The 63,575-nt window shown below is 44.1% G+C and overlaps 2 protein-coding genes across 3 annotated transcripts; both read right to left on the bottom strand.

The window, feature by feature from the left end:
* Positions 1–15,523: 15,523 nt before the first annotated feature.
* On the bottom strand, positions 15,524–34,690 carry ptk6b (PTK6 protein tyrosine kinase 6b). Its single transcript, XM_083642005.1, has 8 exons — positions 34,042–34,690; positions 27,027–27,148; positions 24,076–24,236; positions 23,108–23,273; positions 20,101–20,262; positions 19,181–19,362; positions 17,854–18,007; positions 15,524–16,982 (listed from the first exon to the last, which is right to left on the bottom strand). Exons 1-8 carry the CDS (start codon positions 34,503–34,505, stop codon positions 16,792–16,794), a joined length of 1,602 nt encoding a protein of 533 aa, XP_083498131.1. The 5' UTR covers positions 34,506–34,690; the 3' UTR covers positions 15,524–16,791.
* A 796-nt stretch (positions 34,691–35,486) lies between these two features.
* srms (src-related kinase lacking C-terminal regulatory tyrosine and N-terminal myristylation sites) lies at positions 35,487–59,225 on the bottom strand. 2 transcript variants are annotated; one of them, XM_083642007.1, is made up of 9 exons: positions 58,675–59,225; positions 58,015–58,262; positions 48,899–49,020; positions 45,449–45,615; positions 41,614–41,761; positions 40,778–40,936; positions 38,008–38,189; positions 37,449–37,605; positions 35,487–36,767 (listed from the first exon to the last, which is right to left on the bottom strand). In XM_083642007.1, exons 1-9 carry the CDS (start codon positions 58,819–58,821, stop codon positions 36,568–36,570), a joined length of 1,530 nt encoding a protein of 509 aa, XP_083498133.1. In that variant the 5' UTR covers positions 58,822–59,225; the 3' UTR covers positions 35,487–36,567. The 2 variants fall into 2 exon arrangements, with proteins under 2 accessions (XP_083498133.1, XP_083498134.1); XM_083642008.1 differs by having other exon boundaries at positions 38,008–38,180.
* Between the last annotated feature and the right edge of the window lie 4,350 nt (positions 59,226–63,575).

The raw sequence follows: 63,575 nt of genomic DNA, 5'->3' as shown, positions 1-63,575 counted from the left end.
GCTTGCAAATGATCAGTACAAGAAAGAAAGAAAGAAAGAAAGAAAGAAAGAAAGAAAGAAAGAAAGAAAGAAAGAAAGAAAGAAAGAAAGAAAGAAAGAAAGGCTTCTTCATGAGTCTTTAAAAAATCCTTAAAATGAAAATAAAAAAATATTATGTTTACGTAATAATCCACGGCATGTCCAAATTCCGGCCTGGGGGCCAATTGTGGCCTGCGGACTGATTTTAAGCGGCCCTCGGCTTGTCTCTCAAAATATACTATGTGGCCCCGCCTCCACACAGTGTTGGTTAATCAAGCAAGTTCACCTTGCCTTTTTTCAAGCACCAAGTAGGAACAACGCAGGCGGAACTGATTGTACAAAATTGACTCCCAGGACTCCAACTCCCACAACCCATCACTTCCTCACCTCCAACCATTCACTTACCCAGCATGCACACACCTGCCAGCTAATTCTGGATTAATTCAGCCACACCTGGCCCTGATCAGTCCTCAGCTCGGGTGTCTGTCTCTTGTGAGTCTTTGTGTGTGTGTGCATGTGTGTCTGTCTGTTTATAGTTATTATTTGTTGGTTTAATGAGTATTATGATTTGAGTGTTTGGTTTGAGATTGGTTGGATTACCTTTGTTTAGTTGAGTTGTTGTCCTACATTGTTGCTTATTTGGACCTTTGTCTTTGTTTGACACCATTGACACCTCTACCTCAGGTCCTCCTACTCTGATCGGTATTCCACTTGCCAAGGCTTGAAAAATAACCCACAGTTTAGTCAGTTTTTACTGTTTTCAAGTACAAAAACAACAAAAAGAGTACAATTGTGTGTTTTGATTATATTTTATAACCCATATGATGCGAGGCCCACTAGTATTTTCACATCATCTAATCTGGCCCCCATTCAAAAAGACTCCCCTAGACTAAATAAATCTTTGTTTTGCTGCTGTTTATCACTGATTGCTTTAACTCATCCAACCATCCAGTTCATGACACTTCTCCTCTGTCTGATCTAAAGAGCCAGTGTCTGTAGCTTTCTCCTGTCTGTTTTTGGTAGGCTCATATTTAGGTGATTTTCAAAACGTTCTCCTTATACTGTAGGATTCCTTAAGACTTTTTTCTTTCTCTTTTAGAACATGTTGAGGACACAAAATCAATTGAGTTTGGTTTAGTTGTAATTGGTGAGAGGTTGCCTGGACTAAGGGCCTCTGCTGGAGCAGAGGGAGCGGGAGTGCAGTGAGCAGTGAGAAATAACTCGTGGGCAGAGTCGAATGCTCAAACAAGGAGAAAGCAAACAGAAAAAGGCTTATCCCGCTGAACAAGGTTTGTTCAACCTGTCACCTGGAACATGCGCTATTTTAAGATACTGCTGTGTTTTTGTGTGTGTGTGTGTGCGCGCGCGTGTTTTTCTATGTCTTTGCCATGGAAATCCTGAGTGCATCAGTCTACACATTTCCACATCCCACACCTCATTTCTGATGTTTCGATTGTTTTTGATGAATACAACTGTTCTTTTTTGTATCTGAATCATGTGTGGTCTCCCATCATTTTCCAGGTTGACACTATGTCGCTATATGGGTTCAAGGTCCACTTATGGCCTTAATTCATGTCATCACTTTCTGCCATTACTTCTGTTGCTTTATACATATCTAATTTAGCAGAAATACATTCAAAATCATTGATTGTACCATTATTAGATTACTTTACACTACTGTAGTGGCCTATTGGATTAATAGATTACATTACTTTACAATAAATATGATTTGGTTTGATTAGATTATATTAGAGTGGGTTAGATTCAACTAGATCACATTACATTAAATGGGATTAGATTAGATTAGATGATTACGTTATGCTACTTTACATTAGAGAGGATTAGATTAAAGTAGATTACATCACATAAAATTGGATTACATTGCATTACATTATTACATTACTTTACATTAGTGGTAAAGAGGAAATTGCTTTGTGCTAATTCACCATAAAGATGTAAATAAAACACATTTGTACATTATCAGTAGCCGAAAGAGTCACTGTTTTAACCAGTAATGTGATGTATTTTGAAGTATAAGACAAATTGAATGATGGGATAATGATTTCTTTTTCTCCAGGTGGATGTAGGCTAATTTGGATTATATTTGAAGAGATTGATGTAACATAACCGTTCAATATCTAGGAACTGATCATAGCTGATAATTCCAAACTCACAAATAATGGATGACTGATGGATGACGAATAATGTGGCTCAGCAAATGTGTCATTTTGTTTGGATTTCAGCAGATTCTCAGATGACAAACAAGATGTGTGACGGCACGTGTCCCCAAAAAACCTCTAGTCAACAACTCAAGGACTGAGTGTGTGTGTGTGTGTGTGTGTGTGTGTGTGTGTGTGTGTGCGTGCGTGCGCGCACGTGCGTGCGTGCGCGCGTGCGTGCGCGCGTGCGTGTGTGTGTGTGTGCGCATGTCCATGTTCAGGTGATGTGACTATCAGTAAATCAGCTACTAAAAGTGACTTTTTATAATCACCTGTTCATTTCCTACAATCACCTGTTATTTTATTTTCCAATATGCCTTTGTGCTTTTCATCTAAGTGTGCAGACGTCATCAGATGGTGTCTGCAAGAAGGAGGGATGGAAACCTGCAGACGGCATATTGAAAGCCAGCTGCCTGATCTGCTCTACGTGCTGCCTGCCACCTCTATCTGCAGTCAATCATGTCACATTGACTTATTGCCATAACACAGACAAATTAGGATTCAAGAGTTTAAATAGGAACTGACACTTTCTGCAGCCAAAATATCCAGCTGAGATCTGATCTGTGCAGCATTCTGACAGTGCAACACCAACAAAGTTGAGTCAACACAAAACAGGGTCTGGGCCATTTCTTCATGACCACTTTCTTTCCCCCCACTAATGTCTTTGTCAGCTGTGTTGCGTAACCCAACCTAAACACGGCTTATATAAGAGAAGCTTTCAGTGTGATGTGGGGGAAAGGTCACTGCTGCAGCCCACTGCTGCTTCACCTCCTACAGACTTTGTCTGTCTGTGTGTGTGTGTGTGTGTGTGTGTGTGTGTGTGTGTGTGTGTGTGTGTGTGTGTGTGTGTGTGTGTGTGTGTCTGTCTGTCTGTCTCTGTCTGTGTGTGTGTGTGTGTGTGTGTGTGTGTGTGTGTGTGTGTGTGTGTGTGTGTGTGTGTGTGTGTGTGTGTGTGTGTGTGTGTCTGTCTGTCTGTCTGTCTGTCTGTCTGTCTGTCTGTCTGTCTGTCTGTCTGTCTGTCTGTCTGTCTGTCTGTCTGTCTGTGTGTCTGTCTGTGTGTGTGTGTCTGTCTGTCTCTGTGTGTGGGTCTGTCTGTCGGTCGGTCGGTCGGTCGGTCGGTCGGTCGGTCGGTCTGTCTGTCTGTCTGTGGCTTTCAGTGTGATGTGGGGGAAAGGTCACTGCTGCAGCCCACTGCTGCTTCACCTCCTACAGACTTCTATGTCTGTCGGGCTGTCTGTCTGTCTGTCTGTCTGTCTCTGTCTGTTTGTCTGTCTATTTTCCTCCAGTTAATCTCTCAATCTCTTACACTAAAGCCCTATAGCCAAGTTCAGCACTATACTGTAGTGTTTATAGTCCACGGAAGGAAGAGTGTTGTTAGTGATGAGAATTTAGAAGAAAGCAAGCAAGCAAGCAAGCAAGCAGAGGAGCGACCCACTCAACGTTGCGCAATTCCCAAGTCTAAATATACTGTAGTTTACAAGTCAAGTCCAGGTCAAGTCCATGTCATTAATGTCAAGTCTCAAGTCTACATGTAGAACAGCCAGTCAACAAAACAAGAGTCCAGTATCAATTTAATATCTTAAAGAAAACTAAATGTCTAGGACTTTTCAATGCTAATTCAGAAGACAGAATTTGCTGGACAATCTCATTGACACAAACACAAGATCTCAACAGACTTTAGAAAACTTTTCAAGTCATCAAAGTACAAGTCAAAGTCAAGTCCCAAGTAGTCTCACATGGTCAGACCCTCGGAGGGTCTGAAACACAAGTCAGCATTTCCGGGTTTTGCCATAGGCTACTACTTTCTGTGTCAAGCCTCCGATTGGCTGGGCTGTTACGGAAGTCCGGCTCTCTGCGTGCATTGGACCACAATGGAAATAAGTTCTGTAACTTTTTTGTGTTATCCTTGATGTTCTTTTAATTGTGCATGTATTCTGGTGTTGCAACCATGGAAGTGTCCTTTTAATTTGAATTGTCAAACAAATTATTCGAAATGTACCGCTCCACGAGTTGCGTCATGCAAATAAGGAGGTGCGTGGTTGGTCAATTCATATGTCTGTCACACATTTTGTTTTGGTCTCAGGGGGGCAGTCCTTAACCACTTGTCAAGAGTTGTGCCCAAGACAGAGATAGCCTATTTATCTGGTGCCATGGCACGAGTCCGATACCTCACGAGTCCGACACCTCACGAGTCCGAAAAAAGAGGCTAACTTCCCCCAGACCCTAACCCAAAACCTAACCTCTCCCACCCCCACGCCTAAACCTAACCTCCCCCAGACCCTAACCCAAAACCTAACCTCTCCCACCCCCACGCCTAAACCTAACCTCCCCCAGACCCTAACCCAAAACCATGAGGTGTCGGACTCGTGAGGTATCGGACTCGTGAGGTATCGGACTAGGGGGCAGTCCCCATTTATCTAGGGCTGGCTACTGTGAGATTAAGTCCCAAGTCAACATACCCAAGTCTTCTCTTCATGTATCAAGTCAAGTCTCAAGCAATTAAAACTGTTCCTGCCTTCAAATGAAAGTCATGAACTCGTGTTTATGAGACCGGGAGTCGTGTACATGACATGTTTGGCATTCAGGTGGTCACGTTGCAGTTGACTAGAAGCCACCGAGGCTAAGAATTTAGCTAACACTAGCTAGCGAGCAGCTAACGATGTTAATGCAGGAAATGCAAAGGCATAGAGGAAAAACGATGAGACTGTTGAGAATAACATGTTCCTCAGAAATATAAAATGACTATGAAAAGCTCTATACGGCTAAAATGACAATATATTTACTTCCCATCCACATCCACCATTTTCTGAAAATGTCACAAGACACGTCACAAGTCGTGAACTTTAAGCTTTCTGAAAATTTCCACTTAACATGTCGTGAAGAGGGGCGTTCATATGGACTTATGTCCTATTCACGGTAAACACGACTTCACTTGAAGGGCTCAAGTGACTCAAGTCACGTGAGTCGAGTCACGTAGTCTGTCAATCTGGAAGCCAGCCTGATAAACACACTCATCTATTCTTGCCATGTAAAGACCCACCTGGAATGAGCTTGTGGATCGTTTTGAGTCCCATCTCTCAGTTTGGTAAACCAGCTAACCAGGCCGACCCTGAAGCTAACCGGGCCGACCCTGAAGCTAACCGGGCCGACCCTGAAGCTAAACGGGCCGACCCTGAAGCTAACCGGGCCGACCCTGAAGCTAAACAGGCCGACCCAACGAGCCAAATCACACTCTGCAGATTTAAACCAGCTAACCGGGCCGAAGCTAACCGGGCCGACCCTGAAGCTAACCGGGCTGACACTGAAGCTAACCGGGCTGACACTGAGAAGCAACGAGCCAAATCATACCTCTGCAGATTTCAGCACAAAGTACGGAGGAGATCCACACCGAGTGTGCAGATTCCACTGTGTGCATGTGTCCTGACGGTGCACTTATGTGCATGGTGTAGCACAGCAGCTTGTATTTGTGTCACAGTGTTAACTTGCATCCAAGTCAAAAGGTCAGTATCACTATACTTATTTTAGCTCTGATTTGACCTAGATCCATGGAAGAGGTCACGTATGCTACTGCCAGATCTCTCTATTCTCACTGCAGAAACCATCTTTCACTTAAAGTGATATTCATAAAGAAGTTTATTTTCTCTCCTCTCTGTCTGTTCAGCCATGGCTATCCCTGCTCATGCTATTTACTACCTAGTTCTTCTTCTTCTGTTGATTCCATTCTTCTAAAGAGCTACCAGATACAGACTGTTACAATGGGAAAGATTTCATAACTTTTGTAAAGGATGAATTAATCTCATATGAATCGGCAGTAGGCTATATGTAGGAAAAACAACATTTAAGATGAAAATGACAGATTTTTCAGAAGTTTTTGTTGTTGCAGAAAACAACCAAAACAACCAGACAAGGCTGCAACTCACACATCTAAAACACACACGCACACATGCACACACGCACGCATGCAACACACACACACACACACACACACACACACACACACACACACACACACACACACACACACACACACACACACACACACACACACACACACACACACACACACACACACACACACACACACACACACACACACACACACATTTCACCAGCCTGAAGCAGAGTGTGACCAGTGAGGAGAAAGTTGTACTGCTTCACATGGAACTTCTCCTCCTGCATCATGTTAAGCCTCATCTGACTGGATTATGTTCATGGCATTTCTATTCTACTGTGAAGTGTTCTGTAGAGAGCAAAGATGGAGAAGGGAGAGAGACAGAGCAAGAGAGAGGGAGACGGAGAGAGAGAGAGAGAGAGAGAGAGGGAGGGAGAGAGAGAGAGAGAGAGAGAGAGAGGGAGAGGGAGAGGGAGAGAGAGAGAGAGAGAGAGATATCAGCTGGATTTAAACCCATGACCTTATGAAGAAATCCTTCGAAGCAGCATGAGGGAACTTTGCATGTTTGTGTCACCAAATCACGGCAAGAAGAAACTGTCTCAGAGAGCAAAAGATCTAACATTTCTCTGGATGATCTAACGTTAGTGAGTCAATACACTTTCCTCTGGATGATCTAACCTGAGTCCATTCACTTTTCTCTGGATGGAGCACTCGCTTGCTGCGGTTTAGGAGATATCTCTTTATATTTCACACTTACCTTTTGGATTTGTCGGTTCTTGTGGGCGGAGATGTGTCCACGCCCGACACCAGAACTCGTTGTTCAAACAAGGAGAATCTACAGCGCCTCAATTAGTGAGGATGAGAGCACACTTCTCTGTCACGGCCCCACGTAGACAAACGGACTCCCTGCTTTCTTGATAGGAACCTTATATAAGAGCGGACTTTGTCATGAAACAATAAACCTCCATCACTCCAAGGAGATCTGTGGTGTCAGCAGAGAGAGCGAGGTCTCACAACAAGGCCGAGTTGATCAAAACAAGCTCAGGTCAGAGGTCATGGTACCTTCTGCTGCGTCAGCCTCCACACCGTGCCTGCCTGCACAAGAGCCTTCTAACGGGTGTTTTCACCATACCTCTTGCCCTGCACAATGCCTTGTGCTATGCAGAAGTCTTTTTCCTCAGTGCTGGATAACGTATCACTTTACATACCAGAGATATGAAGCATCACAGAATAAGAAGAATGGAGCTCCTGGGGTTACATTTCAGGGACCAGCATTTTCTTGTTTGAGGGAGAAACAGGTTTCCAATTATAATGTAGGCTTACGAGGCCAAGAGGATTACAGCTACATGTGACACATGTAGTTGAGTTTTGAGATTAATCTGAGAATTCTGAGAATAGTCAATTCTAAGATTAAGATCAGCATCTCAGAATTGTGACTTTAATCTTTAAAGTTTCGTAATGACATTCAGCGATTCGTGAAATTATTTAAAAACAAGCGTCACTCTCATTCTGAACTATGTGATAGTAGCATACAGTACAGTACAGTACAGTACAGTACTGTACTGTGCAGTACAGTACAGTACAGTACTGTACTGTACTGTGCAGTACAGTACTGTACAGTACAGTACAGTACATACTTTAACCTGGCTTTACACTCCACAGTATTTACTCTGTAATTATATGGCCAAAAGCGATAAGATGCCTAGCAGGCAAAATTCAGACACATTTTGAAGCCAGGAGTGCTGTGGAGTAAAAGACGCCATTCATGCTTCCCGACAGCAGAAGTGAATCGATTCAGTTTTCTCACTTCCTAAAGGGAGGACATTTATAAGCGAGTGGTTATTATAACACTGACCACCAAACCTGACCAAACCTCAACAACCTCTACATGTAATCAACCTCTAAACAACATCACCTCAACTGCTGTGACCTCAGAGAAAGTCTTTTCACCACAGGCTATACAACATTTCAGACAGCCAAGATAGATACATAGATAGATAGATAGATAGATAGATAGATAGATAGATAGATAGATAGATAGATAGATAGATAGATAGATAGATAGATAGATAGATACATAGATAGATAGATAGATAGATACATAGATAGATAGATAGATAGATAGATACATAGATAGATAGATAGATAGATAGATAGATACATATATAGATAGATAGATAGATAGATAGATACATAGATACATAAATAGATACATATATACATAGATAGATAGATAGATAGATAGATAGATAGACAGATAGATAGATAGATAGATAGATAGATAGATACAGTAGATAGATAGATATTCTTTCATCTTGAATCTAGACTAGAAGTGCTACGAAGACTCAGCATAATCATTAAAATTAGCACAAAAAAATTTATTTTAAATCTTGAGTATCTTTTTCCTGTGAAACCTGAACATGAAGAAGACCCACTGACCTACATGATAACCAGGCTTCATTTATACACAAGAGCAGACAATCTGCTTTTACACACTTTGCGTCACAAATACCACAGGGAAAATGTGTTCTCACAGCTGTACAGAGCACAGATGTGACACAGATAATGTCACATAATTGCATCAGGGAGAGTGACTCTGAGTTCATGTGGCTGCTCCTCACAACCATTTTGACTCATGACCCTTAACACACAGTTCACCCAAAAAACTCACTTTCAAGGTCCTTTATTCTCCGACAGAAACGGACAGAATTATTGATAGATTTCTGTCCACTGGGCCGGTGTCAACATCAGGTTGTGAGTTGTCATATAATTAGTAGCCTATTACTTACATTTTTTTTTTTTTTTTTTTTTTTTTTTACCTTTATTTATACAGGGAAAGGCCCTTGAGAGCGAACTCTCATTTACAAGAGTGCCCTGTTACAAAGAACACATACAGAAATGTACAGACAAGATGATAAAACAGTTTAGGTAAAACAAGTGCACTCTTCACGTACAGTGCTCACGTACAGTGCATTAATGAGATAAATCCTTTAATAAGAATGTGAAGTGTCTGTCTGTGAGTGTGTAAGTAGAATTGTGTTCGGCCACAGCTATGTCATTTTACGTGTGGTCGCACGCAATCTTTCGGGAAGTGTATAAAGAGCACCCCTGCAGGTGACCTAACGGAGCTGTATTTTTGAATTAGGTAATTAGGGCCGACCAAATGGGCAAAATGACTCGAGACAGGTTCAGCACCATGGAGAGCTCCAGGGTGGAGGAGCCCACAGGTGGGCAGAGTTGTAATCAGCCAGTGAAGTGGACTATGAACACCCTCTGGGGAGAGAGAGGAGAGGCTGCAGGTCCGACTAAATGACCAGTTGCACAGTGGCACCAGCCTGCAGCCTGCAGTGGGTCAGTTACTGACTGGGTGGCACCAGCCTGCAGCCTGCAGTGGGTCAGCTGTAACTGATATCACTTCAGCAGAGCCAACAGTTCAAGACTGGGTCAAGATCACCATCAAGACTCTCATATGACGGCCAAATGTCAAAACCCAAAGCAGCCTTGTGCTTTGACGTTGCATTAATTGATTTCCTCATATGTACAGACAGTAGCCAGTAGCCTGTATGACTCACTTAGTTTACTTAGACTTGTATTACTTTAAATGGATGGTTGGTAGGGTGTGTTTTGGTTTGTTGTCAGCAGCCTAAACTTAGGAGCAAGAAATATGGGACCCACGTGTCCACTGTGTGTGTGTGTGTGTGTGTGTGTGTGTGTGTGTGTGTGTGTGTGTGTGTGTGTGTGTGCGTGCGCGTGCGTGCGTGCGTTTGTGTGTGTGTGTGTGTGTGTGTGTGTGTGTGTGTGTGTGTGTGTGTGTGTGTGTGTGTGCATGTGTGTTTACTGGCAACTAGATGTCCTCTGGGATCAACACAGAACGTTTTCTTAGGCATCGCTATCTTTAACGTTACCATGAAGCAGGGAATAAAGAAAACAGGAGAGGACGTTTAAAAAGCCTCACCTTTTAAGTGTTTGGTAATCAGTCTGTTCAGATGACTCTCTGAGGTTTCCACACGTTGCAGAACCAGATCCTGACAATCCAAAAATAAATCCAGGAAAAATATTTTGGACCAGAACCAAAGAGCTGCAGCAGGTGATGAGGAGTGCAGAAAGCTGGTGGAAAGACGGAAGCAGAATGGAGAGATGACGAGCCAAACAGACGTATGGAGAGACAGATGGAGAGATGGTCAGTGAGCAGTGTTCTGTGGGCAGAGGAGTGTGCCTGGTCCTCTCTGCAGCTCACACACACACTGAAGCTATATTAGCCAAGGACGCAGCGCTCCCTCCTCCCTTCCCTCCCTTCCCTCCCTCCTTTGCCTCTCTCTCCCTCTACTCTTATTCTCATTCTTCTTGTCTCACAACCTTCTCCGTCTTCTCCCTTTCCACTCGAGTTCCAGTGATGAGTATAATGAATATGAAATGAATGAATACAGTATGTTTTACTGTAGTCAGACTTAATAAGTTATCCTTTATTTATCTCCATTTGACCCATCTTCTACTAGGAACCTTCCTCGAACTAGGAGCAGTGTTACCGCTCTATGACCTGGGTAGGAGGGGTCGGCCATGATTTCCTGAGACTGCTTCAGCATCCTGGCAGTGTAGGTTCTGGAGGGATGGCAGGCTGCATCCAACCACCTTTTCAGCACGGCGGATAGAAAGAAGCCCACGCTCTTTGATTCTGAGGGACTGACACCAAAACATGACTCTGATGTTTTCCATCTTGAGACATCTCTCTCTCTCTCTCTCTCTCGCCGGGGTGGCAAACAAGCTATATCTTTCTGTTGCTCTAGCTCGCACAACCCAACCCCTCCCTCTCTTTCACACTCATCACCCCATTCCTGACCTTTTGAGAAGAAACATTGCACCACAGATGGAACCAGATGGAGAGGGGAATGACAAGGGGGAGAGAGAGGAGTGGAGAAGGAGAGAGAGAGGGGGGAGGACAAGGGTGGAAGTAATGAAGTTGTACATTTGCTCTTGTTACTGTAATTTGGTGACTTTTTGTATGTCGCCCTTTTCTTTCACTGTTTATTAAAGATAATCGTTTTACTTTTACTTAAATCTGTAGGCAAATACACAAGTACAATTGTACTCATATTTTAACAAGGAACAAGAACTGTGGTGCGTTTTTTTAGGAGTGACAACACAATCCAACCAATGACAAGAAACCACCGCAAGGCATTATGGGTAGAAGGAGATGGATGTTGACACCTGATAGCCAGCAGTTCCTGTTTGGAAAGTCTAGTAGAACTCATTGAACACAGGATTGCTGCACAGCAGGAAGGTCATCGAGTTTGTTTTGTCAAAATCTCTCTCCAGGCCGAATGACAGCTCAGATGATTTCTATCCAAGCCGGATGACAGGTAACCAGAAGTCCATCCAGTAAATGAGCTGGAGTGAGCTAGCCCCAACGTGAGCTAGCCCCAACATGCGACGCCTGATTATCATCATCAGGCAAGGGCCAGCAAAAGAGAGTCTTGTGCAGCCATGCGTTCACACTGCTTCCCTGTCATGGTAATTTGCTGGTAGTCGAATGCGGAAAAGTCAGTCAGCAGTTAGGCAGAGGGCAGATCAGTGAGTCCTTACTTTCTGTTGTTGACCGTATGTTTTACACACGACATAACTGGGATTGTTTCAAGTATGCATACTGCATGGACTGCACAAAATAAAGATCTTATATTAACGGGTCGGTTCAGAGATCTTATATTAACGGGCCGGGTCTGGATTTGACTTTGAGATATTTGCGGGTAACGGGTCTGGTCCCGAGCTGAGATTTGCGGGTGCGGGCTGGTGCGGGTGTGCAAAAGTGGACCCATGCAGCAGGAGTCTACTACGAGCTCCCTTTCAAACGGCCATACTTTTTGATACAATCACAAAAAAACAGTAGGCTACTTGCCTTAAAGCCAATGTTGGTGTCCGTCAAAATGGGTACATTTTTGTTCTTAAAAGTTGCAGAGTTTTCAATACCTATGTTTGTTTTTGGTCCTGTCCGCGCCTGTCTGCCTGTCTTTTCAATTGAAAATGCCGTTGCTGTTCTTCTGCTTCCCATTGGGGAAAAGAGGAGAGACAGGGAGAGGAGTAAACACACACCAGAGGATTCTTCCAAAGTCCGACCGTAACAAATAAAGACAGATGATGATGATGATGATGGTGGTGGTGGTGGTGTGTGTGTGTGTGTGTGTGTGTGTGTGTGTGTGTGTGTGTGTGTGTGTGTGTGTGTGTGTGTGTGTGTGTGTGTGTGTGTAGCTCCAAGTTGAGTCTGCCTAAAGGTCAGAGGTCAGGCTGCACAGAGGTCACAGAAAACAGGCCGACAGGAGAGTGGCGGATCAGAGAATGAGGGGGAAGAATAATTGTGTGCTGACTGGCTGAATATAGTTCAGTCAGGACCCCGACAGTCAAAATAAATATTTTATTGCCATATGATATGCAATATTTGGCAGGATGGCTCTGTTCTGGGAGCTCCCTGTGCTTCTATGGAATGCCTAAAGGCCCGACACACCAGGAGAACTACAAAGGACAAGCGGCAACCAAGGCCGAGTGTTGCATCAGCTCATATCACTGCTGGGCCCTGTGGGAAATCCCTCTCATGCCGTCTCAGGCGAGCTGTGCGGGAACCAAGATGCCAAAACGCCAAACTAGAGGCTCCAAAAGGGAAGATCACAAACCAATGGGTGAGGGACGTCACACTCACTCTGTCCATCTCTTTATACAGTCTATGTGCTGATTGCATTCATTTTAACCTTTAGCCTGTCAGCGCTCTGCCTGGATTGACTCTGTCAACAGGACACACTTCAGCTGTGTGAGACACGTTCCATGACCCTCTCATCTTACAGAATCAGCACGTCAGGACCATCGACTGTATATATATGGACAACGTTTTTTCGACTGCGGCTGTTGAAGCACATCCATGGGTTAAAGGAGAATTTCGGTTTTTTACACCACGGTCCTCATTTCCAGTTTAGAATATGATGTTTTACTCACCAAAATAGTTTTGCGTCATTCGGATGCCCAGGGAAGATTTTGAGCTCCGAGTACACTCTTCAAACAGGCTAGAACCGCTAGAACGTGAGCCCACGGGGCATTCTGCACGGCAGTGCACGCGCTCTCTAAATTACACTTTTTCTGTCAGATCACGGTTCATTATGGTTGTAAATATAATTATCTAGCTAATAGCTACAAGCTAGGCTAACAACAACACCGGAGTCAGCGTTGATCTGCCCCGGTGGGGTTACAGTGCGTATCGTCCCCCTTCTGTGGTTTCTCTGAAGAAGTGGTTTCACAGAGGGGGACGATACGCACTGTAACCCCACCGGGGCAGATCAACGCTGACTCCGGTGTTGTTGTTAGCCTAGCTTGTAGCTATTAGCTAGATAATTATATTTACAACCATAATGAACCGTGATCTGACAGAAAAAGTGTCATTTAGAGAGCGCGTGCACTGCCGTGCAGAATGCCCCGTGGGCTCACGTTCTAGCGGTTCTAGCCTGTTTGAAGAGTGTACTCGGAGCTCAAAATCTTCCCTGGGCATCCGAATGACGCAAAACTATTTCGGTGAGTAAAACATCATATTCTAAACTGGAAATGAGGACCGTGGTGTAAAAAAACGAAATTCTCCTTTAAGTGGCCTGTCGCCATCTTGTGCTCCTTGCGCAGCTCACACGAGATGGCAGGGGACGAGGCGGGGTTTCCCAAAGCTGCAGCTCCGCCTGCTATTGGTCCATGATCGGCAAGCTGCGTGATCACTGGACATTCGACCTGTCAATTACCCCCAAAACATGAATCGTCTATTTTACTCTAAAGGTCTGAGTTAGGCTATATAAAAATTCACCCCTGTACAGTTGTTATGAAAGGTGAAATTAGCTATATAGGCCAAAACCGTGTTTCGGTCCATCTGTAAAAATGCACTCTTACAAAGTGGGCATTTTAACATGGCGGTGAACGGGAACGACGTCACTTCCGGGCCCTGCCTCAAGTGGCCATTGGAGGAACTACAGCTCTCAGGATTTAATTTACTTCCGCAACTTCCTCTGTAAAAGCCCGAGCTAGCCCACTGGTCAGGACAGACAGATGCTGTGGAAACTGAGGATGTGGATTTAGCAGATAAATGTGAATGAATTATTCTGAAGGTGCATTAAAGTGATCTGTGAGCTTTACTGGCCTCTACTGGCAACCAGTAAGAACTGCAACAACACTGATAGAATTGATCTCTTCCTTATGGGATCACACAGTCAAGAAATAAAGTAAAGAAAGCAGTAACTGTACTTGATCTAACAGGTTGGTTGTGTTTCATTCTTCAGCCTCTTTAACCTCTTTAATAGTGTAGTCAAAAAGATATAACTCGTCTTCTCCTGACTTTAAGTCATATTAGAATATGATAATTAAAGTAGCCTACATATTAACAAGCTGACAAAGTGGTAAATATATTTGTGTGTGTGGGTGTGTGTGTGTGTGTGTGTCTGTAATTAAATTGAATCAAACCTGAACTATTTAAAGTATTTAAAGTCTAGAAATAATGATCTAAATGAAAGGCCTAGTAAAAAATAAGTTGCATCATACCTGGACTTCATGTCACAACTAATTTGCTGGCATCATTTTCTTATTCTCCCCAGGTGTAGATTCATACGTTTCATTAGTTCTGTTTAGGCACGTTTGACTGTTTATTTTGGTTTCTAAATTTGAAGCAGATGTGTGAGGGCATCAGGGGATCTTCTGGGTTCCTGCGGGTCCAAGTTGAGCAGCAGTAAACAGGCAACAGGTTCCTGACCCACTTCTGGATGTAGGCCGCAGGCTGAGAAAACACATCCAGGGTCCCCGGGTCTGACCGGAGGTGAAGTGAGGCTCTGGCTCTATTTCTGCCTGCTTATCATATGGATAGATACATCCACATATTCACAAACACACAGATACCATTTCACCCTCTTCGCCCAGTCCATCCTCCCTGGCACTGGCCCAGATCCCACTGATTCAGACAGACTGTGTGTGTGTGTGTGTGCCCCGTGCGCGCATACATACTGTGGGGACCGGATAAAGCTAGTTTCTCACAATGCTGCATCATCAGAGCAATGACACAGAGAGCTCTTTGTGAAGGACGAGGGGGACAGGGGGGGAGAGAGAAAGGGACAGAGCGAGGGGGAGAGGGGAGAGAGAGGGACAGAGCGAGGGGGAGAGAGAGAGGGAGACCGAGGGGGTGAGAGAGGGTGGAGAGAGAGAGAGAGGGGGAGAGAGAGATATAGATAGGGGAGGGGCCAACTGTTTAGGCCCAGTTTCTGACCCAGTTAAGAGTCATTCCCCAGAGGTAGCACCCCCCAACGCACACACACTCTCACTCTGACACACACACATTTTATCTATTGGTGTAAAGAAACACATTTTGAAGCATTGCTAATTCATTATTGTTCTATTATTCATAGATTTACAAGATCATTCTGCATAGAAACAAAGCATACAAAACAGAAATACATACAAAAATACATACAAAACCAAGCCGTGTATGTACAGAGATCTGTATATACACTATATACGCTGTACAATCAAGCTGACACTAACACTCCTTTCTCCACAAGAGTTGCAGTAAAACAGTTCCAAATCTGAAGAATAGGATAATAGGCCGTACTGTGCAATGTGCAACAGGAAATGGCTCAACACAACTACATACAGTATGATGAAATATTCCATTGGGCTATGGGCCATGTTGCCCCATGCATTGCAGCCTTTAGGTTACCATGGTTACCATACACAATGCATCTTTTCTGAGCAACATGCCCAAAAAACAAAACTCTCAGCACTCACACTGAGTGCACAGCAGCTGCTTCTTGTTGCATGGATGAATTGTATTTACCGGTAATATTTTGCCAGTTGTCATGATGTCCAGAATTGTCTTATCGGTCAGTCTTCACATGCCATCTGTGCTATTGATGCAAAAAGTAACTGTGCAAAACCCTAACCATAACCCATGATGCACTCTGAAGAGTCAAACTCAGTCTTTGTCAATGGATCATTTCCAGATTCAGTGATAAAACATTGGGTTGCTTCTTTGGAAGAGGCTGAATTAAAGGCCGACGAGGAGGGAGAGGTTAGGCAGCTGTGGCTGTGCTGCCCCTCTTTGGCCATACATAGGTACTGCAGCCAACTGTCACAGGGTGGTACTCCCAAATAAATCACACAGAAAAGTGGTAACAAATGGATTTAAAGGAATTATATATAAAATGCATATACATTATTTTGCTATTAGAAATGGGTTCATTTCTGGTGTGCTTTAGATGTCATGTAAGCCTAAGCCTTTCTCTTGTTTCGTGCTAAAGGTTCTCTGCTAGATGTAAAAGTGGTTTTCAAGCATAGGTCCAGGTCCCAAAATATGGCCAGGGAAATCGAATTAAGGGTCCCCAATTATTCAAAGTCCAAACCCATTGGCTACTTTTTGTTTGAAAATCCTTCCCACCTCCCTGCGATGTAGCCTGAATAAAACACACCGGACTTGTAGTTTAGCAGGCTACAAATGTACAAGACTGACCCTGCAAAATCTGACTCGCTTTATGGAGAAAAACTGATTTTTAAAAATGTGGGTCCTCGAAGAGAAAAAGTTCAGCGAGCACTGCTCTGTCCAGACCGATGGTCCGGACTCTGTGTCTCTGCTGCCCCTCTGTGGCCGTGTGCATGTACTGCAGGGAGTCATGGCTGCTGCTCCAGCTCGTAGGAACAGCTGTCCAATCGGCACCTAAGGCTCTTGAAGTCTGGCCTGTCGGCTGCCTCGCTGCTCCAACATTCCAACATGATGTCATAGAGGAAGTCGGGACAGTTGGGCGGAGGTGGCATCCTGTATCCATGGGTTACCTGCTGGTACACTTCTTGGTTGTTGTTGGCTGAGGGAGAGAGAGGAGAGAGGTCTTATAATCTTGAAAATGTACTTCCTAACCAAGGATGCATCAGAGGGTGAAAACGACTGGGAATACCCAAGATCCATTGCAAGAACAGTGCATCAACGCAAACCGATTCAGAACCGGTAGAATCATCTGTCTTAATTCAGTGGTTCTCAAACTTTTTAATATCAAGGATCCTTAATCTGACACAGATTAGATCACGGACCCCCATCTGATAAGATTTTTTCCCAGGGTCCCCCATCTGATAAGATCTTTGCTTTTAGATGTTGTTTTTTTACAGAAAGTGTATGAAACCCATGATACAATCTGTCATTGTGTCACTTATGGATGAACTATAGTGAAAATAAATTATGATCCCCCTTTTTGCTGGGGACCCGCTGGAACCCCTTCAAGGACCCCTGGGGGTGCCCAGACCCCACTTTGAGAACCACTTGTCTTAACTGATGGTGTGACCGCAGGTACACAGTCTCAAAGTGTCAAGTTGTTTTCTGTTCATGGGTTCTTGAGAAGTTTGTTCTTTCCGAGACAAGATCGGTCTCCACAAGGATACGCCTATCGACTAACTTTCTTTGATTCTTTGATTTTACAGTCAGCTTTGATGTAACAATTTCAGCACAACACATTACTTTTCAACATCGCAAGTGTGACGAACAACATGTTAAACAGGTTGTCCGTATATTAACAGTTGCCGTGTTGAAAAGTAACACAAGATAAGCATGATCCCAAATGCATTCCCAGAAGTACTGAAGATGACACTTGTACTTGATGTACACCTGAAAACATAGACACAAGTCAATCAGTCAGTCAATCAACCAACCAACCAACCAACCAACCAACCAACCAACCAACTCACCAGGGTAAGGAACTCCTCCATAGGTGATAATCTCATAAAGCAAGATCCCAAAGGACCAGACGTCCGACTTGTTGGAGAAGCGTCCGTGGCTGATGGCTTCCGGTGCGCTCCACTTGTAGGGAATCTTCTTATCTGCTGTGATGTAGAACGGCTCCTGGGTGGACAGAGGGAGGAAGGGAGAGAGGGAGGGAGGGAGAGAGGGAGGGACAGAGGGAGGGAGGGACAGAGGGAGGGACAGAGGGAGGGAGGGAGAGAGGGAGGGAGGGAGGGACAGAGAGAGGGAGGAAGAGAGGGAGAGAGCAAAAGTGAAAATGAGAGTAAGGAGGAGCAACCTGAAGCCAATCACTGCTTCCATGTTCTTCTGGTCATTCCTCTGTGGCCTGTTCCAGCCTGGGGGGTATTTTGGGCATTACCCGACTCTGCCAGATGGGGGCAGCAGCATCAGGGGATCAAGAGCCTGTAGTCACCAAAATTATAATCAAGGTGCTAAACTCATGAATGAGCATTTTTCCTGCCATTCGATTGAAACAGCAGAACTGAAACAGCTTCTTGTGGGAACAAATCATTCTTGGAAACCATCTCAAGTGTATTTTTGTTTGGGTGTACAAGTGTGATGTCACGGCAGCAGCAACAACGACGGAGGAGAGAAGAAGAGAAGAACACGCCAAGATGGCATCATCAACGTGACTGACAGGTGAGCGGGAGGAGGGCGGGGCTTCCAGGTGAAAGCTTAGTATTGAGCTTTAATAATAACCTAAATTAACCTCTCGCTCCAAAAAAGAAAAGAAAAAAAGTGATATTTATCATGATTGCTCTCACTACATTATAGGTATTTTTTTACACATATCTGTAAAAATGAAAATATAAATTAATAAATAAATGTTTTTTGTGATTTGATCTAGCTGCCTCTATACAAGGGATCGGGATGTTGGTAAACAAACCGCTTCAACAGAACAACTGCTGTTCGTTTCTGTTACGGCTGGTGCCGTTTCTTTTACTGTCTTGTAGAGTTTTGCTCAATCTAAATTAATCGTTGCCATTTTGGGAAAGTTCAGTAGGGGAACTCAGCGTGTGAACTCTGGTCTTTGTAGTTTCTCTCTGACTGCCTTCCTACAGAGTCGTCTCCTGTCTGGATTGATTGGCTTGGGAGAAGATTGGAGATTGAGAACTGCTGTGTGGCTGTTGCTGATTGGCAGCTGGCTGCAGCCACAGTCTCCTTCATCTGCTGCAGACTGAAGATGGGAAATCAGAGACAGGCAGTGGCATTCTTCTATGATAAACTACATGTTTATCTAGTTTTACTTAAAGACAGAAAGCCAGATCCCACCTTGATGACCCTGGCCAGTCCGAAGTCGGCCACCTTGCAGATGTAGTTTTCTCCCACCAGGACGTTGCGTGCTGCCAGGTCTCTGTGGATGCTGTTCTTCTCCTCCAGGTATGACATCCCATCAGCCACCTGGGCAGCCATGTCGATCAGAGACACCATCTGCAGATGCTGTCCTTCTGGACCTGAGGGACACACCAACCTTTTAAAACCTGGACTCCCACGCAGGACGATTCAAGAGACGTTTTCCAATCAGAAATCACACAAACGCACAAAATGAAGAGTGTTGAGTCCAGGTCAGTCTCAATTCTTGAGGCACAAGACTCAAGTTAACTCAAGTCTAAATGTGGAACACCCATTCAAGTCCATGTCATTAGTCTCAAGTCTAAATGTAGAACAGCAAGTCAAGTCAGAACGAATCAAGGCCAGCATCAATTTAATATCTTCAAGAAAACAAAATATCCACAGGACTTTTCAATGCAATATGCTTTTAATGGGATAAAATCTAAAGAGCAGCATGAGTTTGATTTCTATCATCAGTTTTAACATCGTCTGCTGGAACAAATCTGATCACTTTCAATCTAGGTCATTTATGGAATCAAAACCCAAGAACTTCTAGAATCAGAACCCAACAGGGCACCAGAACCAACATGCAGAGGGTCTAGAGCCCATGAATGTTCTAGAATCAAAACTGAATGGGTTCTAAAGTGACACAACAAAGTTCTACAATCAAAGCACACACAAAATAAATAAATAAATCCAGAATAAGAGCTGAAAATATTTTATGAATAGAATTAGAATTCAAGGGTTTTAGAATGACATACAGTATATACACACACACACACACACACACACACACACACACACACACACAGACACACACACACACACACACACACACACACGCATGTGCGCACACACACCTCTGAGGAAGTTGAGCAGGCTTCCTTTCTCCATGAGTTCGGTGATGATGTAATAGGGGGAGGAGGCGGTGCAGACAGCAAACAGAGAGATGAGGTGACGATGACGCAGACTCTTCAACATCTGCACTTCCCTCTGGAAATCACTGTGATTCAGCTCAGAGTCTGGACAGACACACAGACACACAGACACACACACACACACACACACACACACACACACACACACACACACACACACAGACACACACACGCACACACACAGACACACACACACACACACACACACAGACACACACACACACACACACACGCACGCGCACGCACACACACACACACACACACACACACACACACAGACAGACACGCACGCACGCACGCACGCACGCAGACAGACAGACAGACAGACAGACAGGCACACACAGACAGACAGACAGACACACACACAGACACACACACACACACACACACACACACACAGACAGACACACACACACACACACACACACACACACACACACACACACACACACACACACACACACACACAGACAGAGAGGGGGAGAGGGGGAGAGAGACAGACAGAAAGAGAGAGAGAGAGTATTGACATTTTAAAAACAGACTAAACTGCAACCTCACCCAATAGAGACAGAAATATATATTCTATTTCTTTGCCACATTTTAGCAGCCTGGCAGATAGAAAAGCTGCCACTGGTCCTGGTAATTGTGATGTTCTCTAAAGGACAGTAAGTCACTTAAGTTCTCTTGGTCGACAAAATGATAACATTTTTGCAGAAAGGAATCCTCTGAATTTGAGGACAATTGAGTGGTAAACTTCAAACATTTTTCTTTTCAATTTATTGTATGTCGCAGTATGGAACATAACTGTTGATGATATTGCATCCGAGTGCTATGCTATCCCTGCAGCCTTGTTTCCTATGAGGCTTATTGAGCTAATGATAGACCCATTGCATATTGTACAAAATAATAAGCCTTGATAGGGCTGGATGCAACGCCACTAGGCTACACTGTTTCACACATACAGCTTTGCTACAATCTTTTGATACTAATATAGCCTTCTAATAAAAATACACGTTTTCTCCACACTTGTACTTCCCCCTGCTGTCCCGGTCGCGGCAGGACAAAGCGCATGGGATGATCGCGCTATTTCCCCCCAGTTCCCCTCAACCGACCAGAGGAGGCACTAGTGCAGCGGCCAGGACAAAATAGCATACCCTTATCTGACTTCCCACCCGCAGACACGACCAATTTGTGACTGTATGGATGCCAGACCAAGGTGGAGGTGATCTACCACTGCACTACCTGGATGCCCTTTAAGGGACTGATAACACCTGTGATCTGTGAGGTGTCTCTCCTAAACCAATCTTTGTTCCAGAGCAACACAACGATGAAACATCTCTCAGGTATGTGGAGGATGCTGCTTTATGCAGCCTCAACCTGACAAGATAATACAGTGATTATTATGACCACAGTCATGCTGACACATGCAGATCTTCACTGGACAAGATGAGCAGCATATTTTGTCGGCGAAGCTTTCATCAGCTACTGTACAGTATGAAGGAGTTTCTTCCCATTCTACAGACTGAGGTAACTTGATGATTTCAGCCCTGTCCATTTTTTACCAGCGTCGGAATTCTCAACTGTTAATTTGATTCACTATATCAGTATATAGTTCACTATAAAACACGCATGATGCACTGCAATTTCTAGTGAACAGCGAATGTACCCTACATTTTCTCCCATATACCACAATGCAATGCAGTCATGTTTACCTAAGGAGAAGAAGAGCGAGGAAATGTCCAAAACCAGTGAACCATTCTGAACACGGCTTAGATTAAATCTAGAAATGACTGCAAGTGCCGGGGTTCTTATATGTAAAACTGTCAAACACACAGACAATGTTGATCATTGACTGGTCATGAACGCCCACTGGACTGACACTTTGAAACATGAACGATATCTAGAAGCATCCACTCAGTGCCGTCACACACAAACAGAAGTTGACGTTGTATTAATTAATGTGTCACACAGTGATTGATACCTGGCAGAGGAGGAAGCAGGACCCACTGACTTCCTCTTTAGAAGATGAGTAGTGTATCATTCATTTCTCATGAATAGAGTTTCTCAGCTACAGTCTATGACATACATGGGCCAAATGTGGTCATGCTTCCAATCAGCAGTGGTACTTTATTTGTGAGTGGTGACATATTTATGATGAGATGGGACTGTCGGGACTGAAGTGTGGTTTCTTGTGATTTCTTCCGTAATACTGACACTGATAGTGTGTGCAAAACACATGAGCCTCAGAAAGCTGATGACTCAACATGACGAAGGTCAAATTTCACTGAATATTGTGCAACACAGCGGCGGCTCTGTTCATGTTCTGCTCTCTGAACATTCCACACATGACACAATGCTCTTTGTTTTCTTGGCTCCATCGCCCGCCCTGCAGCTCGGCCGCTGTGCGGTCTCCCTAGCTCTTATGACATCACTGATGATGTCACAAACTGATGATGTCACAACTTCGCATCACTGATGACATCACCATTGCTCTTATGACATCACTGATGATGTCACAATGACATCATCAGTGATGTGTGTCACAATGCACAATTGCTCAAGTGACATCACTGATGACATCACTTCCGGGACAAAATTGAAACAAACAGTGAACATTGCCCACATGCTCCCTTTTATAATAGAGATTCAGATTAAAAACTGAAGCTCAGACCACGTTCGTGTCATGACTTGTTTGTTTACCATAGACTGTATATACCCCCGATCTGATCCCCGCTTTCAGACACGTGACGTTAGGGTGTCCGCAAGAATAATGTTCGAGCTACACTGGAAGCTCATTTTCCATCTCTAAGTATTACTATTCAATTATTAGGCCATAAATGTTATGCTGAAAAACTGTCAAATGTATTCGTTTTTCATTCAGCATTTCAGCTTGTTAGCTCAGCTCGCTAACAAAGATGTGAGCACTCACCACTCTTGATGATCTTGATGGCGACGTTGATGCGGTTCTTCCACCAGCCTCGGTGCACGTCGGCAAAGTAGCCGGTGCCCAGCTGCTCCCCCAGGCTGAACTCCTCTTTAGGAAGCTCCCACGTATCCACTGTGGAGTGAGACAGGTCTGTGGGCTGGGGCACTGTCTGGAGGATCACACACACACACACACACACACACACACACACACACACACACACACACACACACACACACACACACACACACACACACACACACACACACACACACACACACACACACACACACACACAACACACACACACACAACACACACACACACACACACAGTGGTGGCCCAATGGTTAGAGAAGCGATCTTGTGACCGGAAGGTCGTCGGTTCAATCCCCGGGACCGGCAGGATAAATCTGGGTGGGGAAAGTGAAAAAGGCAGCGCTTGCCCCCTCCCTCATTACCACCACTGAGGTGCCCTTGAGCAAGGCCCTTAACCCCAACCGCTCCAGTGGAGCTGATCAGTGGCCAGCAGATCAGACTGTGGTTGTACTGGGCAGCTTCCAGGTGTGAATGTGTGTGTGAATGTGAACAGGGCACTCCTGAAAAAGAGAGCCTTGCTCTCAGTGAGACTCCCCCTGTATAAATAAAGGTAAAAAAAAATGGTTGACGTCAGTCAGTACAGCTGCAATGAATTCTGTAGGATGCACACACACACACACACACACACACACACACACACACACACACACACACACACACACACACACACACACACAGCTTTGCGTGTGTCCCTTTTTAGACATCATGCCATAGTGTGGCTGTCCACACTTCCTTTTCTTCTTTAGTTTTCACTCACCCAGAAGAGGAAGAAGAAACAAGGTACGAACACACACACACACACACGCACACACACACACACACACACACACACACACACACACACACACACACGCACACACACACACAGCCTACCCTCTTGCAGGGCTCTCGCAGGCTGCCCCCGGTGCTGAGGCTGTGGGTGCAGTAGTGCGCCACCAGGTCGATCAGAGAGGTGAAGTGTTGGTTCAGCTCCACGAAGAATTCCGTCTCCGTCTGGAGGATCTTGTAGTGCTTCACCCGACTGTCCGCCTTCACTGGAGAGAGATACGCACCAAGAGGTTAGAGAAGCGAGCGTGTGACCGAAAGGTTGTCGGTTCAATCCCCTGGGCTGGCAGGATCAATCTGGGTGGGGAAAGTGAGAAGGCCGCACTTGCCCCTCCCTCATTAACACCACTGAGGTGCCCTTGAGCAAGGCCCTTAACCCCAACCGCTCCAGTGGAGCTGCTCAGTGGCCAGCAGATCAGACTGTGGTTGTACTGGTCAGCTTCCAGGTATGAATGTGTGTGTGAATGTGAACAGGGAAAAAGAGAGCTTTGCTCTCAGTGAGTCTCGTTCTGTATAAAGGTAAAACACACACACACACACACACACACACACACACACACACACACACACACACAGGTCCGCAACAAGTGGTCACACAAGTGGTCAGGGATGAGAAGTCCTACAGGGATGGAAGAGACAGAGTCTACGTCTAAAATGGCAGAACTCCCTTTAAACCTCAAAGGACGAATCCAAAGAATCACAGTTCTTCTGGCTGAGTAAGGTTAGACTGAAGCCCATATCTGTCATTTTGTTGAGGCCCCCCTGGCTCCCCCTCAGGGTCCCCTGGAGGTCGTCCCCAGGCCTCACTTTGGAACCCACTGTGTTGAAAGAGGGCGTAAATAGAGCGAGGAGGGGACCAGGAGGAAGGCTTGAGTCATCTTCTGTCCCTGTTTTCATTCTGCTGTTGTCCCTTTTGCTCTGAAATGATGGGATACACAAACACTGACATTTACGCGTACGCTAGAAAAGGGCATCGCTAAAGGCCTACGTTGTGATTGTAATCACATGTGGATTGTGGACAAGATTCCGCGCAAAACATCTTTCATAACACGATCCGACCTGAGTGTTTTCTCCCAGGAGAGCGGCTGATCTTACCTGTGTATAATGTTGTTTAGTGCTGAGGACCTACAGTAGCAACTCAGCACTGAACAACATTATACACAGGTATACACAAGTATTTCTATACCCATTCTGTACCTTTTCTGGACATTATATATATATTTTTTTGCTGCGACCAGCAGCTCTATACAGGTCGTTCTGTCTGTCAGTTCATCAGCCTTTAGCCGGGGCAGTTTTCGCCCTGGGAGTCTGAAATTTGTCATGGAGGTCAAGAGCGTTTGTGCTCGTGCCAATTGGCTAACAGGGGGTTTGTGGAGAGGCTAATTTCAAAATGCAGGATGGCAGAGGCAGAGTAAAGCCCAATTTATGCTTTGTCTGCCGACACTTTTGAAACAGTCGCCGACAGAAATGAGGACTTGAGTCGACACTTTGTGAGCAGTGTCTGCTACCTAGTGAAATGTCTAGTGTCGCTGACTACGTCATAGTATCGCGCAAGTCTGATTGGCTATATAGACGGCACGCGCTTGACTTCCTTGTTTTGGTTTTCGCTGATTGAAATGAATGAACGTGTCCCCGCTATTTTTATCAGCCTGTCCTTGATGTATGACTTCGTGAAAATCACAAAGAACATCGTGACCAATTTCCCAGAGAGAGAGGAGGTGAGTTGTGTGGTTGTGTGCTGTTTATATGCGGCTGCAGCCAAGTACGTTACATCTTGCCTCCGAGGTGGTTTCACTGTGCGTTCCCTCTCTTCTCTTGGCTGTCTGCACTGATAGCGTTCGAGTGTCACGTGACCGTTGAACCGAGGCCAATGTTCACTGAAGTATAAATGCAACACCATGAGCGACACTTTCTTTTTCGTCTGCGACCATGTGCTGAGCGACACTTTCTAATAAGTATAAATTAAGCTTAAATATTCGCATAGTGGTCACAGCTATTGCAAATTCACACACTTGTTTCTGTTTAGTCGTGAGAAAAGTATGTTACAGCCATGCCATATCCCTTTAAACCCACATTTACCCAACACTGTCAAACCACCACGCTCACTCTGGGTCTGAGGGCTATAGGTTTCCATACACTGTATAAAAATATGGCCGTAGATAATGACTTCTATGTTTTTTCTTTCTTCAGTTAGCAGCAGAGTGCTATAGGTTTCCATACACTGTATAAAAATATGGACGTAGCCACGACGATGGGTTTGCGGAAGCTTCGAGTTTGGCATTTTGACCGTCCAACCCCATCTTGATTTTTTCGAGCCAGAGGTAACCTAATTGGACGAGAGTGTGGAGCTGGCGAAGAGGTGACGTCTAGCCACCTAGCGGCTAGTCACCTGTCACTCAAACCGGCCACGCCCTTAAATATGCATAGCTTTAAGCCTTATGAGCCTAGAGACTTTAAACCTATATATTCCAAAACCTTTTTTTGAACCAGGCTGTAAGCATGTTTATTTCTGCTGTAAATTTGGGCATTTTAACATCGGAGTCTATGGGGATTGACTCGCTTTTGGATCTAGCCTCAAGTGGCCATATGAGGAACTGTAGTTTTTGGCACTTCCGCGTTAGCTTCATTTTTCAGCCCGCGAGGTTGCCACTTGTAGGCTTCATAATATTCGCTTCCTCCTCTTTAATCTGTTGCCTTTTCCTCGTGGCTTCAGTTTAACATAAGCTAGCCAGAAAACATGTGGTTCTTTAGCCCCGCCCACTGAGGTTTAACGCAAACCAACGAGATCATTTCTGCCTCCAGAGCAGCTCCGCCTCCAGGAAATGCTTGGAGAACTAAAATTCCATTCTGCTTACTCTTCACAGATTTCTCCCCACATTTCTCCATCCCTTTCAATCTGACATCCAACTTCCTCTCCCCTCTCTCCCCCATGTGTAACCGTATCTCTCTCTCCCTCCCCCCTTTTCTGTTCCCCCCCCCCCCCCCCCCCCCCGTCTCACCTGACAGCACGTATCCCACGCCGTCCTTCTCACTGAGGCGGATGAGGAAGGCTCCCTCTGCGTTGCATGGGCCCAGCAGGTGGCTTTGGGCCTCAAAGCGGTTCATCTTCCCAAAATACCATCTGCATCAACACAGGAGGTGACAGTCACTATGAACAGTCTCAATGGTTGTGTGGTTTGGGAGTTTCAAAAGTTTCAAATCAAACAAGCAAAAGAACAACTTGAATCATTCACATTTCTGAAATATTCAGTATAACCAGTGTAGTCAGTTGCCAACAAATATTTCTGGTTTATCTTCATAGTACTATTTGAAACTGAAGGAAGGTTTAACAGAAAGGGATACTGTAGAGCTTAAAATAAAATGTATTTCAAATTCAAGAACACTAGCCAACCTTATTCGTAAAACTGTCATCGCAATGAATCTCTGTATTTTACCTGCCCCAATTTTAGTGCTGATTTGGGATTTTGGTGGGGATTTGGGATTTTAGTGGTGATTTGGTATTTTAGTGGTGATTTGGGTTTAGGTTGATCCTCCTTGTTTTGGACACAGTTTTGCTTCCTGGGTAGACCCAACAGTATATGTAAGGGATAATGTATAGTGAGGAGGTGATTACGGGGGAAATAATGACCGACAGGTGAATGATTGACCTGAAGGTCATTATTTCCCAGTAATCACCGGCTCACTATACATTATCCCGCTTAGAACACGGCCTACAACTAAATCATTCAATAATCTGACAAAAATAATTATTCAAATAGATTTTTTAATAGCGTTTTCAACGACAAAGCGGTTTCATTCGTAATTGGCACACAAGACACCACAGCTGCAACTGGTTGGCCTAATTAGTAGTGTCTGCTGCCAAAAGGCTCTTATCAACTGATTAATCCAGGTGTGGCAGAGCAGCGGTCGGTTGTCGAGAAATAATGACCGGTGAATCTTGTTGATTGACCAATCAGAATCGAGTATTCAAGAGAGCCGTGTTCTAATGTGTGATAAGATAGCGCTGTATTTCCCGTGGGGAAAGTGGCCTGTTATCTTGTAAGTGATCCTGCATGGAGCACCAGAAGAGGAGGATTTATTGCAACAGGACAATTCAGGTCGTGCCAAGTCAGTGGATAATCACAGAAAAGGATATCAAACCTCCTTTATCTGTGACATCTACACTGGATCGATTGTCTTAGTCTCCAACAAGTCAGCACTGAAGTAGGCTCAAACAACAACAACCATGTACCGCGCCAAAGCATGTAACACTCCAGCATCTCACTGTCACGTTTTGTCCAACGTGCCACGCTGTGCCTCCAAGTAAAACAACTTGGTTAAGGTTAGGGTTAAGGTTAGGGTTAAGGTTAAGGTTAGGGTTAGGGTTCAATAAGACAAACAACCCGTTAAAATGTGAATGTGACTCCTGCCACAAACGCATACGCCCTCCATCCACCTCGGCCACAATGCCCAATACCGGCCGCCAGGTTATTTCAGACATCTAGTGCCTCTATCACCCCCTGCTGGTGCAGTACCTTCATACACGCGTGTACTTTTCAGGCCTAGGCAAGGCAAAATGTGACAGAACAAAAAAAATCGTATTTTTAGTATTGCATTAACTTCAGAGAAAGATATTGAAAAATACTGAGGTAAACTCAACTCAACTCAACTCAACTCAACTCAACTCATCTAATCTAATCTAATCTAATCTAATCTAATCTAATCTAAACTAAACGAACCTCAATTAAACCAATGAATCTAAACTAAACTAAACTAAACTAAGGGTAACTAACTATAGTGCAATGACACTTCGGACTGTTATTGTGGCTTCCCAGCAGCATACAGTAGTTCCTTACTGTAACTAACTTACTAAAGCAATAATAATAATAATAATAATAATCAAATCCAATAAGTGCTCTTAACTGTGGTTATGGTATGATGGTGATGCAACACCCAGATGATAGGAAAGTACCCCGGCCACCGTCAGCATGAGTGTGTTGTGGCCGCATGCATGTGTTGTGGTGTTCGTGTGACAATAAAAGACGGGCTTGTCCGTTATGAGTTTTTTTTTTTACCCATAATGCCAGCTCATACTGATAAGACGATCTAAAAGGTTTTCCTCAAAGCAATACAATACAGGGTTTCCTTATTTTAATCTAGGACTACTACTACTGCTGCTGTGATTAGACCTGGGGGAAAGCAATCTAATCGAATCTAATCTAATCTAATCTAATATAATATAATCTGATCTAATATAATATAATATATAATATAATATAATATAATATAATATAATCTAGTACAATTCATACTACAAAGAAAGAAAGAAAGAAAGAAATTATAGTTTAATTATAGTTTTGCGACACTATAATTGACAAAGTGAATGGCAGCTCTCTAGCACAATGGAAGAAAGGAGAAGTGGGGACCGCACTCGAATGCAATAAATAGCTTTAATGTTCTTTGGCACAGAACGTTTTGGGCCGTCCGGCCATCATCAGTGTGCTTGCTGAAATGGTGTACAAACAGGCCTTGAATAGGCAGTGAGGTAACATGAATGATCAGGTGGTAAACCTTGACAGGTGACAATCATCAGTCATCAGCACCTAATTAGGTGATTGGGAGTCAAGCTCCAGCTTGTTCAGCTATACACATGTGACATGTCTATGTCACAGAAAACCTTATCAATATGTTCACAATTCACATTAAAACAATAACCTGCTAGCAAATCACTTATAGCCCACTGAGGGCATCAGGTTGTTTAGACCGTTCATAAATCAGTGCAGGCTAATCATTGACAAAAAAAATTTATACAAACAATAGACAAGACAAGAGGGTGAGTACATATGCCCCCTACAGGAAAGGAGTCATGTTAAGTTCTTCATTCATTGCTGTGGAGAACATGGAATTAAGCCTGTGAATCCATAAGCACTCCCGCTACAATAATAGTTGCTTGTGGTTGCCACCTCTTCTGTGGAGCCATACCCTTTCTAAGCCAATGCATTTGAGATCACTAGTTTTATGATCCATTTCAGCGAAATGTTGTGCCACGGGAGAGTTTATATCAGCCCGTACAATGTTGCTTCTGTGTTCATTAAGTCTCACTTTCAATTTGCGGGATGTTTGTCCTACATAATATTTCTGGCACGGGCATGCTAGTACATAAACAACATGGGTTGTATTACAAGCAGGGGCGTATCTACGGGTGGGCCTGGGTAGGCACACGCCCACCCACTTCTTGCCCTGGCCCACCCAAAAAAAAAAAAAAAAAAAAAAAATTTTTTTTTTTTTTTTTTTTTTTAATTTGTTGTTTTCTAGAGGCAAACTTGCTGCTGCATTGCTAGCCAATGGTTTTGTTACTTTTGTAAAAACGCAGGGCACATCATCTCCAGAGTCTAATGCATGACAACTTCATGACATCTAGGAATTTTGTTCTCTCTGTGGATAAATAAACCAGAGGCGTCTTGTTCAAACTTGAAGCAGCCTCAGTGTTGTTATTTTTTAAACTCACAGCAGTATATGGATCAGTGGTTCTAATTTCTGTATAAAGTAACAGTATACACACAAGTATAAGCATTCATGTATGCAACATTTGGCACCTATATGTAACCTTTTAAGGTTGAGATAATTGTATTATCATTATATGGTCCAAATATTTCAGTAAAGCACTTGAAACACTTGAAATATTCTTGCTTGGGTGGTATCATTCTACTTGAAATGATGGTCAAATGCATTATTTTTAGTAAAATAACACGTCAAATTTTTCGGGCGGCCGGCCTTCGGCCGGCCACCCGAGTGGGCCCGGCCTTTGGCCGGGCATCTGCGCCCCTTCCTATCCAGGCCCACCCAATTTGATCCAGGCCCACCTATAATTCAATTTCTGCATACGCCCCTGATTACAAGCGATAAGAGATCGAATCTTGTAATTTTTCCCTGTGTGGGTGTCATTGAATGTATTGGTCTTGATCATGTTGCTGCATGATGTACAAGATCTACATGGGAAATTCCCATAAATAAAGGGTTCTGGTTTTGAATATGTGTCTGCCCTTACGAGGCGGTCTCTGAGACTGGTCGCCCGTTTGTGTGTAAAGAGTGGTGGATGTTGGAACCGGTTGTTCAACGCTTTGTCTGATGATAGAATGTGCCAGTGTTTCATTACTGTGGACTTAAGGACAGAACTGAATGGATCATAAGTTAGGACATAATTAATGCCTGGTCTTCTGCTTTTTAGTTTCTTTTGGAACAATTGTTTTCGGTCACCTTCATTTATAATTGCCATGGCTGAATTGAGACATGGCTCTGGGTAGCCCTTTTCTCTAAATCTGTTCAGCATGATCTCGCTTTGGGAGTGAAAATCATCTTGGATGCTACAAATTCGTTTGAGTCTATAAAGCTGACTCACGGGTAGGCTTTTCTTAAGAGGGACGGGGTGGTGAGCTCTCTAGCACAGACATCTCAAACAATTTGGTTGAGATGTCTTTGTTATAACAACTTGACATTAACCCAGACAGTGTAGCCACCTGACCGTGAAAGCTCCTTCACCACACTGCAGCCCATCTGGTGTTCAGACCAACCTAAATTCTCTCACGTCACTCCCCTCTTCCCGGACCTTCACTGGCCCATCCCATCTCGGCACACATCAGATGACCTGGCCTACAGGGCAGTGCACCAGACTGCTCCTCCGTATCTATAATCTATGTTCAGATTCACACTGCTCTCTCTGTCTCCTCCACCCTTGCAGGTCGCCTCGCCCCTCCATCGCTACGTGGGCTCAAAAGTCGCTCATCCCGGTCGCGACTCTTCTCGTCCCTGGTGCCACAATGGTGGAACCACTGCCCGTCTCTTTCAGGCTTCACCTGGGCATAGTCTCTTTCAGGCTTCACCTGGGCATAGTCTCTTTCAGGCTTCACCTGGGCATAGTCTCTTTCAGGCTTCACCTCCACTCCGCTCTAGAATTCCCAAACCTGTAGTGTAGAGCCGCAGCACCTTCCTTTGGTGAGTCAGCCCATTGAGATATATGGGCGGTTTTACCCCACTCGCGCGCCAGCCATATAACATTTTGTGGGCGTTCCCACACATGCCGACTGTCTCTAGGCTTTGCTCATTCATAATTCTTTGCTGTCATTTTCGCAGGGTGTCAATTGAGACATCAGCTGATCACTTATATCCGTGTTTCTCAGCTGGTGGGTCGGGACCCAAAAGTGGGTCGTTTTGAGTGGCTCGCGGATGTGTGCATGAGAAAAAAAGTTACCCTATTCTACTCATTGAGGATGCTGGCGTCCGTGGCCAACATCACTTTCTTTCAGAGGCTGTAGCGGGCTCATTTTTAACGCCAGAGTGAAGCTACTGGTACCATATGAAGCCCTAAGGCATCCATTGGTTCCAACATGCCATGCTAGCTGGTGCTTTAGCTTGGGCTAAATGACGCTACAAAATTAGGCTAAATTCTGAAAATTGGGTTGCGGCTTGAAGACTAAGGAAAAAATGTGGGTCATCATGAGGCTAGACCCAGTTGAGAACCACTGACTTATATCATAGTGACACACCTCCATTGCACTCCTCCATGGTAGCCAATCATCTCTCTGTTGTCTTTTTAAATAGCTTGTTTGCAACCGCGGGATTCCGATGACGTCGAAAAACAGCGCTCCGGAGCTATGGAGAAGCTATGGAGAAGCTATGGAGGAAAGCGAGTATGCAAGAGGGTTGGATACCGCTCCACGCTGCAGGTATCACCAGAAGATTGCAAAACATGTCAATGGTCTCGCTCCTTGACGTGACGTCACCTGACAACAAGCTATAGTGTCTCGTCATCAGCCACCACCAGCAGCAGTGTCTAGAGTACACTCTATCTTTCTGCTGCTCAGGGCTGTGCAGAAATCTCCCTGCAGAGTCTGAGTGCCAAAGACTATTATTGACCATACTTAATTTTCATTGTATCATCTGCATTCCATTATATCATCTTTATAATAATATAATATTTTATTTGATACACTTGTCTCTCCTGATTGGAACAACTTTGGTTAAGCTTTGGGTTAAGGATAATGTTTGTTATGGTTAAATAACAAACTCAAGCTAAAAATTAAAGCTCTCATAGCAGAAACCCTCTTCACATGATTTTGGAATTGAAGCTCGTGACTGGAGTTGAAAACAGGATAGGAAGTTTAATTTCAACGGAAAAAGCAGTTTCAAAATTTCAAAATTCCAAGGTATTGATTACACAATTGTGTACATGTAGCCTACTGTAGGCCTACTTAATTATCACTACTTAATTATCACTACTTAATTATCACATTATAATGATCTACAATGCCAAAAGGCCATTTTCTGATCATTACTATGTAATTACCCTGTAATTTGTGTACCGTAAAGCGCTACCATTAATTTGTATTATTGTTATCAGGATGTTCTTATTTTTTGTCATATCAGAAGTTGACCTATGACTCTCTTGATACATAACAACTGTAACTTTAGACAAACAACAACAAGGAAGAAATGGTTTCTGGAGAGTTATGCTGGGAAGACAGTGCTATTAACTCAAAGCTATCTTATCTTATCCTAACTTGAACTCATGGTTATCATAAGACAAACACAGCGACACACATAGCCTACAGATTGTTGAAATTCCCAGCAGACAACACTGATTTTTTCCCCTTCTTCCCCAGAATGACCATGACCAGGATGCATTTTAGAGTTTATCCAATGGGTTTTAAAGGTTTTAATAAGCTAAATGTTGTACAACCTTCTAACCCCAAATGTAGGCTATTTCAATTAGCCTGGGTAAACCCAGTGACCTCTATGTGCTATCACTCAGGAAGTGGGTTTACCCAGACTATATTTCAATAGCCTACTAAATGCATAATTTTTATCATTTTAGTCTGTGAAATAGTGACATAGGATATAGACAGACAGACAGACAGACAGACAGACAGACAGACAGAGAGACAGACAGACAGACAGACAGACAGACAGACTTGACAGACAGAGACACACAGACAGACAGACAGACAGACAGACAGAAAGATTGACTCCACCACTCACGGTTGCGCGTCCAAGGAGGACTCTCCACTCGCCAGGTAGTTGTTGGGCACGATCCCGTGCGCCAGGACGCGTCCGTTGGGATCTAGCTTGCACGCGGTCCACCAGTCCCCGGTGCGGCTGGTGACGTTGAACAGGTCGCCCTCGCAAAACGACAGCTCGTCCGGGTGCCGCGCCTCGAACCCCCACAGCGCCGTGTAGATGGACGAGCTCTCCGCGGGCTTCTTCACCGGCTTCTGGGGCGGCAGCGGCGGTGCTCTCACCACGCTGGGGGCAGGTGCGCTCACGTCCACGCAGGGGTCAGGGGCGCTCACGCCCACGCCGGGGTCAGGGGGGCTCACGCCCACGTGCCATACAGTAGGGGCGCTCACGCCCACGCCTGGGTCACCTTCTCCTGCTCCGGGCTTCTTTTCGCCGAACAGACACGGGCACGCTTTCCGCAGACATTCCCCCATATAGATAACCATGCACGGCGCCCGCGAGTCGCCTCAGCTTGCCGCCGCTGGCTGGCTGTGTTTGCGCGGCGCACTGACGCGTCACACCTGTCGGACAGGTAGGATGGATAGACTGGAACAGGAATCTGCGGAACGCGTCTCCACAAAAGCTGCGGCTGTTTTGTTCTGTTGAAACTGCTGTTGGACAGGCTGCTTGTTGCAACTTCCTTGTGTGCCAAGAGTGTGAAAACAAGTAGGCTAAATGATGAATGGCATCAGCATGGGAACCCCGCCTCCCCGCCTAGCCTATGACCACAATGCGTCATCATAAATCTCTCCCTCTCTCTCGCTCTACCCCCCCCCCCCCCCCCCCCCGGTTATGGATATGTTGTCCCGACCATAATAAACATTATTGGCTATATAAAGAGTCCAGGTAGGCCTATATACAGAATTTTTCATCATATTCATACATAGGTAGGCCTACTCATTGATTATGCTATATTAAAGGAAGTGGTCAGGATTTTTGAGGGCCAATGGATCACTAATCAAGCTTAATGCTCATATCACTTTCGCCCCCTCTTATTCAAAGAGCTTTTACGCCATTTATTTTCTTTGAGAACAAATAGCGTGAACAATGCTACTGTAAGTGAGTCAAGGGAGATTCTCCATTGAATTCCTGTCAAAACTGCAAAAATGCCCTGTATAGTTAATGCATTGAGCATGGCACTGCTATACCCAGCGTTCTGGGTTCAGCTCCCCCTGCTGCTAGGCATGTTAAAATGCATGATACTGGGAGGCATGCTGGGTAAAACCAGTTATGCCAGTTCTATGGCTCATTCTTAGTATTAGTACTAACTGAAACAAGTGGAATGGATTGCATACACTTGGAGAGAGAGGGAGAGGGAGAGGGAGAGGGAGAGGGAGAGAGAGAGAGAGATGGTGCACGAGATTATCAAAATTCAGACACATTTCAAAACGATACCTAAAATACTTTATTCTTTCCATTATCTGTGGTTTGGTACCTGATGGCATTACAGCTTAAAATGCAGAACCTTTGTTTTGTTTTCATGATTATGGCTCAAGTTTCCTGAACTTGCCTTCATCTTCTATAAATATCATCATGCATAAAAGTCCAAAATTGCATTGCTCTCATATTGCATCTTTTCAAACTGCAGAACCCCCCCAAAAAACAAAACAAAAACAAAAGTCTCGTGGATATGGCTGGTTCTCTGAGCAGTCCTTCATTTTCGTAGTTCTTTACAGTATTTTGTAGTTTAGTGTCTGTACACAGAGTCTGTAGTGTAAACATACTGTAGGCACTCTAGTTGTGACTGGCCATTATAATGAGCCTATAGTTCATCAGTAATACACACAGTACTATGGCCCACTGGTGGTGCGTTAAAGCAGAGTTTTTCAAGCACTGGGTCGGGGCCCAAAAGTGGGTCATGGGGGAAGATAAAAATGGCTTCCCATAGTATTGAAGAAACTGGTATCCAAATCGGCTGAATAAAATACTCTTGTGGGCGATAAACCCAGGAAGCATGTCGTTATTGCACATAACCTCGATTCGGCGGGGAAAACACTGCGGTCGAAAGACAGTCGATGGACTTTTGAGGTCCTGACCTGTGATGTCATAACATAGGTCCTGACCTGTGATGTCATAACATCTCAACGTGTGCAGACAGAGACATGGCACATACACAAGTAATAAAATATAATTTAGAAAACACAAACGGGTATAAAATCAAATGCTGTGAGATGCTGTGAGTGTTCTCGGTGTCGAGTGTCTTTTGGGTCGGAGTGCAGAATTCACATTGAGTCTTGGTCCTTCTTCTTCTCCGTGATCTCTTAACCATTGTCCCCATATTTTCTGTCCTTGTCTCCATCGTTTTTTTGTCCGCTGTCCTCTCTCTCACTGGTTTTTGAAGTATACGCTGATGTGGATGGTGACTGCTGGAGCAGGAGATCAGTGTTCTCACTGCACTCTCCATCCTTTCATCTGGCTGGTGAGAGTGTTGAAGGACTGTCTTTCTCTTCGCCTCTCTCACCCGTTCCACAACTCCAAGGGTTTTCCGCAGAGTTTCTCACCCTTTTTCTACACCTCTATGGTCTTGAAGTATATCCTGGCATAGATGGTGTCCAGCTGGCTGTGCAGGGCGTGGAAGGAGGGTCTCTTGGAGGCTTCGCCCGTCCAGCAGTCCATCATGATGCGGTAGATGTTGGGCGGGCAGCGGGTCGGACACGGCAGCCGGAACCCCGACGACAGCAGCTCCAGAACCTCCTTGTTGCTCTTTCCTGAAGCGGAGGGGTGGAGAAGGAAGGAAGTGAAGAAGAGGGAGGCAAGAACAGGTTCTTTGTTTTGCTCGATGTTCTTCAGCAGGAACAAAACTCAACTGTGTCATCTAGAATGTGATTTTGTGCAGAGCAATCTGGAGTCACGCTTGAAGAATGACTCTAAAACTTTAAAAGGCTATTATCGTCAGCACGACACTTGTAAGATATTAATGTATCCCGAGAGTATATTTTAGGATTACTCTGGGATTAAAAAAGAGAAGCTACCAAAGCATTATTTTTTCCACTCTCAAAAGCTGAAACATATCTTGCACAAGTGTTTTCAAACACAATTTGCTATGCTTGAAACAATATACAATAAATTCAGATATAGTATGAAGTATTAATATGTTTGAAAATACATGTGCAATAACACTGTGGTGGTACTTAATGCAAATGTCCTTATTACATAGAACATAGGGCACTTAGAAGGGTGTAACCACACAATGGAAAACATTAGGTTTGTCCACTTGAAGAGCCAATACTTCCACTGTGCTGTTTGTAAGTGCATTATATAATGGAAGAGATCATTAAACTCGTCCACAGTATTGTTGCATACTTACAATGCTTCAACATGTGTTCATATGTTCATAATAAGGCTGCTGTAAAGTGCTAATAGATTAGTCGTAAGATTGGTCAGCGCACCGTCATAAGGCATCTTGCCACGTGACATCATCTCGTACAGCAGTACGCCAAACGACCACACGTCTGACTTGACGGAGAAGCGCTGGTAGATGGCCGCCTCAGGAGCCGTCCACCGCACAGGGATCTTAGTGGTGCGGCTCGCTGTGTACACACTGTCCTGCAGAGGGAGACAGAGAGGTAGAGAGGGTTAACACACAAATACATACCAGGGATGCTCATAAGTCATTTTTTGCAAGTCCAAGTCAAGTCTCAAGTCACTGGGTGTGTGTGAACTGCAACCTAAAGCCCCCCTCCAGTGTATATACATATTACTTGTACATATTATTTGCACTAGTTAAAAAAAAATCTGTTTTGTGCTGTGAAGCAATCCAGATGCACTGCTCTCTATGGGTTGACACTGTAAAAAGTGTTGTACTTCTGGCCACACTCCAATAAGGTGACAATCAATATGACATCACTGATTGGGGCATGGCCAGGAGTGCAACATCAGCGTTACTCTGAAATGCATAATAATATGGTTTTCGACAGATGACATCATTAACACATCTGTCCATCTTACCTTTATAATCCTGGCCAGTCCGAAGTCGGCCACCTTACAGACCAGGTCGTCTCCAACCAGGATGTTCCTGGCAGCCAGGTCTCTGTGGACGATGTGCCTGTCCTCCAGATAAGCCATGCCCTCCGCTACCTGACTGCCCATGTAGATGAGATGAGCTGAGGTTAGCACCTGGCCTTCAGCGGCTAAATCATAAACACACACACACAGACACACACACACACACACACACACACACACGCACACACACACACACGCACACAAAGACAAACATGGTCAGTTGAGCAGGTAGACAGAGGGAGTAGCATGGGTGTGTGTTCCAGATAGGGCACGCCTCCTGCTATGTCTGTAGAAAGCGTTAAAGTTAGCATACGCCATCTGTGATTTTATGTGCATTATTACTTTATTATCTTGAGTTAACACTTTTCAACTATCAACTTTCATTTTGCCAATCCTCCCAGAATAATGCCATTTGTCTTGGTTTTAAGTGGAGAGATTTTTCATCACATGGACTAAATACTGTTATGTTGTTGAACTAATTCCAAACCCCAAAGAAAGCAAAATGAGCCATCCCGTGGCATTTAGAAACAGGAAATAAATCGATCAAAACGCTTGTTGCTGAGGAACTGATTTGCCGTCAGTTAGGTAAGTGATGCTCTGTTATCTGATCGGCTCGTTCCACGTCATGCTGGTAAACTGCACCTTTTTCTTTGGTGGCTTTCCTTCACATTGTACAGTAACAGGCTGGTTCTTTTCAACAGACACTACAATAAGAGCAGTGAAGGAGTTGGCCATCGTCCATCTGATTTGAAAGATTACAGTATGTTACCAGACTGCAGAGCAGAGAGGCAGCCTGATGCTCGTTAAGCTGCTCTGTGTGTGTTAACAGTATGTTACCAGACTGCAGAGCAGAGGCAGCCTGACGCTCGTTAAGATGCTCTGTGTGTGGTTACAGTATGTTACCAGACTGCAGAGCAGAGAGGCAGCCTGACGCTCGTTAAGCTGCTCTGTGTGTGATTACAGTATGTTACCAGACTGCAGAGCAGAGAGGCAGCCTGACGCTCGTTAAGCTGTGTGTGATTACAGTATGTTACCAGACTGCAGAGCAGAGAGGCAGCCTGACGCTCGTTAAACTGTGTGTGATTACAGTATGTTACCAGACTGCAGAGCAGAGAGGCAGCCTGACGCTCGTTAAACTGTGTGTGATTACAGTATGTTACCAGACTGCAGAGCAGAGAGGCAGCCTGACGCTCGTTAAGCTGTGTGTGATTACAGTATGTTACCAGACTGCAGTGCAGAGAGGCAGCCTGACGCTCGTTAAACTGTGTGTGATTACAGTATGTTACCAGACTGCAGAGCAGAGAGGCAGCCTGACGCTCGTTAAGCTGCTCTGTGTGTGATTACGTTAGGGTTGTGCTACAACCCGGGTTTTACGAGTGAGAACGAGAGCTCTCACTAGTGCCTACAACGCTGCATACGCAGCGTTGTAGGCACTAGTGAGAGCTTGAGTTCGAAACGAAGTAAAACAGTATGTTAGCAGACTGCAGCACAGAGAGGCAGACTGACGCTCATTAAGATGCTCTGTGTGTGTTAACAGTATGTTACCAGACTGCAACAGTCACATAAAGACAGCAGAGACATTCTCTACTGCTCCCCCTCTCACCCCCCCTGCCGTCCAAACAAACAAGGCGCCATTTTTCTGTCCCAGAATGCATTGAACGGAATTGCCCGGTCATAGAGAGCCGCAGGGATGACGTATTTTTGTAGGCTGAATGCGGAAGTCCCGAACTTCCTGGTTCTTCACTGATTCTGTCTATGGGATTTTTGAATGGGTTTTTGGCGTGATGCTTCAAATAATCTCTCTGGGCAACGCAAGTTTAATCAAACGCGAACCAAGGTTCAGCGGGATAATCTTCACACATGAGGACCACTTTCATGAGTTTTGTAGCGTAAATGCGAGCCCTAGAAGTAAAATGCTCGAGCTAAGCTAATCCAGAACTACACACTGTCGCATAGGCTTCCACGTCACATCAGCACTCAACCTGGACTTTTGTTGATGTGTGCACTGATTACAACGGGCTGAACGGGCTGAAACAGGTGAGGGAAAGAGAATTTCCGTGTTCGTCGTTTGAAGTGGTGACATTATTGACGTATATATCCACATCGACTCAGCAGTGTAGTCTCATTTAGCCGTTTGCTAGCTAGCCGCCCGTTTAACGGCATGTAAAAGCTTCTAAACTCATAAAAGTGGTCCTCGTGTGTGAAGATGATGTTACTAAACACTGGTTCGCGTTTGATTAAGCCAGCGTTGCCCGGAGAGATTATTAGAAGCATCGCGCCAAAAACCCATTCAAAACTCCCATAGGCGAAAACTGTGAAGAACCAGGGCTGTTAGCATCGATGATTTCCGGACTCGTTACTGCGGCTCTCTATTGGCTCCCGCAAATCAGCTATGGTGGCCCACGGGGGACAGCAGTCACAGTCACTTTATGACTATACACCTGAATGATCATAATTTAAACAGTGTAGAATTTCTAATTATCAGGGAGATTTTCTCCCTCCTGGTTAATTTATGAATTTATGAACTTTTAAGGACATTTTTTGCCCCGAGCTTGAATCATTTCTGACCTTGGCGTGTGTGTGTGTGTATGTGTGGGCATGCGTGTGTGCATGCGTGTGTGTGTGTGTGTGTGTGTGTGTGTGTGTGTGTGTACGTACGTACGTACGTGCGTGTGTGTGTGTGTGCGCGTGCGCGCGTGTGTGTGGCACTCACAGGCGAGGTAGGACTTGAGGCTGCCTTTGGTCATGAGCTCGGTGACGATGTAGACGGGCTCTCCTCTGGAGCACAGAGCCAGCAGCTGGATCAGCTTGGGGTGGTGCAGGTTCTTCAGCGCCTGCACCTCCTTCACAAACTCATCCTGTTTAGTGTCCTCTGAGAGAGAGAGAGAGAGAAGAGAGAGAAGAGAGAGAGAGAGAGAGAGAGAAGAGAGAGAGAGAGAAGAGAGAGAGAAGAGAGGGAGAGAGAGAGAGAGAGAAGAGAGAGAGAGAGAGAAGGGAGAGAAGAGAGAGAGAGAGAGAGAGAGAGAGAGAGAGAGAGAGAGAAGAGAGAGAGAGGAGAGAGAGAGAGAGAGTCTTATCCCAGAGTCTTATTACTATCATTAGACTGATAGACTCTGACTTCCCAGATTGGGTTTAATTTAATGAATACTCCTGTCAGTGCCCCTGAGCAAGGCACTGGCAAAATAACTCCCTGGGTGCTGTAGCCTAACTGTGGCTGCCCACTGCGCCTAGGTTAGTTAGGTAGTAGAGAATAAGTCAAATGGGAGAGGATACATTTCATTAGTGGGATAATAAAGTATACAAATACAATACAAAATACTTCAAAATGTATACATTTACCAATAATTCCAGTTCAGTTCAGATGTGTATCCATCTTTTCATATGCATATTCATATGCCTTCTCTCCCCTCTATCTCCTCCCTCCCTCTCTCTCCCTCTCTCTTCATACAGCGTCCTAGACATTTCATAAGTTTCCTTCTCCCTCCCTCCCTCTCTCTCTCCCTCCCTCCCTCCCTCCCTCCCTCCCTCTCTCTCTCCCTCCCTCCATACCTTGTTTGAGCATCTTGATGGCCACCTTCCTGCTCTCCGTGGTCCACACAGCCTCCCACACCTCTCCAAAGTGTCCCTCTCCCAGCTTCTTGTTCAGTTTGAACTCCTCTCTCGGCCTCTCCCACGGCTCCATGTCGAACAGCTCCCGCTGCACGCACACACACACGCACACACACACGCACACACACACACACACACACACACACACACACACGCACACACACACACACACACACACACACACACACACACACACTTTTAAACGAAACGGTCGATGAATGGCAGACAGCTGGCTGCACTCTAGGCAAATGCTACATAGCATAGCTCGTCCTGCCTGAGACGGTGCTTTTTCTAACTCTTTCTAACTAAGATGGTCGAGTTTAAAGCTGAAATCCGAGATTTAGATGATCCACTTTGTTTCCCCCTCTTTCAGTGATTGTAACTTTTATAATTGTAATGTGGTAATAACTTTACCATAATCTACAGTGTGCTACTAGCATATCAGTCAAGTTGGCCAAGTATTATTTTCAGGGTAAGATCTTTGGGTCAACTAGCATGCTAACTAGCTAGTGCCACTCAGCTGCCCGGTGCAGCGAACCTGTGATGGCTAACGTTAGCGCGACTTTGGTCAAACATTTCAACAGCTGTCTATGGAGAGTCTGCAACATGGTAATCCTGCCAACTGGTACAGTGTAAACTGACTCCACAGTCCAGATAAGATGCATAAATTAACTATTACTGGAAAAACATTCCCAGATTCCAGCCCTTTAAATGCAGCAAAAGAGTGCAAAATAACTTAAGTGAATGTCTGAATAGATAATACAGATGAATGAATGAATGAATGAATGAATGAATGAATGAATGAATGAATGAATGAATGAAAGAAAGACAATTAGGTTTGTGTCATGAATAAATTGCAGAGGAGATTGAGAATTTCATATAACAAATTTATTATTTTAAGTCGTATAAACAATCAGGTGCTACAAAACACATTCTGCTCTGATGATCAAGTGCTTTAATAAATAAATCAAATCAAATCAAATCTATGAGATGATTTGTTGAATAAGATCACAAAACATGACCAATAAATTAATGATTAACAATAATAATGATAAACAAACAGATCAAAATCAGCAACATGCCATTGTTCTGAGCTGTCTCCGAGTGACGCTGGTGACACACAGGGCAACTTGTTGGCCAACATTCTCCACTGAAAACACACAGCAACTCACACAGATACTTCACCTCTTGGCTCGAGTTTGGCTTTGTTGCTGCTCTACAGTACTATGCCACGACAATGACCTTACGTATCAAAAGTGTAGAGCTGTCACCTGTGGCTAGAAGCAGACAGCTGGGTTCAGACTTCTTCATACCAAACAAACTGAAAAGTACCTTTGGCATTTGCTTGAAGTAAAAGACATGATTTGGCTTGAGCCTTAGTGAGTATTTCAGTCTGTTGCTTAAACTGTCTGATAGAAACAAGTTTAAGTAAGAGTGTTAATCCTTATCGATAGAATTATGATTCTTGCTAAAGGATAGTAAATTAAGTCCTTGGTTGACAAAATGAACACAACATTGCAGAATGGCTCCTCTATATTTTCGAAATGTAAATATCTTTCACAACATACCATTTATGAAATGAAATGGTATATTCTATACCAAATATTGGCAGCTCCCAAGTATGAACCTGAGTGACTAACAGTTTAAAAACAAATCTCTCTCTCTTGAATCACAGTACGTGCATGGACCTACAGTCATGAAATGATAATGGCACTGACATAAAAATCAATACATAGTGTATAATGGATTCACTCTCACTCTCTCAATTTACAGCCACGCTATTAAAAAATATCTAAGAATCTCATTTAAAAAAATGGCGTCACGATTGAGACATTGAAATGAAATGAGTGGAAAAAAATCCATTTGAAATCTAAGTAAGAAAGTGTTTTTTTTTTTTTAATTATGTATGTCGCATACAGTACATAGCAGTATGTTTGTTCCTGTTGAGTGTGAGGAGTTGTGTGTTCTGTGTGTGTGTGTGTGTGTGTGTAGATTATATTCCTATGGGAATATGTTTGCACATACTGTTACACGTGTAAGCAAATGTGCTGAATGGGTGGTTTGTCATGTATGTGTGTGCGTGTGTGTGTGTGTGTGTGTGTGTGTGTGTGTACATGAATGCATGTGTGTGTGTGTGTTTGTGAGCTGCTGCAGACTGACTGTCCATGGCCTCAGACTCACAGCCTCCTCTGGAAGGGAAGAGAGAAGAGGAGGAGTCACTAAGGGACCTGGAAGCTCACCTCCACCTGGGGAGAGGTCACTATACCTGAAGTCTGTCTTTCAATATCTCTATTGATCTCTATGGAGTGTGATTTACTTCTGCGTATTGACGTATTTCTGAATGAAACATAACGTTAGGGCACGAAGCGTCAGTGGGAGGGGCTTATTTGAATATTATTACATTATGGAGGAAGTGGGCGGAGTCGGACAGCAGTCTGCACTCGGTTGTGGAGGAAGATTTTCCACCTCCGTCGCCCGAAAAAAGAGTTTTAACTGAAGCAGCCAGAAAATCGGAAAGAGATGATCTTTCCACTTTGATGTAAAATAAGTACAATTATATCACAAAAAGTTTATGTATATATATATACTGTATATACATACATATATATATATATATATATGTATGTGTGTGTGTGTGTGTGTGTGTGTGTGTGTGTGTGTGTGTGTGTGTGTGTGTGTGTGTATATATATATGTATATATACGTATATATATATATATACTGTATATATATATATATATGTATATATATATATATATATATACCGTATATATATATTCTTTCTTTTTTCATTTCATGGGGTCTAGTCATAGATAGTAGGTCTAGTAACATGATCAAAGAGTATAGAAGGCAAGAGACGCTGTTTTTTTGACAACGCTCAGCCATTTTGGCCTGAAGATGCCTCCTTGCATCGATGGAACGGCAGCGCAGAAACATGACAGCCAATCAGAGGCCAAGTAGGGCGAGTGTTGCCAAGAAATGTGGTGTGCCCCATGTTGCAATGGAACAACCTATTAGCCTTCAGTTCTTATCAATGTAAGTTATTTGACGCGATCAATCATTTTGTCGAGTGGGCGTCACATCTCTCTCCAGATATGGAGAGGTGTCACTCAGCTCTCTGTGGTCTCCCACTGGGTGCTGCTGAATCCTCCACATGAGAGTCCATGAGTACAGAAACAGCACAGTGGAGGTTTCATTTCTACGGCAGTGCAGGGACACAAGGCTTAATTACAGCACTGCATGCGAGTCTATTCTAAAAATGTATTCCACAATTAATTTATCCTCCAATTATGTTTGCATTTAAATAATAATCCATGAATATAAAGCACAAGGCAGCATTCATTAAACTCTGCTTCACCGCAACAATAGAAAATTTAACTATTTTCTTTTCAAATTTACGCTGCAAAGTCAAACAAATCAAATTTAAGGGAAAACACGACATTCTGAATGTAACTTTCATTTCCTGTGTGCACTGAGAGCACATACACTTCAGTCTTAGTAGTGTTTGTGTCTGTGTGAAGTGTGTACTCTATGTGTGCGAATACTCGCACACATACTCGCACACAAACACTCGCACATACACATACAAACACTCACACATACATGTATATGACTGCAATATCAATGTATTCTCACCAAACGGTTTGTATGATATCTTACGAAAAGTGGTTTTCCTTCAGTTTTTTGCATAATCCTATATATCCAGAGGATATATGTGCGTGCGTGCGTGCATGCACGTGTGTATGTGCATGCGTGCGTGTGTGTGTGTGACCCACCTGCTGGGCACATGGCTCCTCCAGCAGCACCCCCAGGCTGCGGGAGTTCTTCTGGTAGTAGGAGATGAGCTCCCCCAGCGTGGCGAAGGCGATCTTGTCTGAGACGAAGTAGGAGCCGATGGAGGAGCGCTGGATCCTGAAGTGGTACACCTTCCCCTCGCTCCGGGCTGGGGGGAGGGGGCATGGAGTGTATGGTGAGATACATAGACACATTTCCATTTTCCATTCACGTTTTTCTTATTTAACCATAACCAAACCATTTGTCTAAGCGTAACCTAGATGTTTTAGTTGCCTAACCCATAACATAAGTTGTTGGCTATGGTGTCGTGGCGCCGAAATATTACGAAAAAGGGGTAGCCAGTGCGTTAACATGTGACGCCAAGGGGGCTCCGGACCAAACATCAGTGTTTGACAGGGACGCTGGAACTAGGGGTGCTTAGGGGACTGCTGCACTCCCTCCTGGCGGGGAGCTGTAACTGCAAGGCGAGTGAGAACGTGGTATGTAAAACTATGGAACTTTGGCTCCACCACTGAGGTTTAACACAGCCAGTGAGATTACAGTACTACAGTAAATGAGATTGCTAAAACTATGATAATTCTCCAATATGCTAAATGCTATATATGTTATAATCAGCTAATAATATGTTACAATCAATGTTATAATCAGACATGAATGAGTTCATATACTTACAAATACTACAACACAAACATACGCAAAAATACATTATTATTGTTACATTCAAAGTACATGAAGATGTGTATGCTAAATGTGTTTGTGTGTAGTGTGGGGTGTGTGGGTGTGTGTGAAAGAGAGAGAGTGAGGGAAAGAGAGATACAGTAAATTGTGTGCGCACACACACACACACACACACACACACACACACACACACACAGACAGAGCCGATAATGCATATTTCAAGAGGGGCTAGCGCAGAAATTGAAGGTCTAACTGCAGCTTTTCCCCCTGGGATCCAAAGGACCTTCAAGGGGAGGGGGGGGGGGGCGGGAGAGAGAGACAGAGAGAGAAAGAGAGAGAGATGGAGGAGAGAGAGAGGGAGAGAGAGGAGGAGCGAGGGACAGTGAAAATGTGTGTGTGAGAGAGATAGATGCCTGAAGTAGTTGTGGATGGCAGAGGATGGGGGGACATAAAAATGGTAATGAGGAATGGAGAGAGTGATGGGATGGCAGTAACTTGGGGGGAAGAGAGGGGGAGGAGAGGGAGCAGAAAGAGGGAGAGCAGAAAGAGAAAGAGAGAGAAGGGAGAGAGAGAGCAAAAAGAGAGAGAGGGGGAGAGAGCGAGAGAGAGAGAGAGAGAGTAGAAATAGAGCTTTGCAGTCACAAATCATAAAAATTGTAGCAGCCACCGCTGGCTCCATCATGGAGGTCCATTAGAAAATTGGCTGCGTGCAAATAATGTCTAAATATATAACAGCCAGGCTAGAGGGTTAAATAATGTCTAAATATATAACAGCCAGGCTAGAGGGTTAAATCATGTCTAATTATAAAACGGCTCTCTCAAATCAAGCAATCTGATTGGCTCACAGCTGTGGTATATTGAGCATTAGAACACGGCTCTCTTGAATACTCGATTCTGATTGGTCAATCAACAAGATTCACCGGTCATTATTTCTCGACAACCGACCACTGCTCTGCCACACCTGGATTAATCAGTTGATAAGAGCCTTTTGTCAGCAAGACACTACTAATTAGGCCAACCAGTTGCAGCTGTGGTGTCTTGTGTGCCAATTATGAATGAAACCGCTTTGTCGTTCAAAACGCTATTAAAAAATCTATTTGAATAATTATTTTTGTCAGATTATTGAATGATTTAGTCGTAGGCCGTGTTCTAAGCGGGATAATGGATAGTGAGCCGGTGATTACTGGAAATAATGACCTTCAGGTGAATGATTAAGCCCTCCGCTGCGCGTCGGGCTCAATATCACCTGTCGGTCATTATTTCGCCAGTAATCACCGGCTCACTATCCATTATCCCTTACGTCATTATACCACAGAGAAAAAATGTTCACTTCCGGAAAGAAGCGACAAATTTGGCACAAATACTCCTTTGTGGACTGTTATTTTGATCAAAGTCATTAGCCACGCAAAAATCAAGATTCCCCCCCCCCAAGATGGCCGCCATTTCCAGCCTGAAAACACTATTTTGGGGGCAACTTTGGGTAGAATTGTCCAATATGAATGATCTTGCTATCAAACCATACATTAAATACAAAAAAACAAAAACAAAAATAACAACGGGAATCTTTTTTTATTTTCTCCCCCCCCGTTATTTTTTGTTCTCACTTAAACCGAACGTTTTATGGTCACTCACGATTCTCTGGAAGACTTGTTGGCTTGGTTCAAGCCTTAAAACTCGTTATATTTGGATTTATCGAAATGTCTACGCAGAAAATGGAGGCGGAACTTACTTCCGGGGACAAATTACGTCACGAAAAGTCACGTGCCTGTTTAGCTCTATTGCCTTTTCATTCTTTCGATGTGGGCGTGGTCTCCCTTCAAACTAAACCACATGTGACTGTTTTCACAGAATAGTACTGAAATAAATCTGTCTTTGTGACATGTTTGCGGTTCAACTGGCAGAAAGAGGCCATCCTGCTAGCCTGCTAGCCAAACCACCCTGTGGTGTTGGTGGTGGAGTTGTGCTATCTGGAAAGTGGCAACCCTAAAGAAGAGAGCGACATGAACCTGACCTGACCCTAGTCTCCAAAACACTCTGAGCTGTAGCTTGAGAAGAGTCAGCTCAGAACCTGAACTCACTGTTAGCTAGCTAACTAGCCATCGTCCGTCTATCTATATATTAAAAGGCGCAGCAGCCGAGCTGCGTATGCGAGGTGCAGGGCCAGCTCGCCGAGCTGCAGGGCAGGCGAGGCCGCGCAGGAATCGGGCGCGCGAGATGCCTAGTTATTATATAAAAGGGAGCAAGTGGGCATCATATCTGTTTCCATTTCTGTCCCACTGATGATGTCACAAGACATCTCTGGACTTCCAATATGGCCGCCAGAGGGCAGGAAAGATGGAGAGAGATAGAGAGGGTGATGAAAGTGGATGGAGGCTGGAGACCTTGAGAGACTGAAGGGCAACAGAGGGAGAGGGAGGGCAGCGTGATGGAGGAAGAGGGGGATAGGCGAAGTGACAGAGACCAGGGAGGAGGCTACGAGAGAGGCCAGGAATAACAGGCTTTCTACCAGCCATGGAATGGCTTATGGAATATCATTGAATTTTGAGAGGTGTATCCCAGGCAGGGAAATGTATTTTGATGGGAAATCAGCGAGTATCTGTAGGTATTGGAAGCATTACGACTTAGTTATGAAAAGTCATGGAAATTAATGAATTTTGGGAAAGCATTAGGGAGAGAGAGAGAGAGAGAGGGGGGGGGGGACGATGAGTGGATAGATGCATGGGTGGATGGATGGAGGAGTGTCAGGTCCTTACCGGAGATGGTGTACTCGTCACTGTGGCTCTCGCTGATGCGCACCAGGAAGGAGCCATCTTTGTTTTGGGAAGCCAGCAACAACTTCTCAGCTTTCACACGGTTTATGTTCCCATAGTACCATCTACACACAAAGACACACACACACACACACACACACACACACACACACACACACACACACACACACACACACACACGATGGATTAATGAATGGATGGACAATGAGGAATGATGAAAGGATAGAAGGTAGAGATACAAATGAATGAATGATCAAATGAGCCAACAGAAAAAGACAGACAGACAGACAGACAGACAGACAGACACACAGACACACAGACACACAGACAGACAGACAGACAGACAGACAGACAGACAGACACACAGACAGACACACAGAGAGACAGACACACACAGACAGACAGACACACAGACACACACACAGACAGACAGACAGACAGACAGACAGACACACACACAGACAGACACACAGACAGACAGACACAACAACAGACAGAGGTCTGAGTGATGAAGTTGACTTCTCTCTACGTACTACAAGAACAAAGCAACCTTTAAGAGCCTGGAATCTAGATGATCTCAAATATTTCAAGACTTTTCAAGGACCTGGAGAGCAGAACACACTTTGCTACGCTCCCAAGAATGTCAAATGTTGAAAACAAAACTATTTATTATAGCTGAAAAAGGAGAGCAGCAGGTTTCAGCTTTCAGGCCATCGTTAGTGATCTGATCTGCAAGCTGTATTTAAACATGTGAAATGAGCATGAATGTGATACAGTAGCCTGATAGATTCCTTGAGAGGGCGTTAAGTGCTGCGTTTGTCCTGCCTGTTCAGGTGTTTATGAACAAACCTTTATTTACTTGTATTATCTGGATGGGCGGGTCTGCTCTCAGGTTTCACTGAAACTGCCATGGAGCAGGCGTGAAAGAGTTTAGAGAGGGACAAGCAGGCCTCAACGAATACCATAGGAAACTATAAAGACTTTCTAGGAATATTACAGTTAGGGCTGGGCGATATAGCCAAAAAATGTATCGATATAAAATATTTCATATCAGTCGATATCAGTAATTATTGATCATTTTTAATTACCTATTTTTAATGAAGAAAAAAGGTTGAATTTAACCCTTGTACCCTGCTGCCGCGGAATCCTCAATTTAATCCTGGTCCATCTGATGGACCTTAACGAGAATACTGTACTAATTTATAAATATTAATTTAAATTTTTAAATTTTTGACTGTTTATAATTCATTGGTAACTTCTTCCCTAATACCTCATACCAACATTTCATACCTATTCGAATTTTAACCCCTCAAATGCCAGTGTACAGTAAGTACAGTAAAAAAAAAAAAAGTACATAAAAAAAAAAAAAGTTTTTTTTTGCCATTTCCATAAAGACAAACTGGCTTTGGGTCTGATATTATGGGCAAGTTGGGGTGTTTTACAAAAGTCACCACTGCAAGATGCCTAGTATCAAAGATTCACAGGCATGATGTCACAATAGCTATGACATCACTAGCCTATGACATCATCAGTGATGTCATGAGATGATTTTTTGTCAATAATATGTCACTGATGACATTACTGATGATGTCACAGACATTGTGACATCATCAGTGGGTTTTTGTATTTTTTGTGATTTTTTGTAAAAATAGTATTTTTTCATATTTTGAGCCAAAAATCCAAAAAGCGCATGTTTTGGACTACCAGCCATTTTCCCCAAAAAACACAAACGAGCTTTAGTCCAGCATCTATCCTGGTCTAAAGGCTTCAAATCAGTAGTGTGGACTGTCAAATTCAGTTTTATAATATTTTCCCATCTTTGGCATAGGAATCAGTTTTTTTTACATTTCATGTAAACTGTATGGAATTGATTGCTATGCCAAAACTGGGGGAATATGGGAAAAAAAAAAAAAAAAGTAGAAACTACAATTTTAACCCCTTGAGTCAAGGTGAGATGTGTAACATCAAGGAAATAATGATTTTTTGAAAAATTAGCTGGAAGTCAAAAAAAAATGTTCTTTTTGTGCAAAATTAACATTGAAATCAATGGGACAACTATGCAATTGACTATGAGACCATGTAACTCCCCCAAAATTTCTACCAACTCCGAGGTTAGATATTAAGGTCAAAGTTCAAGGTATTTGGTCCAGGATGCCCGCTGAAATAAATGAAATAAATTAATTTTGTAAAAATTTGCTGGGAGTACCAATAGAGTGGTTTCAATGGAAGTCAATGGGTCCATCAGATGGACCAGGAGTAAATTGAGGAGTATTTTTGAAAATAGGTCTTAAGATCGTATAAAAATTATAACTATGATTGATTTTTGTCAAATACCCCAAAAAAAATACCTAGCCTTACTTTAAGACCATATACTCAAAAAATGTGGAAACGGCCCATACGCGACTGCAGGAAAAGTCCATCAGATGGACTAGGAGGGTACACTTAACAACTTTATTTTGAACCAGCTAATTTATCAAGGCACACAGGTAATCATTTGAATGTTAACAGAACAATTAAAAACACAAATTGAGTGTTGCAGCTGTGTAATAAATATGTTCAGGAGGAAACTTTAGGATTTGGCTGTTTGTTTGTCTGTTTGAGTGTCACTCGTAACACGTTGCATTATCAAGCGACATATTGATATATATTGAAACTATTTTCTTATTGTATTGATGAATTGTCTATCGCCAATATTGCTAATGATTCAATGCCCAGCAGCCCTACAGTGATTCTGACTAGTTTCAATATAGTCATCTCTTCTCATCGCAGAATGTTTCTTTTTCGTTTCAGAAAAATAAGAGTTGAAAGTTGAAGCGTAACTGACTTGTTCAGATGGATGTTTTTTTTTTTTTGCAGTGTCACATTATGAAGAGCTGCTCTTCACTTCCTCTGCTGTCTGTTGGCAACTGACAGGACTGACAGAGGAGAAACCCTATCCATGCTTATTATCCTACATTACAATGGTGTGTGTGTGTGTGTGTGTGTGTGTGTGTGTGTGTGTGTGTGTGTGTGCGCGCGCGCGTGTGTGCGAGTGTGTGTGTGTGTGTGTGTGCGTGCGTGAGAGAGAGAGAGAGAGAGAGAGAGAGAGGGGGGGGGGGGGGGTCTGTGGTCAGTTTGGGGTCAACAGAAACACAAACAGCAGAGATCTCAGCTGAGATATGAATGAAATGACTCCCCACCAGGCTGGATGAATAATGGAGAGGCTGTAGATGCCAGCTGGTTGTGAAGACAGGCAGACAGGCAGACAGACAGACAGGCAGACAGGCAGACAGACAGACAGGCAGGCAGACAGGCAGACAGACAGACAGGTAGACAGGTAGACAGGCAGACAGACAGGCAGGCAGACAGACAGGCAGACAGACAGACAGGCAGGTAGACAGGCAGACAGACAGGCAGGCAGGCAGGCAGACAGGCAGGCAGACAGACAGACAGACAGGCAGACAGACAGACAGGCAGACAGACAGACAGACAGACAGGCAGGGAGGTCGGTTCTACAGGGGTGCAAGAGCATGCATTGCACCCTCAGTTGAAATTAGCATCCCCGTCGATATGTGTGCGCGCGCGTGTGTGCGAGTGTGTGTGTGTGTGTGCGTGCGTGCGTGCGTGAGAGAGAGAGAGAGAGAGAGAGAGAGAGGGGGGGGGGGTTCTGTGGTCAGTTTGGGGTCAACAGAAACACAAACAGCAGAGATCTCAGCTGAGATATGAATGAAATGACTCCCCACCAGGCTGGATGAATAATGGAGAGGCTGTAGATGCCAGCTGGTTGTGAAGACAGGCAGACAGGCAGACAGACAGACAGGCAGACAGGCAGACAGACAGACAGACAGACAGGCAGGCAGACAGGCAGACAGACAGACAGACAGGTAGACAGGTAGACAGGCAGACAGACAGGCAGGCAGACAGACAGGCAGACAGACAGACAGGCAGGTAGACAGGCAGACAGGCAGGCAGGCAGGCAGGCAGACAGGCAGGCAGACAGACAGACAGACAGGCAGACAGACAGACAGACAGACAGGCAGACAGACAGGCAGACAGACAGACAGACAGGCAGGGAGGTCGGTTCTACAGGGGTGCAAGAGCATGCATTGCACCCTCAGTTGAAATTAGCATCCCCGTCGATATGACTTTCATACAGTAGGCTGTAGCGGGCTAATTTTTAAAGGCCATGCGTGAGCCAATACAATTTATAAAGATATACCACTCGATCCATGGACATGACTTTTCTAGGATGTCTAGATCTATGATTACTGTCATCTTACTCCACCCACCCAAATGAACAAACTTATTTGATTGGATGTCTATAAGCCAATCAGTGTTCCACATCATCTAAACTGCATTAGAGGCACACAGCTCTTTCAGCAAGCATGGATGATTGTAATGCTAGGAGGAAGTTTAAAGTAAACATGAAATGTTATATTACTTATACATGTCAAAATATCATATGAAGGAGTGGATGCTAGGTATAAACGTAGCAAAAGTTATGCATTTTAAAATGAAAACGTATTAAGTGTGGATTTAGCCAAGCTAGACATTAATATCACCTTTGCAGCAGGTCATTTTTTCATCAGCAATGTTAGTGTTTATTCTTTATTTTTGAATGCGTTGGGTACTGTGGTGATGCACAACTGAGACAGAAGAGCAGAGTAGATTTAGATCTGGAGTAGCTGAATCACTTTGCATTGAGAATGGAGAGCCATACACACACAGAGAGATTCACAGTGTATCATATAAAAGAAGATGACCATTTAGTTAAGTCCTCAAGACTATGAATCCTAGGAAACATTACTTGAAGCAGCCAAAGTGAGAAACAATGCCCCTATTTTAAATGTTGCTAAAGAACCTGGAGAACAAGAAGCCCCAAGAATCTACGATCACTGAAGAGAGACTTAGATACTCTGAAAAGGAAAGTCATAGAAACCATTACTGATGAAGCTGGTGTGAGAATACCTGCACATCAAAAAGACCAAGTAGAAGATGTTCATCAGAAGCATTATCCAACATTCTTCTCAGAATGGGGACATTCCATACCCATGTAATGAAGTCTCCATCTTAGGAAAGCGATTTCAGGATGCTCGTCTAAAGGCTGGAATTGGTGCAGAGGGTTCCATCAATGGAGTCCTTGATGGTAAACACTATAAGCGTGCTGTCAGTACATCTATGAAGCACTGAGGAGACTTGCATGGGCAGAGTTCACGCCGTGGGTTGAGGACAGCATTCCAGAGAAGAGTGGGATGATCAAATCATTCTTAGACAATGTGAAGGACATGGCCAGTGACCTGAACCAACAGACGTTGAACAATCTGCTGCAAGGTCCACTCTTAGCTGAGCTGATAACCCTGTGGAACACCTCCTATCTGCATTCTGGGTGTCATACATTGATATGGTAGAGGACATAGTACTTGGTCTAGGGACTGGGAGTTGCACTTCGATTGCTATAAGAACCCCTGTGGACCAAGCTACTGGAGAAGTCACAGTTAACAAAGACACACACAGACTCCTGGAGGCACGCTTCAGCCTGAATGCTGGAGCTGCCAACCAGCTGAGCACCACAGTGCATTCCTGGGACAGTTACAGTAAGGAAGATGGTGCAAGGCAACACATCAGAGGTTAGTCATGCGGAGCTATAGCAGCCACGCATCCAGAAAGACAAGGAAGCCGTTTCAGCAGTGGTTTAGCCTCATGCATGAATGGGTCAATCCATTTGCAGAGAAGCAGGACCACATTAGCATCTCTACAGCAAAGGCAGTCCCAAAGGACACATTGCTGCCAACCTGATGAAGGCTTATGAGATTGGTGAGCAATGTTATGCAACCTTCAAGGATGAGAGACTGCATGGAGAAAGACCCACCAGCAAAGAAATTCCATGACCAAACCCAATGAAAGCAAAGTGGGAGGGCAATCATCTTGAAAGCAGACAGGTCTTTGTTTGGATGCATCATGGTGATGACACAAGGGCACAGTCTACCTATGGAGGATATCCTTCCTCACCGCGTGATTTCTAACCCCACATAGGATAAGCAATAACCACGCCCTGTGGCGCCGGGATTGGCCAGGAGCATTGAAGCTTGGGACTAAAGCACCTGGGGTTTTTCATCTTTTAAAATAAAGATGTTTAAAAAACTATTGCTTGTTACATTTTCAGTGCTGTACCTTTTCTCTGGGTAAGAATTGAGCTTGAAATTAACGATATGATACATTATATTATATGAGCTATGAACGTGGACACAACACCGTTTATATTATTGCATGTTTTTGTAGATTGTGTACATTGTGTAGATTACAATTATTATGCTTATTATTATTATTATTATTACTATGCTAAGGAAGGTAGGTGACCATAATTCATTTCAATGTCCGCTCTCAATGTCCGCTCTCAATCTCCACTCTCGAAATCGCTGTCCGTTCTCAAGAGCTATTCAGTTGGTTCATGAAATCGCTGGGCTGCGTGCCCTCCAGTGTTGCTCCTGGCCAATCCCGGCGCCACAGGGCGTGGTTATTGCTTATCCTATGTGGGGTTAGAAATCACGCTTCCTCACCCCCTTGGACCATTGCCCTGGGCCCTAGTGTCCACACCAGATGGATTGCTGAGAAAGACAAATGAAGTGACTTTGGCCACAAACTTAGCAGTAGCAGAGCAATTCCATGGGAACTCTGCTACAGTGGTTGATGGAATTAACTTGGTCCAAAGAGTGAAAGGTGATCACGTTACTTTGAGAGATGTTGCCACAACAGTTCTGGGTACGGCTCTGAGGGAACGCAGTCAGAGGAGCAGAATAGATGTTGCGTTCGTCACATACAAGGAGAACTCTATCAAGAACAGTGAAAGATCTCTACAGGGGTGAAGAGACTGGTCACGAGGTGGAATGTATCACAGGCACACAGATGGTGAAGCAGTGGAGGAGCTTTCTGACCAAAACCAGTAAAAGAAATAGTCTCATTAGCTTCATAGTTGATGAATGGAGAAGAGAAGATCCTAATCACTTCTCAAGACAGTGAGGAGGAGTCAGCCCTTCAATGCCAACCAGAAGAAAACCGCCTACTTCTCCATGGTGCCATGCCACAAGAGAGGGCTACCATCTGTAGTTATCTGCTCAGATCTTTATCATATCTTTAGCATTCTGTGACAAGATTGAGTCCCCATTCTTCCAGATGTGTGGCATTTAGATGTGGGATTTAGATGTGTGGCAGTAAAACCGCACAAGGCTGGTGGACATCAGAAAGGTTGCTGCCACTGTTGGCATAGAGGTTTGTAGGGCTCTCATCGGGTTGTACGCATACAGGATGTGACACGCTAAGTGCTTTTGCAGGCAAAGGGAAGACAAGTGCCCTAAAACGTCTGACCAGCAACAGGCAAACTCAGGACACATTCATAGAGTTGGGACAAACTAGAGGCATTTATAAAAATGCCCCAAAAGCATCGACCACCAAGGTCAATGAGCTCAGGTATCACCTTTTCTGTGCTAAAAAAAAACGTGAAATCAAAAGTCATCAACTCCCACCATGACTGCTTAACAAAACATGCACAGCGAGCCAACTACCAGGCTGGTATACGGAGAGGATGTTTGGAGAAGGACCCACCAGTGCCAAGCTCTGTTGGCAGAGGCTGGAAGATTGAGAGAGGAGAGGAAGCTGAACAGTTGGTGCTGGACTGGATGGAAGGCCAGCCAGCACCCGATGATGCTGTCCTGGATCGACTGGCCTCTAACTGTCCCAAAAAAAAAAAAATCACTCCCAAGATGTATGCGTGTTGCAAATGGCCTCTCTGATATGTGTAGACTGGAAGACTGTGAGAACAAGGCATCCACCTCAGAGAGTGTGTAAAGTTCTGATGAAGATGAAGATGTGGAAGACATGGAAGACATGGAAGTGATTGTGATTATTAGGTTATTAAAATATGTCAAACAAAGTATGGTCAGTTTCGTGTTATTATTGTATATATTTTTGAATGATTGTACTGTACTAAAGTAGTCTCAGTTCCCAGACAATTGGAGACTGCCGCCAACAGTGCGACGGATAGAGGAGGCTGAGAATTTACGTCTACTGACGGAACTTATACAAAAAGTAATTAGTTATTTGAAGTCCTGAATAAATTATGTGATGTGGCATATGTGTCCTGGGGTTTTTATTGGCTTTTCCAAAATAAAGAAATATTCGTTCTAAAAACCAATAAGCAATATATCATTGGATAAGTCTAACTGAGCAGAAAACATAGGTCACATTGCATGAAGCTCTGTGGGCCATATATGAATGTTGAATATGAATATTGATCAATATTAATTGTTTTTTTTATTACTATTTCAATGTTTTTGGGAGATGTGTGCTTTTGTAACATGGCTGTATTGAAATAAATTGTGTTTTGGAGTAAAATTCACAGTAAACAGTCAACATGTAAATGCTATCCATGGCCAAAAACATTTACACCACTGATGTCATCAGTGAGTGATGTCATCAGCGATGATGTCATCATTGGTCGAGTGACATGACATCATTAGGGCAATCATTAGGTAAATCAGGCTTGGACCATAGGTCACCAGCAGGGGTGCTCTTTACATTTCCTAAAAGATTCAGCATGAGCACGCGTAAAATGGCATAGCTGTGGCCGAACACAATTCTGCTCACACTCAAGACACTTTGCATTCTTGTTATTATAGGATTGTCTGCCATAATCATATTAGCCTAAAACGATATATTACATGATGAGATTTGAACTGACTCAGGCTATCATGTAGAGCTGCAACAATTAGTCGCTTAATCGATTAGTTGATCGAATATTAATCGCCAACTATAGTATTACAATTCGATTAATCATTTTGTCAATTTTCTAAGAAAAAATACTAACATTCTCTCATACTAGCTTCTTAATGTCAATAGTTTCTGGTTTCATTACAATAAACTGATTATCTTAAATCCAAGCACTTTCAATCACCCATCATGCAAAAAACTTTCAATGCATTGATTTCTCTGTCTCTCAAATTCACAAACTTTCAAGGATGTCAAGGACCTGTGGGAACCCTGAATGAATAGGCCTGCTTGCCACTGGATGGTCGTGGAGAGAGAATAGCCTGAGAGCAGAGAGGAGCATATGAGTGATGACTCACTTGTGTTTGGCGAACTCGTCCTGCAGCAGAGCCACATAGTTAGCAGGGACCAGGCCAGACTCCAGAGAGCCGGTCAGCTTCTTGGCCAGCACATAGTCGCCTCGCTTCTCCAGCACCGACAGCTTGTCGCCCTCCCGCACCGACAGCTCCTCATCGCTGCGGGCCTCGAAGTCAAACAGCGCCGCGTACAGCTGCACCGGCCGCTTCTTGGGGGACGGGACGCGGATGTCCCCAGAGATGGTCCGGATCTTTAATTGTGAGAACATATATAGTCAAGTCATATAGGGCTGCAGTTCAATTAACAAAGGAACAATCAGCAATAACAGAAATAAAATTAAAATAAGATTCATTTTTGTGACATACTTCTTCAGACAAACATTTCTGAGTACATTTGAACTGACATGCATTTCTTATAGCTATAGGCTATGCCTACATATTTAAGAGACAAAATAACATAAAAAATTCTATTAAAACTTAAAAGATGGGGGGTTGGTTCAATTAAGAATTATGGACATTCCCAATAATAAAACAATTTGTTAACAAATAGTGCATGAGGCCATTCAAAAGTGATCCTGCTGATAATGCTTTCCCTATGCTATGGCATGTGTTGTAGCCTATGTTGCTTTGCACACAGAATAGCCTCTCTAACAAATGTGTTACCGAAGTGGTGCCGATCTCGACCGCCGCTGGGTTCGCGATGACTCGGTGGTTGTTGTTGTTGGGGAGGTTGGGGTAATGGAAGTCCGGCCAGATCCAGTTCCACAGCCGGCTACAGCACGGCATACAGCTGCGACAGCACGGCTCCATCGCGGGACATCAGAGGTTTATTCTAAGGTTTATTCTAATAACGCAGATCAAAGGGAATCTGCCGCTTCCTTCGGGTCCGTCCGTGCGTGACAAAAAAGGGCCCGGTTTCAGCCGAGCCGTGCAGCAGCCCCCGTTCTCCTCTCTCTCCCTCTCACTGAAAACATAGTGCAACGCCAGCAAGAGTCGGCTAGATTATCCGGAGGAACCGGTTTGCTCGCGCTGAGATCATGGATCAGAGCCCCGGTGCTGCAGCAGTGCGCACGGTGCGGGCGTCTGTGGGAATGCGGAAGCGGCAGTGGAGGCCGTCCAACTCGGATCTGCTCCCTCAAAGGACTCGGCGGCGACCCAAGATGAACCGAGAGCACGACCATGGTCCCCGAGACCACAGCCTGCTGCAGGGGGCAAGGGAGAAATGTTAAGCCATGCTATGGTGCGTGGAGAGAGAGAGAGAGACATGCAGGTGAGAGGGAGGGAGGGAGAGATAGTGTATGTGTGAGTGAGGGAGAGAGAGAGAGAGAGGGAGAGAGAAAGAGAGAGAGAGAGAGAGAGAGGGGGGGCAGACACGCTGCGGAGACAGGGCGATGCTGCGTAAAGTTTGGCGTTGCGCTTCTCTCCTGCTGCTCAGAGACACCTGCCTCTGAGTGGGAGGCGGTACAGGCTACTGTAAATAGAACCGTGTGTAGTGTCGTGTGTGTCTGAGCGTGCGTGCGATAGCCTATGCAATGTCTACAATTTTTTTTAAGTTTTCTTTACTCATCTCATCTGTAGGCTATCGTTTTTAACAGCAAAAGCAAAAAATACATAAATCAGTATTTTTAAGTCACCTACTCTTATGATTGCATTGCACTATTCTAGGCTAGCCTATATATCTTTCATTGTAGAATATAGCCTACATTTTTTTTCACACTTGCCTTTGTAATGTGAACGACGTATGTTTGCATGTCAATGAAGCCTGAATGAATGAATTTGAAAAACATTTTTGATAGAGAGCTGGAAGGCGTGTGAGTGACTAAGGAGTGTGTGTGTGTGTGTGTGGGTGTGGGTGTGTGTGTGTGTGTGTGTGTGTGTGTGTGTGTGTGTGTGTGTGTGTGTGTGTGTGTGTGTGTGTGTGTGTGTGTGTGTGTGTGTGTGTGTGTCTGTCTGTCTGTCTGTCTGTCTGTCTGTCTGTCCATATTTTAGTCGTTGTCCCTCTCTCTCCTCTCCCAAACTGATATCCCTAAAGGTCATGTTGGATATAGGTAAATGCAGGAGACTGTTTGTTAAACAGTGGCGTCTGCCGACCTCTGTCTCTATTCTATTCTATTGTCTGTCCCAAACTAGACACAGCTGTCTTGAAAATTGCTCATCCTTTTTAAGACATCTTACGCCAGCATTTCTTTTGGCTTCATGAATGCTACAACTGTCAGTTGACTGTTATCCTTCTGTTACAATGCTGAAGATGAATAAAACTATGCATAACAACAGAATAAAGAGTCTTATCTACACACAGCAGTAAGAGAATGCCCATCTATTTGTTTTGGTTTTTATCGTTTATGAATTAGGCCTGCACATATTAGGCCGCCTTTTGTAAAAATCCCCTCCATGCATTTTTATTGCACTACCTTCAGACATGCAGTTCTTTCTTGTCCTTCCAATTGCTAGTAAAACAAACATCTAGTCTGTGTCTCTGGAGACTCTACACTCTCCAGTGTAGTCATGACTCATGTACACCCACCTCTTCAGAAGGATGTGTGGCTTTCTGTGTGTTTGGTTTGGATCAACATGAGCTATGTTCACAAGACACGTTGACGCACTGCAACACGTTCTCACTTTGGTTCCACCTCTGCTGTGTCGTAAAGTACATAAGATAAGATACCGTAACACTTTATTGATCTCTTGGGGAATTGTTGAGCTATTGTTAAATGACCTTTTTAACAAGTGTGTCTAACTGATAGTATAATAGCCTGAGCTTGTTCTGTCTGATATTCACCGGCTGTTTGGATTCAACTACATTTGGACCAAAAGCAGGCAGATATCCACTTATACATGACTAATATGTAGAGTTTTGGAACCAATTTGAAGCCCCAAGATGTGATTTTCCTGAGCAAGTTAATTGACTTGATTGGAATAGAAAGCTGATCTTGTTACTAATTGGCCCATGCATCATTCAGGTGGGACGACTTGTTTCCCTTGTTTCTATTATGTGACACAAACCTGGTGTTGTTTTCGCTGTGCTCCACTTACAACTTGAGTCCACAATTCTGCAGGCCAGGAAAAATGTGAATGAAATTCCCACGAGAGAAATCAATCAAAGTGAATACTTCAAAATACACAAGCACGAATAAAACTGGAGCTCCATAGTACTCAAAAAACATCTGCTCCTGAAAGGGCTGGCTATCGTTTAAAAAATGACCATAGGGCACCACCAGTACCAATACCAGTACCAGAAGTCCATAAGTGAGACCAATACCACGGCATGGAGTACTTTATTACCTTTTATACCTTTTCAACATTTTGGCGGCATCTTGGCACCCTGCCAACTCTACATACACAGCACCCGACTTACACAGACTGTATAGGCCATATCTTAGGAACAAGTGCTAATCTTTGCTAGTTTTTTTCTTTTAATTACCACTGGGTCAGTAGCCTACATCAAAGTTACCACTGGGTCAGTACATCAAAGTTACCACTGGGTCAGTAGTAGATCCAAGTTACCACTGGGTCAGTACATCAAAGTTACCACTGGGTCAGTACATCAAAGTTACCACTGGGTCAGTAGCCTACATCAAAGTTACCACTGGGTCAGTAGCCTACATCAAAGTTACCACTGGGTCAGTAGCCTACATCAAAGTTACCACTGGGTCAGTACATCAAAGGACGTGTTTCAGTGACCCAGTGATAAGATAGGGATCTATGGGTTCATTTGTAGCTACAGTAGTGGGCCAATCGCATGCTGCATTAAATCAAAGAACGCTTGCGGTGATTGGCTGTGAGCCAAACCATACAAATCGTAATATATATTTTTTCTAGATCTGTGTACAAGAAGGATTGAATGCAGGGATCATTTGATGGAGAAGTTTCATTGGTCCTGGGTTTGGTTTGAGTTGAGTTGAGTTTATTTTTTTCTCGAACAATCAACCATGTAAAATACAATAAAAAGGATAAAACACAAAACATAAACATTTGAATCTAACAAATTTCCTCAAAACCCAAGTTTTGATAGTTGGTACAGTACTGGGTTATTTCGGTAGCCAGCCCGAGCTCCTGAATTCTGTTCAAACACAGAAACCACAGCAGGTCCGCACATGACCAGATCAGCCTAATTTTAGTGTTTTCAGGTGCCTGATGAGAGCTCTCTTTTGGGTCCAAAGCAGAACAGATTGAAAGCTCTGCATGCCTTCCAATAACTTCAGCTAACCGTGGTGCAAATCTACATCAAAGCTTCCCTCAGTGGTTCCATCGTTAATCTTAATCTGGTTGCTGGAATGGCAGCTTTAAGTTCCTGTATGAGAGTCTCCAAATCCTGTGCTGTACAAGCAGCCAGCTATAGGTAGCTTACCGCGGAGGCTGGAGGTCTAGTTTTAATTGTACTAATTGTAGGCAGAAATAATCTGATTGGTTGAGTGGGCTGATCAGTGATCAGAAACTGCTCAAAGTTTGAAGCTTATGACTAGATTAGTCGAGTCCTCTCATCAAGGTGAATGGCGGACTTGATCAACAATATCAATATCAACAAATTTGACCAGTGATCAATCAAATCAAGAAGGTGTTGTTCCTGTTAGAACTAAGCCAACCTGTTCAGTCCAGACTGAGTTATTTATTTTATTTTTTGGATCAAGTTTTTTCAGATATTTCTCCCATTTTCTCCCCAATTGTACTTGGCCAATCCACCCCGCTGTCCCGGTTGTTGCTCCACCCCCTCTGTCGATCTGGGGAGAGTTGTTGACGAGCACTTTCCGCCGATACATGTTGCCATGCTGCTTCTTTTCACCTGACAGCGAGGGGTTTCATCGGCAGGATGTAGCATGTGGGAGGATCACGTTATTCCCCCCAGTTCCCCTCCCCCCGAACAGGTGCTCAACCTACCAGAGGAGGCAGCGACCAAGACACTATCCCCTTAATCCATCTTGCCACCCACAGAGACAGCCAATTGTGGCTGTATAGGGACATCTGACCAAGCCGGAGCTAACATGGGAACTCGAACCTGCAACCCTCGTGTTGTAGGTAGGCAGGGAATCTACCGCTGCACTACCCAGACACCCAAGAAACTACTTTGATGTCTTTAACCTGGACTGATGAAGAGGATAAACTCCTCCTATTGATCAGTCCAGATTAGAGTAAACTAGCATCACAAACAAGACACGACACGTTGCTCTGTTTGATAGATAGCACACCGTTTTATTAGTATATTTAGCTTTGTGACGTACAGCTTGGGAGAAAACATAAACAAACTAAAGTAAATGGTCACAATCTTTTAAATCCAGAAACATTTTAGCCTTAGCAGTGACATCACACAAGAAAAAAAAAGCTCTGTTTTTCGATCATTGGTTTGTTTGTGGACCAGAGTGATATGTTCTTGTCGTCAGGCTAAACAAGCGCGCCCGTCCTGCTCCGAGTAGTCAACAAACAGAAAAAAAAATCTAGATTTCTTTTTTCAACTTCATTTTTTCCCCTGATCGGTTTAAGTTGTTTCACATATATATTATCAACACTTTTCTAAAGAATCAAAATATTTAGCCACAGGTACTGGAAAAAAGGTATCCACTGTTATATAT

This window comes from Poromitra crassiceps (assembly GCF_964638095.1).
Source record: "Poromitra crassiceps genome assembly, chromosome: 8".
Classification (NCBI taxonomy): Eukaryota; Metazoa; Chordata; class Actinopteri; order Beryciformes; family Melamphaidae; genus Poromitra; species Poromitra crassiceps.
The sequence above is the reverse complement of the archived record's forward strand: the minus strand, read 5'-3'. Positions and strand labels throughout refer to the sequence as shown.

Bases quoted from the DNA above. Each gene is read 5' to 3' on its own strand.
- ptk6b (XM_083642005.1), bottom strand. From the start codon at position 34,505: ATGGTTATCTATATGGGGGAATGTCTGCGGAAAGCGTGCCCGTGTCTG. The intron at 20,263-23,107 runs GTGAGTGCTCAC...GTGTCTGTCCAG, and splicing joins CATCAAGATCATCAAGAGTG to ACTCTGAGCTGAATCACAGT. The intron at 16,983-17,853 runs GTGAGTTGGTTG...TCTCTCCCTCAG, and splicing joins TGGAGGAGTTCCTTACCCTG to CCAACAACAACCAAGAAGTG.
- srms (XM_083642007.1), bottom strand. From the start codon at position 58,821: ATGGAGCCGTGCTGTCGCAGCTGTATGCCGTGCTGTAGCCGGCTGTGG. The intron at 45,616-48,898 runs GTAAGGACCTGA...CCCTCCCCCCAG, and splicing joins TGACGAGTACACCATCTCCG to CCCGGAGCGAGGGGAAGGTG. The intron at 36,768-37,448 runs GTGCGCTGACCA...CCTCCGCTTCAG, and splicing joins TGGCAAGATGCCTTATGACG to GAAAGAGCAACAAGGAGGTT.